Source organism: Heptranchias perlo, chromosome 13 (assembly GCF_035084215.1).
Source record: "Heptranchias perlo isolate sHepPer1 chromosome 13, sHepPer1.hap1, whole genome shotgun sequence".
NCBI lineage: Eukaryota > Metazoa > Chordata > Chondrichthyes > Hexanchiformes > Hexanchidae > Heptranchias > Heptranchias perlo.
The window spans coordinates 24439954-24512042 of NC_090337.1; the positions used below are offsets into that span (position 1 = coordinate 24439954).

The window sequence follows — 72089 nt, forward strand, 5'->3', positions numbered from 1 at the left end:
AGGGGGACCGCAACATCAGGTCGTCCTCACGGACGCGGAGCAGGAGGCTCTTGAATTAAACCGCACCCTCAAGTACCTGTCCGTCGGGAATGCCGAGACTGCCACCCGACAAACGGCTGGTGAAAGAACTTTAACATTCAGCACTCATAATAGCAAATGATGTTAACATGCCTTGCCATCTTCAGCAACTCAACATCTGTCATCATGCTTAATATTGCCTTCTGTTCTCTTCCAGGGCCTTCAGCGACTGCTGTGTTGGCGGAGGGCGATTCCTCAGAGGACCTGCCGGCCTCTGAAAGGGCACCGTCACATCTGAGGGAGCCATCCACCAGCGCAGATACACACACTTCGGTGGGTCCCCGTCCTCACTTAGTTGGGGTCTCACATGATGAGTCACCACAAACATGTGAGCACGAGCAGACACTGGTGGCAAGGGCAGGTGTGGAGAGTCCGCCTCGGTGGGAGCACTCTTCTCCAGGCTCTGCTCAGCTGGACACAGATGCTGAACCCTGGGGCCATCCTTTAAAAGGAGAATGATCGAGGTGCAGCAGCACATTTGCGAGGTGCTGGAACAGGTGCCATGCACACTCTCCACAATCGTGCAGAGGATGGAGGAGTCCAACTCCTGCATGAGTGGAATGGTGGCACAGGTACAGGAGGGGATCTCTGAGATACTGTCACAGCGACGTGAGGGCATCTCTGATATAGTGTCGCGGGTAAGTGCAGGAATGTCTGCGATGGAGGGATGGCTAGCCTCCATCGAGCTTCAAGCACGGCTCACCAATGAGTCCATTGAAGCCCTGACAACGGCCCTTCAGACTCAGGGTGAGCAACATTCTGCAGCCTTAAACAGGCAGGCAGATACACTAGCACTGGCCTTACAAGTCTTCACACGTCCTCCAAACTGTCGTCCAGCAGGGTGGTAGGAGTGATGTGGGCCTGGCCCAGGAGAGGGATAATGGCGAAAGGGGACATGGAAGTGGGGACGCCACTCAAAGCACTTCCACATCTCACCCGTTGCCCTCCTCTCAACCAGTATCTGCATTGCTGCCTCCTCTCCAGGTGGTCAAGTCTGCCCCTGCACAGGTGCAGGTGGAGCAGTCTTTGGAGGGGCCTTCACGGGCACCGAAACCCAAAGGGCGTCAGCCCAAAGCATCTCATTGGTCAGGGCATGAACAAGAGCAACCTGCCACTACCGCTGCTGCAGCCACAGGGGAAGCATCATGTAGGATTAGTCGGAAGCGTATGGCAAAGGTTTTGTGTGCACAAAGGGGATGCACAAGGCTGTTTGACGGTTTGTCATGTTTTTTATTTATATCTGATTTTTGTTCAACTCACGTTAAATATTATATTGTCACCACTACTGCCATGTCTTGGCCATTCTTGACTGGCTTGTGTAATAAGTCCCTTTCATGAGGTTCGCCGTGAACACCCACACTTGATGCCACCCATTGGGTCACTCTACAGTGGGTGTATGTGTAGTTGCACGTCTATTTTGTGCAGGGGCGGGGGAGGGGGCTGATGTGACCGCTCCTCTGTCCAGGTGGTGAGGACTGGACTCTTCACTGTCTGATGTTAGGAGAACCGTTCACATATCAGTGACTCCCTGGCTTCACGAGCAGCCAGGTGAGCCGCTGTTCTGCCTATGGGTTGCTCCTCCTCCTCATCCTCCTCCTCCTCGTCCTCCTCAAAATGGGTGGCGGATGTGGATGGGCCTCCTCCAACGGCACCTCTCTCTGTTGTGCCATGTTGTGCAGGGCAGAACAGACGAATATAATGTGTCCCACCTTGTGTGAAGAGTATTGAAGCACTCCCCCCAGAATGATCAGGGCACCTGAAGCACATTTTGAGCAGCCCTTTAGCATGCGCAATTGCAGACCTGGTAGCAATGTGGCTGTTGCTATAGCGACGCTGTTGTTCGGTGGTGGGGTTCCTCAGAGGTGTCATGAGCCACGTGTGCAGGGGGTATCCCTCGTCCCCGAGGAGCCAGCCCTTGCGGGTGCTCGGTGCGCCGACGGGGGGCGGGATGTTGGATTCCCGGAGGATAAAGGAATCTCTTGCGGTGGTCACAGATGAGCTGAGTGTTGATGGAGTGATAACACTTCCTGTTGATGAACAGTCCTGGCTCGTGTGGAGGTGCTCGAATTGCTATATGGGTGCAATCGATTACACCCTGCACACGTGGGAAGCCAGCCACAGTGTGGAATCCCACTGCCCTCTCTGTCTGGCTGAGGTCATCCATGGGGAAGTTGATATAATGCGAGGCCCTGCGAAACAAGCCGTTGGTGACCTGCCTTATGCATTTGTGTGCAGACTCCTGAGAAACTCCAGCGATGTCCCTGGTGGCACCCTGGAATGATCTGGATGTGAAGAAGTTGAGGGCAGTGCTGACTTTGACAGCGACAGGTAAGAAGATGCTGCTCGGGCCAGCCGGGAGCAGCTCGGCATGAAGGAGGCTGCAGATGTCTGCAACTGGCGACTGACTCTGAGCCTCCGTATGCACTGCTCCTCAGAGAGGTCCCGGAAGCTGAGCCTCGGCTTGTAGACCCTGTGGCGAGGGTAGTGCCTCCTGCGACATCGATCTCCCTGTTTTTGCCCTCCCTGCTGTTGTGCAGGTGCCTGTGGCGCAGCACTGTATTTTGGAGCTCCACGTGGTGGAGGTGGACGGCATGCCTGGCGAGGCTGCTGATGTTGCTCGTCCTCGGATGAAGTGATGAATGCAGTCATGGCGCCCCCCCCCCATCCTGACGGTGTGAGTTTGAGGGGGTCCACCACGTAGGTAAATGTGTTTGCACGGCAGAGTTTAGGGTATAAAATAAGAATTTTGAGTGGGAAGACAAAGGTGTTGCAGCCAAAACTTTATCTGATGTGACAGAGTGCCCTGCGGCAATAAATGAGGTATGTCCCCCACCTATCAAATAATCCTTTGCATCTCCCACTGGCTGCTGGCTGAATCACGTCTGCTCCAACAGGGAGTGTTTCCCACAGCACGGGAAACACGCTGAGGATCCTGCAAAATTGCACCCCTGCCAAAATCTCCAGTCAATGAGGTTTGTCAAGTACCTCAACTATCTCAATAAGTATCTAAATTATCATCCCGCCGGCTTTGATTGCCGGTGGGAGTCCCTGTGCGCGCACATGAATGCGTCATTGGAGCGTGGCTCCGAACCCGCTCCGGGATTCCGCCATTTTCGGAGCCCCCCCCCACCGCCCCCAATGCACCCGCTCGGCCATCCCAAAATTGGCCCCATTGTCAATTCTGGGCACCGCACTTTAGGAAGGATGTGAAGGCCTTAGAGGGGGTGCAGAAAAGATTTGCTGGAATAGTTCCAGGGATGAGGGACTTCAGTTACATGGATAGATTGGAGAAGCTGGGGTTATTCTCTTTAGAGTAAAGAAGGTAGAGAGAAGATTTGATAGAAGTGTTCCAAATCATGAATTGTTTAGATAAAGTAAATAAAGAGAAACTGTTTCCATTGGCGGAAGGGTCGAGAACCAGAGGACACTGATTTAAGGTGAGTGGCAAAAAAAACAACGGCGATGTGAGGATAAACTTCTTTATGCAATGAGTAGTTATGATCTAGAATGCACTGCCTGAAAGGATGGTGGAAGCAGTTTCAATCGTGGCCTTCAAAAAGGAATTGGATAAATACTTGAAGGGGAAAAATTTGCAGGGCTACTTTGAAAGAGATGGGGATTGGACTAACCAGATTGCTCTTACAAAGAGCCGGCCTCGGCTTGATGGGCCAAATGGCCGCCTTCTGTGCTGTAATTCTACAATTGTATAAGAGACTGTCAGCTAAAGTTGAAGCTCATGGAATTGAAGGCAAATTATTGACCTGGTTAGGAAATTGGCTGAGTGACAGGAGATAGAGAGTCGGGATAATGGGCAGGTACTCAAATTGGCAGGATGTGACTAGTGGTGTCCCACAAGGATCTGTGTTGGGGCTTCAACTATTCACTGTATTTATTAACGACTTAGATGACAGGATAGAGAGCCACATATCCAAGTTTGCCAATGACACAAAGATAGGCAGCATTGTAAGCAGTGTCGATGGAAGCGTAAAATTACAGAGAGATAGTAATAGATTAAGTAAAGGGGCAAAACTGTGGCAAATGGATTTCAATGTAGGTAAGTGTGAAATCATCCACTTTGGACCTATAAAGGATAGATCAGAGTACTTTCTAAATGGTGAAAAGCTCGAAACATTGGAGGTCCAAAGAGAATTCGGGGTCCATGTACATTCATTAAAGTGTCATGGACAGATACAGAAAATAATCAGGAAGGCTAATGGAATGCTGGCCTTTATATCTAGAGGACTAGAGTACAAGGGGGCAGAAGTTATGCTATAGCTATACAAAGACCTGGTTAGACCACACTTGGAGCACTGTGTTCAGTTCTGGGCACCGCACCTTAGGAAGGATATATTGGCCTTGGACGGAATGCAGCATAGATTTACTAGACTGATACCTGGACTCCAAGGGTTAAATTATGAGGAGAGATTATACAAACTAAGGTTGTATATCCTGGAATTTAGAAAATTAAGGAGTGATTTGATCGAAGTTTTCAAGATATTAAGGGAAACTGATAGAGTAGATAGAGAGAAACTATTTCCACCAGTTGGGGAGTCTAGGACGAGGGGACATAGCCTAAAAATTAGAGCCAGGACTTTCAGGAGTGAAGTTAGGAAACACTTCTACACGCAAAGGGTGGGAGAAGTTTGGAACTCTCTTCCGCAAACGGCCGTTGATGCTAGCTCAATTGTTAATTTTAAATCTGAGATTGATAGATTTTGTTAATCAAAAGTATTAAGGGATATGGGGCTAAGGAGTGAGGTCACAGGTCAACCACAATCTCATTAAATGGTGGAACAGGCTCAAGGGGCTAAATGACCTATTCCTGTACCGATGTTCCTGTTAGTTTCACACAGGAATACTCCCAAGATTATCTGTTCTTAAAAATACTTCTGCTTTGCTTGTTACTTTTTTAAATCTCCCCCTGCTTTCTTCTGCCGCAGTTTCTTCATCCTGGGAGGTGAGGCAGTTAAAGTTGTGAAATACAGCAGCCAAATTCAGTGTGACATTTCAGATGGCACGAATGGAGAGGGGGTGAGGTGGGAAAACCGGTCCTGCAACATTTTCCTCATTTCTAATTTGGAAAGTTCTGCTTTTACAGAGTTTTTGTTTTCATAAGCTTTTGTAAAGCTTCTTTCTGAAACCTGATGAAACGTAGTGAGAGGAAGAGGCAGAGAATAGGATTGTCACCTTTTTCCAAGGCCAAAACTATTTGGCAGATTCCCTGGCTGCAGGCTCTTTCTCTTTTTAAATTGTTCACCTGACGAAGGAGGAAGCCTCCGAAAGCTTGTGAATTTAAAATAAAATTGCTGGACTATAACTTGGTGTTGTAAAATTGTTTACAATTGTCAACCCCAGTCCATCACCGGCATCTCCACATCATGACTACCATCTCTTTTTAAAGACAGACTTCAAAGAAGTCGCGGGGGACGATAAAAAAGTGCAGCAAAACCTGCAAATTTTAGATCTGTGACACCCAATCTGAGGCCACAACACAATAAGATGCTAGGGGAAACTTCACTCACTCTTAGAAATAAAACAATGCTAAGAACCCCTTGGACCATTGAAATTTATCTTTGACTTACATGTTTACATCTTATCTTAGCCACATTGACATTTGACTTGGCCAGATTTAGAAAAGATTCCCCTCAGCACTGCAATTATCTGATTTAGGAGTTATCCATCAACAGCAGCACTGTAAATAGCAGTTATTAAGCCCACAAAATTGAAATGGCTAAATTCAGCCGAGGAAAAAAAATAGAAAGCATTTTGCGACATCGCAAATTTGCATTTTATATTTACATCACACCTATGCTAGATCTCTGAAACATCTATCCATTTAGTTTCATTCCCCTGCCCTTTCTCCCTACCCTCAGATGTCAGCCTTGGCTCTGAGTCAGAAAGTTGTGGGTTCGGGTCTCATTCCAGAATTTTAAGCACATCATCCAGGCTGACATGAAGGAGTTCTGTTGGAGGTGCCATCTTTCAGATGAGGCATTGAACAAAGGTCGTCTGCTCTCTCAGATGGATGTAATAGATCCAACGGAACGCTCAGTCCAGTTGGACCGTTCCGCCCCACCTGTCCTTCGTGGAAAAGTTTGTGCAGAAAAACACCTTTGACCACAAGGCGATCAGCAAGTGGTCCGCACGTAACGTCCTCGAGACCCTGCGGGAAAAGGAGATGGTGGATCCTGTCGGTTGGTTCCCCGTGCAGACTGTCAATGTCATTTGGCAGAACGCCTCATCGCCAGAGCTTTCAAACAAGCACCAAGACCTAGCTTGGCTGGTGGTGAGAAGGGCCCTTCCCGTCAGATCCTTCATGTACTCCCGGACTCTCAGCGCCACCGCGCGCTGTCCCAGAGGAGGCTGCGGTGGAGACGAGACCGTCACCCATCTCCTTCTGGAATGTGCCTTTGCAAAGAAGGTCTGGAGAGAGATGCAGTGGTATCTGTCCAGGTTCGTCCCGAGCAGTTCCGTAACACAGGGTTCTGTGCTCTATGGGCTGTTCCCGGGGACGCACACTGAGACGGACATCAGCTGCTGCTGGAAGACCATCAACTCGGTGAAAGACGCCCTTTGGTCTGCCCGAAACTTGCTGGTCTTCCAGTACAAGGAGCTGTCCTCGACCAAGTGTTGCAGACTGGCACATTCCAAGGTCCAGGACTACGTGCTGAGGGACGCACTGAGGATGGGTGCGGCCGCCGCAAAGGCTCTGTGGGGAAAGGCAACCGTTTAGAGCCTTCCCGCCATTGTATACCGAGGGGCTGCAATCAGGGAAAAACCCCCTCGGGCAGAATGTAAAATTCAAAATTGATGTAATGTACCTGTAATAAATCTGTAATGAATCACCTGTATTGATTGTGATGCAATGAAGCACCCTAGAGTGTCATGAACTGTAATTATGTCCAATGTGTTTCATTGAACTGTACTTGATGTAACCTGCAAATTGAATAATCGATATTGTGTACGTTTGGAATGTAATATGACAACTGTATTGTATGAACTGCTGCAAATTTTATGAATAAAGTATATTTTTTGAAAAAAAACCAGCACTATTCAAAGAAGAGCAAGGCAGTTCTCCTGGTATCCTGGCCAATATTTATCCCTTAAACAACATAATTAAAAATAGATTATCTGGTCATTTATTTCATTGCTGACCGTGGGACTTTGCTGTGCGCAAATTAGCTTCAACATTTCCCTACAACAGGGACTACACTTCAAAAATACATGATTGGTTGTGAAGGACTTTGGGACTTTCTACGGTTGTGAAAGGCACTATATAAATGGAAGTTCTTTCTTTCTCTCAGCTTAAATGAGCAGAAAATACTTTCTGTTTCTCTTGCATCAGGTTTATCAGTGAGAAGATCTGGATTTCACTATTTTCACACAAGATTCTGCACAATTCCAACCTTTGAAACAACTTAGCCCATGCCCCAGGCTTTCTGAAATTGAATGGAGATGATTCCTGGACACAGTGGTGTGAGACAACATTGAAAAGGCTGTCTCACATTAGAGAAGATTGACACCATGTGCAGTATGATTCCAGTGTGGTGTCAAACTAAATTAAAAAGTGCTCATGGGTCCATTGCACCCTCTGCATGATTTATGAATTTGAGCAGAATTTTTAGAAAAATGTTTTGAAATTTTTTAAATGTACAGCCTGGGAGTGAAGCTTTCTTCCAATAATACAGCAGAACTGCATATTAAATTATTCTGGGGATTTAATTAAAATGCTGTTGTTTTTTTCTGCTCTTCATCTTTCTGGTTTTTGTGACCTACTGCACTCCTGGTTTCATTTTGTTTTTAGGGCTCTCCGTCTCTCCTTTCTCTCTCGCTTTTTTTTGTGAAGTACACCAGGTGCCACCAGGTGATGCTGTGGGTTCTCCTGATCAGACTCAGCCATGAGGAGAAAAAAAATTAATGAATTTTAAATCAACACAAACTATTCTACCTCCCAGCACATACATCTCTGCCTGTCTTTCCTGTTAATTCCATGTTGTTTTAAGGAGACAGTTCTTCTATTATTTGAGGCTCCTAAAAATGCATATGTTATAGCATAGCCCTGTAACCTAAAAAACTTAAAACAACTATGCGTACCTGGTTGCCAAAATAATTGCAAATCATTGACCCCAAGAGACATGAAACAATCTCATGTTTTACTCTTTTACAGGGCTATTAGGTGAATACATTTGAGAGGTCCTCTACTCTGCACTTTCTGCAGATTGACTGGAATTGAAGAAGTGTTCTGGAGAATTAGGACATTGCTGAGAAATGGGGAAGCAATGCGGAACAGTCTTTCTCAAATAACCAGAGGCATCTGAGAGATTGTGGATGGGATGTTGGTCAATGGAACATTGAATGACCCATAAAAATGTGAGATACAGATTCAGAAAGTGAATGGGGGATGTTTCACTCCGATTGCATTTGGGAGGAGTATTTCAGGCAGGATAACAAAGACTTGTAAAAATATATATAAACAATATGAAAAGCACCCCAAAAACAGCATTTCATAGCTAAAGTGGTACAAGATGAAAGAAGACAGGACAGAAAGATCTTCAGGTACCAGAGACTGACTACCAAACAAGCCATTATGCCACCAACTGTATGTGCAGACACACCTAGCTGGCAATGATCAAGGGGAACTGACTCAACATGCTCTGGAAATTGAAGTTCTTCCAGGCTAGCATTGGAATCATCTGCAGCATCAGCCAAAGTGCTGCCCACACACGTATCAAACAAGTGATCACTACGGGCCAGCACAAGAGTGAGGGTGGCAGATAGAAGCTGGACATTTTCAGGTGAGAAATGAAGAGCATTACTTATCCTTGCTGCTCTTGTGAAGTCAGTGAACCTCTTTCTGCACTGTATAAAGGTCCTGGGGGTGATGCCGGTGGCACTGGCCCTTTCAGTCACCTTTGTCCAGGCCTGCTTCAGGGCGGCCTTGGGTACACCCTTGCGGGATTTGGGGAAGACCTGCTCCCTTCTTGTCCTCACTCCCTCCACGAGGGCCTGTCTCCTAAAAAAAAATGTGTTCCACAGTTGAGCAATGAACTATGCAAGCAAGGAATGCAACCTCGCTTTGAGATGTGCGTCCCCGCTTTAAGTAGGAATCGGGAGTAGTGCCGGAAATTGAGTGCAAGAGTTCCAGGTGTTAAAATGGCCGGGACCTCACGGCCAAAAACATCACGGGAGTGTGACGCCGCCCCGCCCCGCCCCCTGAACGCACGATTCGCACCCCTGGTTAAAATCGTGGCTCATGTGTTAATATCTTGCTGGCTGCTTACCTAAAGAGAGCAGTGGGCTTGAATGGTGACAATGTGATGAGGCAGCACGCTTTTTGTGTGCTGGTGCCTGTCCTCGAGAGCTGGTGGTGGCGGCTGACTCGACCTAAGGGATGATCGATTAAAATTCTACATTTCCTTTAATCCTCCCCGCTTCCTTCTATCTCCTGGAGTTCAGGGCCTGACAAAGACCAAGCCTGTGGGGCTTTGGTGACACGGAGGTCGATCTTGACTTTTGGGCAACGGACGGGGTCACTCGCTGGCCGATCGCTCGTATCCATGGCGACGAAGCGGCCGCAATTAAAAGTCACCGACCTCATTAACAAGGGGCCAGCGAGCTGTGGGCATCCCAATGCCGCTCGCCATATTGAGGCCTCTCAATATCGGGCCGGCCCTGCCACGAGTAAGTTGTGGCGTTGTGTGGCAGGGAAGTCATGAAGTTAATATATAATAGATATTAAAAATCTTGCATTTGCATGTACTTCCTGTCAATTTTCTACATTAAAAATGGGAATTACCACGGTAAGTTTGCCGTACTGTAATTATACTCTTCACCTGAGTGGAGATGCTGCAGGCCAGTGGGAGTGGTTAGAGGATTCCAGGTGACAGCACAGCAAGGGGGAGGGGAGGATACAGCAGTTGAATTATCGTTCAAAGGGGAAGAGGTGGGGTAGTGATGGGAGTGAAGGGGTGGTGGAAGGAGCACGAGGTAATGGGAAGGTGAAAGGATAAGAGCACAATGGGAGTGAATGGGTGGGGGTAAAAGATGAGTGACTGGGGGACTGGATGAGAACCAAGCTGATGAGAGCCTAATTTTCCCTCCAACTCCCACCCCAAATGCAGCTATCAGTGGCTCTTCTCCCTGCCACACCGCCTCATGCTACCCACCATCTCCCATTCAAAAAGAAAGAAAAAATAAGTAAAAGACAGATACTGAAGGAGAAGAGGACAGTGAGAGAAACAGAAAGCAGAGTTAGGGAGAAAGGAGAAAAAAGAAAGAGAAAAAGAGTGACAGAAGTGGAAGAGGAGAGAAGGATGAGCAGACACACAAAGACAGCAGAAACAGGTAAGAGAAGGGATCATATTCTGCAACTTATCAGTTGTATTATGAAAACTTCAACACTGAGCAGCACAATGTCATGATTTTCTTTAAATACACCAAGATTTTAATTGGTTTTGTAATACAATCATTACAATTATACACATTCAGATAATCCTTCATCTTGTTGTTTTAGATAGTAAACTACATAACTTGCGGCCATTGTTCCAGTCTTCTGCGGGCCTCCTATGCTGTCTATATTTGCTATCCTTGCTACAAAATTGCAGCAAACAGAATCTTTCCAAATTAATTGAACTTTTTTTTATTTGTTCATGGGACGTGGGCGTTGCACAACATGGGCATGTAATTGTTCCTTTTAATGCCTTTCTATAGCAGAACATCCCCGGCCCCCCCACCATGATCACTTGCCACCGTTTTGCTAACAATTCTCTCTGTACCTGATACATGTTCAGTAAATGCTGGAGAAATAAAATTAAATCCCTTTTTTTTGGCTTTTCAATGCCATTCTATTCTTGACCATCAACGTAAGTGAGAGTTGCTTGTGTTTTGTTTTCTGGTTGCACTACCCCACAAGCAATGCTTTAAAAATCACTAGCTGCATCTAACTTAGCCAGTGAATCTCAAAGATTTTAGTACTTTTTTTTATTCATTCATGGGATGTGGGAGTCACATATAGGGCAGACCGGGTAAGGACGGCAGGTTTCCTTCCCTAAAGGACATTAGTGAACCACATGGGTTTTAGTACGATGTGGCACAATCACCCCCAGAAATTCCTGAGCACAGGAGAACCCAATGTCGCTTGAACAATATCCACTACATCATCTTGCATGTCCAACATTTGTCCATTTATTTTCATAGTCAGGAATAGTTATTTATACTTATCCAATATGGGGTAATTTTCTGACAGTGCTCACAGCTGGGAGCCTTGCATGCCAGGTGTGCATATTGAAAATGTGGGCATGTACCACACAATCGAATTTCTAATATGCATTGTCAGTAGGTAAGGCTCCCCACTGGGAATGTGAATTCAGAAAATTATCCCTGTAATGTCAACAAATCGACTGCACTCATTGATATTACAGCCTTTATGAATGGATGTAGCAATGTCATAGAAAATACTTTTTAAGATACAATTTTTTTTATTTGTTCATGGGATGTGGGCGTCGCTGGCAAGACCAGCATTTATTACCCATCCCTAATTGCCCTTGAGAAGGTGGTGGTGAGCCGCCTTCTTGAACCGCTGCAGTCCGTGTGATGAAGGTTCTCCCACAGTGCTGTTTGGTTGAAAGTTCCAGGATTTTGACCCAGCGACAATGAAGGAACAGTGATATATTTCCAAGTCGGGATGGTGTGTGACTTGGAGGGGAACGTGCAGGTGGTGTTGTTCCCATGTGCCTGCTGCCCTTGTCCTTCTAGGTGGTAGAGGTCGCGGGTTTGGGAGGTGCTGTCGAAGAAGCCTTGGCGAGTTGCTGCAGTGCAACCTATTGCTGCGCAGACAAACAGAAACACTTACTTAGGCCTTGAACTGTGCAAATATTATCAAGTGAATGTTTAATGCCTTTGTCCCCTATTCTAGCAGAGGCCATAGCACCTCCACCAAGATAGTAGAGAAAAGGAATTTTGTAAGAATTCATTAAGCATTTCTCACTGTCATTGCCTAAATTAATATCACTTTAAATTCCTATTGTGTATTCTCAGGGGGTAGATTTTGAACATGCTTCCCGAGTGTAAAACCGTGTTGCGGATTGGCCATCCAATAGAGAAACCGCCCAATTTTTCATTTACATTGGTTTCAATGTTGAACATTCAAAATCTGCCTCCAGGTCTTTGAGTAACTGTACTAAAATTGTATGGAGTAGCCTTTCAAATATTCTAGCACCAGTTTTGTTAAATTTAAAATGTGCCATTTGTAAAACAGTTTCATGCACTTTAATAGTGGAAACATCAATCTTTCTGGTATCATAAAATTTTCATTCATATTGATAAATCAGCAATTATACAATTAGAGTATAGGCAGTAGAGGTCAGAGGAATGGAGTCCAACGTATAGTTAATCTTAAATTAAACTGTACAACAATGAGGCATTCCTGTTCCACTTGAAGAATAATGAATAACACACTGTGACTCAGGTTGATACGTAATGTGCATTATAGTGTGCATTGTGGGAGATTCCTCTTAACTGATTTTCTCTCCTTTTCCAATGTTACCTGTTTGCAAATATCTGCTCAAAAGAAATTCATTGCTACAGTGTTAGTACAATGTAGACTGAGTTTAGTTTACAAATAGCGGTGTTTATACTTCAGAATGGATTAAGTTACTATTGGGATTATTATCTGAAATATATTTTATTGCATTAATTCAATATCTAGTGTGCCTGCTTCTATAGTTTATACAAAAATGCAAACAACATTAATTTAATAATTTTCTTCAGAGGGGCAGGCACTGGTAAATAAAAAATTACTCAAACAGATTGAATCTTGTGAGGTAACATCTCAAATGTATTGTTGGGACAAAGTGTGCCTGCATTTGGGAGGCACTAGCTTCTCCGACAGTATTGGGCTATTAATCACCAGTACAGGCACAATGGGGGTGTTTTTAAACCCCAAGCACGGGTGGGTTGGGGGCGGGTCGGAGTTGAAAATAGTTGTTTTTTTGGGCCGCGACCGATAAATGTTTGGATTTGGCATTCCCAGTGGGAAGCCTGTACATTTCCGCGCCAACGTTAAACCCGGAAATAAAGCCGGGTTGCGGTCGCGACCCAAAAAACAACTATTTTCAAATCCCACCCACCCCCAACCCACCCGTTCTTGGGGTTTAAAATCACCCCCAATATGTTTAATGGAATTCTTCTGTGCTGAAATTTCTATCTTTCTATAATTGCTGTCAAATTATATGTAAAGCAAAAAAGGCGCTTTCTACATCTTAATAATTACCCATTAGTCAATCAAAATGTTGCCTTTATTATGAAAGTATCCTGCATGAAGGTTGTGGTTGATCTCAATTGTTCCCAGTATTTAGCATTGAGTTTAGGCAGAAAGCCATTCACAAAATAACATGAATTAATAATAATATTCTTTCACAAACCACTCAGCCTTTCAGTTGTGGAAGGGTCAGTCAATAACCCAGAATGTCCACATTTGATGATTATTTTCCACAACATACCTGTTGAAGATGTTGACGAATGTTCTCTCTTATCTGTTGATCAGCCAAGTTCAGATTGTCACTTGTGACAGTAAGTCTTAGGATATATTTCCGTTGTGCTGCACATGATGTAAAGAAGTGATTAATGATTGAAGCAAATTGTAGGCAGGATGTTCCTTAAATATTTTAGTTCTCTATGGATAATTGTATAGATACAGACAAGATAACCAAATGCTCTATGAAACATGATGGTAATCTGGTTACTTGACTGGTGAGTGCAAAACCGGTGGGCGTGCATGTAAATGTCAGGTAAAATAAAAAGAAAAACTCCAGACGCTGGAATCTTGTAATAACAACAGAAAATGCTGTAAATACAGAACAGCATCTGTAAAGAGAAATGATAGGTTATTCACATTTGAGGTGTATAACTCTTCAAGAGAACTGAAGACCGAAAGATAAACAAGCATTTTAATAGGTTTGGAAAAAGAAAAGAAGGAATGAGGGCAGACAGAGATAAACATTAACAGCAAAAATTAAACATGTATGGTACACATTTTGCTGCTTAGACCATTAAATAATTATTTCACTGCAAAAAAATAATCCAATGTGGTAAACTGACAAAGTGGGCAAATTCAGTCGTCACTTGTGCACTGAAATTATACTGTGGGAGACAAACTAATGAACTATTGCTAATGAGCTCATCTGAAATGGCAATCTATATTCTGTTAGCAGACATGAAATCATTTACTTTAAACTGATTAATGCCTCAAATAAAGGAGAAAGGAAAGTCAAAAGATGGCATTAAAGTCATTTCAGAAATTTTATATTCCAATATTTATGCTGTCCAATTAATGTTAAATAGAACATTACTCATACAGCTGGATTGTGCAAAAAAAATAAACTTTAGAGTTAACAGGAAATGTGCAAATGAAATGTACCATCACAAAGGGAAGAATTGACTAAGTTGATGCGGAAGAAACGATGACAGCTGCAGTTAAAGCCTCCGATTGTATTGCTGCAGATTTGTTGACAGGTTGATGTGTTGGTTGCGCATTCATCGATATCTGGAGATAAAAGTCCAATTACTCCTCACTCAGTTTAATTGACATTAGACCGTACATTGTCAACCTACATCACATGTTTTCAACAGCAATAAGTTTAGTGTTGTTGTTCTTTAAATATAAAATTGGCATTATGAAACCCAACTAAATGTATGGATACTATTCACTGTGACTTTCCTCTCCTGCCCTCACCAAACCATAATGTTTCCACCACCATTTATTTTAAATGACAGGAACATTGATTGATGGCGAGTCCAGAGCTGCAAAACACAGGCTTTTGATTCGAAACTGTGAAACTTGGTTGAAATTTCTGAGTAACTCACTGATTTACCAGAATAGTTTCATCAAATTCTGCAATCAAAACATCCCTACTGTTTAGGGACACAGAAAATGATAGTGAGTCTCTGATCGTTTAATTATTAACAAGCACAAAAAACTTTGCTTGAAGCCATTTAGATTGTGTAGGCCAATGAGAACTGCTGAAATGAGTGTAATTTCCAAATCATCAATTGCAGAGCATCTGTATGTTTGAAGACTTCCTACCATCACAAAGAGAAGTGTTGGTGCCGTTGATGCTGAAGCCAGGATGGCAACTGCAGTTAAAGCCTCCGATTGTATTGTTGCAGATTTGTTGACAGGTCGATGTGTTGGCTGCACATTCATCAATATCTGGAGACACAAGTTCAATCATTCTTTAGTCAGTTACTGAATTTCTTAGGCATATTATGTCAAACAAATGATGTGTTTTCAACAGATCCCGATGCACGTTAAATTGCCAGATTGCTGGATACATTCATCAGTAACATCACGGGTTTTGTTTTTCTTCAAAATATAAAATTGTCATCAAAGAACTTGGTGAAATTATGGATACTATGTGGGTAAAATCGAAGGTCTGCAGACACACATATTGGGTGGTAGTGTATCAGCCATCCATTATACACCCAGCCTCATTTTCCCCGTGTTGGCCCCTTGGGAATAATCTTTGATGAGTGCTCCTTGCACTGTGCCAATTCAGACAGTGTGTGTTTTGCTATAATGGGTTTGTATTCCCCTTATCTTGTTCTTGAAGACTGGCTTATTGGTATTCCTTTTCGGTAAGTATGCATACACCTCTTTCAGTTCCAATATTTTGGGTGATCTGCACAGGTATCAACAGCTGCTTTTAGCATGTTTCCCAGAAGCTACCCTTCCATTCTGTTTTCACCTCCAAATGGTTGGGGTATGGTTAATTGTATTACAACAGATAGGCATGAACATTCGCAGGAAAATGAGCATTAATTTGCATATTTTTTGCTTGTGACCACATACAATCTAGCCATTAATTGAGCAATGAATCTTCCTGTTGATTAAAGAGAGGCCATTGCTTATAGGCACACACGTGACATGATTGCAATAAATGGCACCACGTACCTACAGTTAAGAAAATTGGATTTGCCTGCCTGGATGCTGCTGAATACCAGTGTCGGACTTTTTGGGTGCTAAATTGGGCCGTGTAGCCCCCATTGTTTCGGTGCTACGGCGGCCTCTTGAATGTCCAGGATGGCGCCTCGGCTGCACACACATGTTTCCAGCATGACAATGTGCCGAATTCCATCTTGGTATAGGAGTTAGCGCATGCGCAAATTCCGAATGCCGGAAGCATGTAAAGTAAGGAGAAAATGAATACAATCAGTGTGCAACGCTGATTTAAAGTGATAGACACCATTTTGGGACTTAACGCTCAACTCAATGCACAGTCTTAACCCCGACCATCTGAACGTGTCTTATAGTGCCTGGAGGACCCCCCCCACCACCGCTATTTAAAGGGACCATGTAGGATTTACAGGTTAGTGGCTGGATTATTGCTTCTAGCTGCCGAGACATTTGTAACTGTTTTTGGACGTCTCCTATACTTGAATACCAGGACGTGAGGACATGGCCTAACATTTAGAGCCAGGATGTGCAGGAGTGAAGATAGGAAATGTTTCTACATGCAAAGGGTGGGAGAGGTTTGGAACACCCTTCTGCAAACGGCAGTTGAAGCTAGCTCAGTTGTAAATTCTAAATCTGAGATTGATAGATTTCTGTGAACCAAGGGTGTTAAGGGATATGGGAATATGGAGCTAGGTCACAGGTCCAGCATGATCTCATTGAATGGAGGACCAGGCTCGAGGGGCTAAATCGGGCACGGTAGCAGAGTGGTTATGTTACTGGACTAAAATCCAGAGTCATGAGTTCAAATCCCGCCACGGCAGCTGGCGAATTTAAATTCAATTAATTAATGAAATTCAATTAATTAAATAAAAAATCTGGAATTAAGATACTAGTATCAGCAATGATGGCCACGAAACTACCGGATTGTCGTAAAAACCCATCTGGTTCACTAATGTCCTTGAGGGAAGGAAACCTGCCGTCCTTACCCGGTCTGGCCTATATGTGACTCCAGACCCACAGCAATGTGCTTGATTCTTAATTGCCCTCTGAAATGGCTTAGCAAGCCACTCAGTTGTAAAATCTCGCTACGAAAAGTCATAATAAGAATAAAACCGGATGGACCACCCGGCATCGGACCACTAGGCACTGGACACGACAACGGCAAACCAAGCTCAGTCGCCAAAATTGGGAGAGCTGTCCCACAGACTAGTCAAGCAACAGCCTGACATAGCCATACTCACAGAATCATACCTTTCAGCCAATGTCCCAGACTCTTCCATCACCATCCCTGGGTATGTCCTGTCCCACCGGCAGGACAGACCCACCAGAGGTGGCGGTACAGTGATATACAGTCAGGAGGGAGTGGCCCTGGAAGTCCTCAACATTGACTCTGGACCCCATGAAATCTCATGGCATCAGGTCAAACATGGGCAAGGAAACCTCCTGCTGATTACCACCGACCGTCCTCCCTCAGCTGATGAATCAGTCCTCCTCCATGTTGAGCACCACTTGGAGGAAGCACTGAGGGCAGCAAGGGCACAAAATGTACTCTGGGTGGGGGACTTCAATGTCCATCACCAAGAGTGGCTCGGTGGCACCACTACTGACCGAGCTGGCCGAGTCCTGAAGGACATAGCTGCCAGACTGGGCCTGTGGCAGGTGGTGAGCGAGCCAACACGAGGGAAAAACTTACTTGACCTCGTCCTCACCAATCTACCTGTCGCAAATGCATCTGTCCATGACAGTATTGATAGGAGTGACCACCGCACAGTCCTCGTGGAGATGAAGTCCCGTCTTCGCACTGAGGACACCATCCAACGTGTTGTGTGGCACTACCACCGTGCTAAATGGGATAGATTCAGAACAGATCTAGCAGCTCAAAACTGGGCATCCATAAGACACTGTGGGCCATCAGCAGCAGCAGAATTGTATTCCAGCACAATCTGTAACCTCATGGCCCGGCATATTCCTCACTCCACCATTACCAACAAGCCAGGGGATCAACCCTGGTTCAATGAGGAATGTAGAAGAGCATGCCAGGAGCAGCACCAGGCGTACCTAAAAATGAGGTGCCAACCTGGTGAAGCCACAACTCAGGACTACATGCATGCCAAACAGCGGAAGCAACATGCTATAGACAGAGCTAAGCGATTCCACAACCAACGGATCAGATCAAAGCTCTGCAGTCCTGCCACATCCAGTCGTGAATGGTGGTGGACAATTAAACAACTAACGGGAGGAGGTGGCTCTGCAAACATCCCCATCCTCAATGATGGTGGAGTCCAGCACGTGAGTGCAAAAGACAAGGCTGAAGCGTTTGCAACCATCTTCAGCCAGAAGTGCCAAGTGGATGATCCATCTCGGCCTCCTCCCGATATCCCCACCATCACAGAAGCCAGTCTTCAGCCAATTCGATTCACTCCACGTGATATCAAGAAACGGCTGAGTGCACTGGATACAGCAAAGGCTATGGGCCCCGACAACATCCCAGCTGTAGTGCTGACGACTTGTGCTCCAGAACTACCTGCGCCTCTAGCCAAGCTGTTCCAGTACAGCTACAACACTGGCATCTACCCGACATTGTGGAAAATTGCCCAGGTATGTCCTGTCCACAAAAAGCAGGACAAATCCAATCCGGCCAATTACCGCCCCATCAGTCTACTCTCAATCATCAGCAAAGTGATGGAAGGTGTTGTCGACAGTGCTATCAAGCGGCACTTACTCACCAATAACCTGCTCACCGATGCTTAGTTTGGGTTCCGCCAGGACCACTCGGCTCCAGACCTCATTACAGCCTTGGTCCAAACATGGACAAAAGAGCTGAATTCCAGAGGTGAGGTGAGAGTGACTGCCCTTGACATCAAGGCAGCATTTGACCGAGTGTGGCACCAAGGAGCCCTAGTAAAATTGAAGTCAATGGGAATCAGGGGGAAAACTCTCCAGTGGCTGGAGTCATACCTAGCACAAAGGAAGATGGTAGTGGTTGTTGGAGGCCAATCATCTCAGCTGCTTCATCAATGACCTTCCCTCCATCATAAGGTCAGAAATGGGGATGTTCGCTGATGATTGCACAGTGTTCAGTTCCATTCGCAACCCCTCAAATAATGAAGCAGTCCGAGCCTGCATGCAGCAAGACCTGGACAACATCCAGGCTTGGGCTCATAAGTGGCAAGTAACATTCGCGCCAGATAAGTGCCAGGCAATGACCATCTCCAACAAGAGAGAGTCTAACCACCTCCCCGTGACATTCAACGACATTACCATCGCCAAATCCCCCACCATCAACATCCTGGGGGTCACCATTGACCAGAAACTTAACTGGACCAGCCATATAAATACTGTGGCTACGAGAGCAGGTCAGAGGCTGCGTATTCTGCAGAGAGTGACTCACCTCCTGACTCCCCAAAGCCTTTCCACCATCTACAAGGCACAAGTCAGAAGTGTGATGGAATACTCTCCACTTGCTTGAATGAGTGCAGCTTCAACAACACTCAAGAAGCTCGACATCATCCAAGATAAAGCAGCCCGCTTGATTGGCACCCCATCCACCACCCTAAACTTTCACTCCCTTCACCACCGGCACACTGTGGCTGCAGTGTGTACCATCCACAGGATGCACTGCAGCAACTCGCCAAGGCTTCTTCGACAGCACCTCCCAAACCCGCGACCTCTACCACCTAGAAGAACAAGAGCAGCAGGCACATGGGAACAACACCACCTGCACGTTCCCCTCCAAGTCACATACCATCCCGACTTGGAAATATATCGCCATTCCTTCATCGTCGCTGGGTCAAAATCCTGGAACTCCCTTCCTAACAGCTCTGTGGGAGAACCGTCACCACACGGACTGCAGCGGTTCAAGAAGGCGGCTCACCACCAGCTTCTCGAGGGCAATTAGGGATGGGCAATAAATGCTGGCCTCGTCAGCGACGCCCACATCCCATGAACGAATAAAAAAAAAATGCCACTGCAACTTGCTGCCTCCTGTTATGCCCCACCTTCTCCTGGAAGAAATCGAGACGTGTGCCTGGGTGATGTGCCTGTCATGGTTGAATAGCTGCCAGTGTGTGTGGCCTGTGAGTTGTGGGTGGGCGGCTTGCAACAGGAAGCATCTGATTGAAAGAGTTGAGTACTGATGGAAAGAGTTTGTTGGTAGGTGGGTGATGGGGGATGTAGTGCGTGGTGCAATTGGTAGGAGATGCCACTTGACAGTTGATCTGACTCATCTTGACCACTCATGTCAAAGCATTGAGCTTCTTCCTGCACTGCATCCATGTTCATGAAGCTATGCGCCTGGCATTGACTTCGTCCCCCGCTGCCTCCCACTACCTTTGGCGCATATGCCTGGAGGGCCTCTCGCCCCCCCCCCCCCCCCCACCTCGTGGATATAGGATGTCCCTCCTTCTGTCCACCTTTTGCATAAAGGCCTCTAGTGCATCAGCAGAGAACCTTGGTGCATGCACTCTCGCAGGCCTGATATCAACTCAGATCGGCAGATTGGTGAGGTCAGGAATGCAGATTGGAGGATGTGGGATTTAGTAGTGTGCAACCTTTATTCAATGTTTTAACATAACTCACAAGTGTGTAAATATAGGGACGGGACCTGCATCTGTGTTTTACATGTACGATGTCTGATCTCCGTTCAGACTCCGTGCAGACAGCAAATTTTTCCCCCTTTGTGTGCAGGTGCATATTAACAGAGGAGAGGAAAAACATTGGATAAGGCCAATTTTCGGGCGTAGGTAGAGTGATCCGCTATTAACCCGTGCCCAATGGCCACTGTGCAGGCAGGATGAGACTTTCAGCCGGCTTCATTACTCACATTCAAGCAGCGTTGGAAATCAGCGTTGACACCAGGATTCAATGCAATTTGCACTTTCCACCAGCAGGTGGAGCCCCAATCTCTTAAAGGGAGGATGGCTCTTAAAAATCTCTGAAAGGTAGCCGGTACCTGCTGCTTGTTAAAAATAGAAGTCTGCTGTCTGAACGGAGATTAGATATCGCACACGTAAAGCACAGGTGCAAGTCCCATCCCTATGTTTACACACTGTTGAGTTATGTTCAAACATTGAATAAAGGTTGCACACTACTAAATCCCACATGCTCCAATCTGCATGCCAGACCTCACCAATCTGCCGAGTTGAGTTTCTACCATGCCTGTGAGAGTGCGTGAACCAAGGTTCTCTGATGATGCACTAAGCGCCTCGGTGCAAGAGGTGGACAGAAGGATGGACATCCTATATCCGCGAGGTGGTGGGGGAGCAAGAGGCCCTCCAGGCATATGCCCAAAAGGCAGCGGGGGAAGAAGTCAATGCCCAAGCACACAGCACCATGAATATGGATGCAGTGCAGGAAGAAGTTCAATGCTTTGACATGAGTGGTCAAAGTGAATGAGGTCAACTGTCAAGTGGCGTCTCCTACCACTAGCCGCATCCACTGCTCCACCACTACACCCCCCATCACCAACATACCACAAACTCTTTCCATCAGTACTCAACTCTTCCAATCAATTCTATCCCTCTAGAAATTAACCCGAGTGCTTGGTTTCTTTTTTTAAGGCCTTATTAACCTGCGTCACTACGTTTGGTGATATGTGCATCTGTACCCCCCGGATCCTTCTGCTCTTCTACCCCATTTAGACTTTTAGTTTCCAAGGAGTATGTGGCCCTCCTTATTCTTCCTACCAAAATGTAAACCTCACACTTATCTATATTGAAATTGATTTGCCAATTGCACACCCATTATGCAAGTTTATTAATGTCTTCCTATATTTTGTTGCAGTCCTCCTCAGCATTAACTATACCCCCCACCCCAATTTAGTGTCATCCGCAAATTTAGAAATTGTACTTCCGATTCCCGAGTCCAAATTGTTTACGTAAATGGTGAACAACAGTGGTCCCATCACCGATCCTTGTGGAACACAACTTCCCACCTTTTGCCAGTCTGAGTAACTACATTTAACCCCTACTCTCTGTTTTCTCTTTTTTAGCCAGCTTGCTATCCATTCTGCTCCTTGTTCCGTGACTCCACATGCTCTGACCTTAGTCATGAGTCTACCATGCAGTACCTTATCGAAAGCCTTTTGAAAATCCAAATATATTACATCTATTGCGTTATCCTTGTCTACCCTTTCTGTTACTTCTTCAAAGAATTCAATAAGGTTGGCCAAACATGACCCCTTTTGAAATCCGTGCTAACTATTCTTTATTATATTTTCGGTTTCTAGATGTTTTTCAGTTATATCTTTGAGTAAAGATTCTGTTATCTTTCCTACCACCGACATTAAGCTAATTGGTCTATAGCTAATTGGACTTGTTCTATCTCCCTTTTCAAATATAGGAATCACATTAGCTGTCCGCCAGTCCTCTGGCACTATTCCCTTTTCTAATGAATCTTTATACATATGTAATAGTGTCTCTGCTATCTCTTCTCTAACTTTTTATGAACATAAGAAATAGGAGCAGGAGTAGGCCATACGGCCTCTCGAGACTGTTCCGCCATTCAATCAGATCATGGCTGATTTTCGACATCAACTCCACTTTCCCACCCGATCCCCGTATCCCTTGATTTTGGAGTCCAAAAATCTATCCTTCTCAATCTTGAATGCATTCAACGACTCAGCATCCACAGCCCTCTGGGGTAGAGAATTCCAAAGATTCACAACCCTCTGCATGAAGAAGTTCCTCCTCATTTCAGTCTTGAATGGCCGACCCTTTATCCTGAGACTATGCCCCCTAGTTCTAGACTCTCTAGCCAGGGGAAACAACCTCTCAGCATCTACTCTGTCAAGTCCCCTCATAATCTTATATGTTTCAATGAGATCACCTCTCATTCTTCTAAACCCCAGAGAGTATAGGTCCATTCTACTCAACCTCTCTTCATAAGACAACTCTCTCATCCCAGGAATTAATCTAGTGAACCTTCATTGCACTGCCTCTAAGGCAAGTATATCCTTCCTTAGATAAGGAGACCAAAACTGTATGCAGTACCTCAGGGGAGGTCTCACTAAAGCCCTGTACAACCGTAGTAAGACTTCCTTACTCTTGTACTCCAACCCCCTTGCAATAAAGGCCAACATGCCATTTGCATTCCTAATTGCCTGCTGTACCTGCATACTAGCTTTTTGTGTTTCTTGTACGAAGACACCCAAGTCTCTCTGAACACCAACATTTAATAATTCTCACCATTTAAAAAATATTCAGTTATTCTGTTCTTCCTACCAAAGTGAATAACCTCACATTTCCCCACATTATACTCCATCTGCCACCTTCTTGCCCACTCACTTAATCTGTCTAAATCCCTTTGCAGTCCTCCTCACAGCTTACTTTCTCACCTAGCTTTGTATCATCAGCAAACTTGGACACATTACACTGGGTCCCTTCATCTAAGTCATTAATATAGATTGTAAATAGCTGAGGTCCAAGCACCAATCCTTGCGGCACCCCACTGGGTACAGCCTGCCACCCTGAGAATGACCCGTTTATCCCTACTCTCTATTTTCTGTCCTTTCACCAATCCTCTATCCATGCTAATATATTACCCCCAACCCCACAAGCCCTTACCTTGCATAACAACCTTTTATGTGGCACCTTATTGAATGCCCTGTTACCACTTCCTTAATAATGGATTCCAGCATTTTCCCAACGACTGATGTCAGGCTAACTGGTCTGTAGTGCCCTGCTTTCTCTCTCCCTCCTTTCTTGAATAGTGGGGTAACATTTCTTCTAATATGCGCGGATGAAATCCATCCTGACCAGGGGTTTTATCCTCTCTAAGTTTGATTAGTTTATCAATTATCTCCCCCCTTTCTATATTACATGTCTTTATCTATTTTTTGATCTCTCCTTCTAATGTCATGCCCACCATGTTAGTCTCCCTGGTAAATACGGAGGCAAAGTAGCTATTCAATACTTCTGCGATTTCCCTGTTGTTACCTGTGAGTTTATATTGTGCATCCCTTAGTGGCCCTGTCCCTATCCTGATTTTTCTTTTGTTATTTATGTGTCTGTAGAATACTTTACTATTTCTTTCTGTATTCCTTAATAATTTAATTTTGTAGTCCCTCTTTGCCTTCCTAACTGTTTTTTCAACTTCTTTCCTAACCTTTTGTATTCCCTTTTGTCATCCTTTCCTTTGTTGTCTATGTACTTAGTGTATGCCTTTTTCTTTAGTTCCAATTTTACCTTTATTTTGCCCTTTATTCATCCATGGTGTGTCATTACTGGCTCGTTTGTTCTTGCTTTTTAGTATGACATGTTTCTCCTGGACTCTATTGATCACCGTTTTAAATGTTTCCCACAGAGATTCTATTTTTTTGTTTGTCAGTAAATTTTTCCATTTTATTTTTGCTAGTTCCATTCTCATCCCCTTAAAATCAACACACATGAAAAACAAACTTATAGTACTAATTTGCGTTATCATACCTGTTTACTCCTAGAAGTAATTTTAGGAGCATGGCGAAACATTAACAACTACTCCATTTACACTAATGCATCATATTATTGCACCTTATTGCACAGTTAGTGCACGTGGTAACACTAATACAAAAAGGGTATCACCCTTATTCAGGCTATAATTCTTTTGTGTGCTTTCTTTTTAGCACTGATTAATGCATCGGTGTCAAAAACCTATGCGTGCTATTTTAACAAAACCGTTAACGTATTTAATGCAGGTCCTTTTAAGAGATGCGTTGACCACCTGAGGAGATGCCCTCCAGCAGCGCCAGTCATGCACAGACCCCGGCTGCTAGCACAGAAGTGACCAAGTGGCTGAGATGTCAACATGAGCTCTGTCTTAGCAAGCATCAGGGCCTGCACAATAACTTCCAGAGACGGCACCAAAAGCAGTAACACCTCATCAAATCAAACACGTAGCACTGAAAAAGTGGGGTCATTTTCAAATATAGTGCTAATTGGGTGGAGCGTGCACTCTGTTCACCCAAGGGAGTCGTTTATGGACCCAAGCCATTTTTGTGGTCGAGCTTCATTTAAATGAATACAGCGAGCTGTCAGCACAAAATTCGGCGGTGTGGCCGATTTTGATGTGTCTGCAGCAGTACCTTAAAGGCAAGGGATATGTTTTGATACCTCTCAGAAATCTTTCTAGATTTGCATTACTTTTAAAAGAATCAGTCTGAAATATCCAACAAAGAAAACTTTTATTCCTACCTGTTGTGGAACTGACTGTGCTTGTTGCAGTTGTGATTGTGGAAGTTGCTGTTGATTGAAGTATGGGTGGTTGAGTAAAGGTCTCACTAGTTGTTTGCATTGTTGTGCTTGTTGAGCCTAAAGTAGACACAAAGGTTGGTATTGTACTCATTGATGATATGGATGTAGATGTGTCTGTTGTTGCTGTTGAAGTACTGAATGTAGCTGTTCAAACAAGATCTAAAGTTCGATGTAAAATAAAAGACCAATTATGTCTTTCCCTGAAAAGAAAGACAAAGGGGGGTAGAGCTAGACTTTGTGTGATAGTGTAAAACAGGTGCTAGCACAACAGCAGTACGCTTCGAGTCCACAAACATTACTTCCTGTTGTCACGATTTTTGGTCACAGCTGTCATGTCACATTTAAAATTGAAACCGCTTACATAAACATTTATAATGGGAAATCCCAATGTAAACAATTGGCTAAAATGACTTATTGATGAACCAAACAAATCACTCAAAATGCTTTTGCAAACAATTTTCATCTGCCATTTTTTCTCAATAACAAAAATTTAGAATGTCAAAAATAAGATTTTAAACAAAATTTTAAAAATCTAAAAATTAAATATTTCACAATAACATGATTAAATTTACCCATTGAATCATCTTTCAGAACCTGAAATTGAACTCCTGGTGTGCTGCCAGCATAGGAGCACTTTGCACAGCTGCCACGCGAAAGAGATCTCCCCAGATTTTGTGCTACCTTTATTAGCATATGAGTGTTTTGCTGACAGCACACATTATGCAGCTCATAGAGGTAAGGCAATTTCTAGAGAAGTGCCTTGAAAGTGAAGGTGCACCACCTCAAAGCTGCACTGACACTTCCTGTGGGGCACAAAAAGGGTGGTTTTGAGACGAACTGTGATGAAAGTGGTGGAAAATGAATACAAAGTTTGACAATTTCCAGAGGAGAGGCGGGAATTCTGCCTTTACTGAGAGAGCCTTGAACATCATGTTAAACAATGTGCAGACAAGGAGGCATGCCACCTTTCAGTATAAGGGGCACTCTCCTCAACAAAATTCAATCAGGGCTGTGTGGGAAATTGTGGCAGAGCAGGTGAGTGCAATCTCTGAAGTTAAGAGGACAGCCTTCCAGACAAGTAAGAAAGACATTCAAGAAGTTTGGCAAAGATGTACCTATTTTACAATGCCATACCTATAAAACACATACTTTTTCACTTTCATCAGTTTCATGATCACCTGGAATGCTTTCTTATCTCTACATGCCCCTTACCTGGAACCCTTTTACAAATGGCGGGAAGGCACATTAAAGATTTCTTCACTACTCTTTTGCCGTGGGGAACCTGTTTCAAAAATGCTTCTTCAGGTTTCTGCTCCAGGGGTGCTGACAAATCCATATACTATGCCTCATGTTCTGGCTCATCTGTGGCCTCTTCTTCTTCATGCTCGATCTCAAGGAGAGTTGGTGGAAACCCAAAAGGAATATTCATGGTGTGTGTCAAGTTGCCTTGACCAGGAAAGATGTCTGGATGTTTTAGGGTGTGGAAGTCAAGTTCTCAAACAAATGTCTCCAGACGGCTGCTCCACTCATATTAAAGAGAAGTACGCAGAAATTCCAAAGCTGTCACGTCAAAAAAGCCCAATTAAATAAAACTGGCACAACAAAGAGGAAGCAACAAGCTCACCAAAGCAGGATATGAGGGCAAAGGTCTGGAAATTCCAAGGGCCCAACTCTCCCAGTCTGAGTATGGTGGAGTGGAACCTATGCCCGCTGAAGTCAGAGAAGGCTGACCCCACCAACAATTCGGATGTCAGCTAATTTAAATACTACTGGTGGGACACGAGCAGGATCTCACCAGCAAGGGGCCAAATACATGAAGGAAACCAGGAAAATTATGGGAGGGAGCGGAGCAAGCGAGGTCCTTCCCTATTTAATGGGCTCCATCTAGGAGAGGGACAGAAATGGCTGGAGCTTAAGACAGAAAAGGTGAGCTTCCAAATTTGAATAAAGGATATTTGGTTGACTCTGCGATTGAAGGGTCTTGCTGATTCTGTGAGGTCCATTCTCCCACTGAACGTTGGTAACCAGAATCCTGTTCCCAGCACCAGTGGAGAAGCTGGTGTGTGTGCCTCAGAGCTTGCTTCCCTTCATAGCAGCAGCATAGAGAATCATTCCATTAGCTCCTTGCTGCACCCTTCATTCTTGCAGGACCAGGATGCCAAGGAGCCTATGACAAAGAGTTAACCTGTCCTCTATCCATCCTATGACTTGGGGGCCTTGAAAGAAGCGCCACCTCTATCCCAAAAGACTCATGCTATTTTGCAGCAACCATCTACATCTTAGAAGCCAGTTCATAAGGTGCACGTAGATGAAGTGTTACAATAGGGCAGATCAAATCCTATGTGATCACAAGGGGTGTGCAGAGTAACAGAACCAAATAATGTTTTTGTAAGTAGTTATAATAAATCATTGCAATATTTGATGTAAGGATTGCTTGGTGTTTGATTCACTTTTATGACAACGGGGAACAGATAATATGTTGATGTTGAGGCTTAAGATTAGAATGTGATGGCTAGCTATGAGGAGCAAGGGTTTTACATAGGCCATGGAGTGCTTGATGAGAGGAGGCAGATCTCTGATGGGCTGAGACTTTCAAATAATAGTGCTCGATTCATCTGTTAAGGTGTGCTGAATGAGTCTGTCTCTCAGGTGTCTAGCAGCTGTTGCCATTGCACTTGCTTCCAGTTGTTCATAGGTCAGGTCTACAGCATCAGCAATATCATCATCAGCTCTGTGGCATCTTCTGGGACAATCCTTTCCTAATTGCAAACTTGTGAAGCACACAACATGCTACCCCAATTTGCAAGACAATGCTGGGACAACCTGCAAGGCATCCCTGGACACCAACCTGGATATTCAAACACCAGAAACTTCCTTTGAGCATCCCAAACGCTTGCTAAATTCTTATCCTTGCCTTCATGTGTGCAGCATTGTAGTGCTCCTCTGTAGCACTGGTGATCCTATGAAGAGGTGTTATGATCCAGAGGAGTAGTAAGTATCCCTTGTCAGCCAGCAGCCATCCTAACCCTTGTTGCTGCTGTTGAAATAGACCTGAGGCACAGGACTGACAAGTATGAAAGCATCATGACAGCTCCCAGCATGTTGAGAACTCACATGCAAGAAGCTGTGCCTGTTATTGCAAATGAGCTACACGTTTAGGGAACAGATGCCTATGCAGATCATATAAATATGAAGGATGAACCTTGCTGGAAAAGTAACGGCCTGTTTACAACGCACACTGTTATTAATGAGTAAATCGGCCAGCAAGTTCAGGGGATTAAGAAATATGCTGTAAGTTGCGAACCTCCAGAACTTGGTAATCAATTTTGCATCACACAAATAGCATCTCACCCTTAGCCTCCACATTATTTTTAAGAACTTGCTGGATTTGCACATTAATTGCCCATTAAACTCACTGCAGAAAGTTAGGGATGGAACTTAACAGCATCAGTACCTTTTTAACGACATAATCATTGTTAATACAATGGCAATCAACCTCTCTGTCCCAGAGAGGGAATATTTAAAATGTTCAACCTCATTCCTGCATGTAGTAAATTGTTGTTAGAGATTTTCAAAATGTCAAATTTTATATTTTAATTTTTTTTCTTCTTATCCCTTTCTGCCTCTTTTTTCTCTCTCTATTAATCCAATCTTTCTTTCCTTCTATTTATTTCTCTTTCTGTACCTAATTTGACTCTAATTCACCCACTCAAATTCACCCTCCTTCTCCGTCATTTCCCTGTTTCTTTCCCAATCCTTAAATCTCTCTGCATAAGGAGATACACTGTTGATCCTGCCGTTCACTGAGGTCCCTACTGGGCTGGAACTTGATGGTGTATACCGTTAGTTAGACATTGTCCTGCACCCTTCAACTCAACATTTTTTTGCATCATAACTTGCTGGACATGCGAGATGACGACGGTGTGGCAAAGACAACAGGGCATCTGGGACCTCAGCGAACGGTGGGATCAACAGTGTATCTCCTTAACCAGGTACAGAAAGAGAAATAAAGTAGGGAAAAAAGATTGGATTAAGAGAGCGATAAAAGATACAGTAAGGAAAAGATGTAAGAGCCGCAGCCTATTCAATCTTTCTTGATAGGCATAACCTCTCATTTCTGGTATCACCCAAGCAAATCTTCTTTGGACCTTCTCCAGTGCCTCTATATCCTTTTTACTGAGACCAGAACTGAACGCAGTACTTCGACGCAGGTCTAACCAAGCTTCTGTACAAGTTTAGCATAACTCCTCTACTTTTCAATTCTATCCTTCTGGATATGAACCCCAGTGCTTGGTTCAATTTTTATATGGTCTTATTAACCTGCGTCGCTACTGTGTATCTGTACCCCTGAATCCCTCTGCTCCTCTATCCCAAGTCTCCTTATTATTATTCCTACCAAAATGTACCACCTCACACTTATCGATACTAAAATTCATTTATTTTTAATTCATTCATGGGATGTGGGTGTCGCTCGCAAGGCCAGCGTTTATTGCCCATCCCTAATTGCCCTTGAGAAGGCGGTGGTGAGCCGCTTTCTTGAACCACTGCAGTCCATGTGATGAAGGTACTCCCACAGTGCTGTTAGATAGGGAGTTCCAGGATTTTGACCCAGCGACAATGAAGGAATGGCAATATATTTCCAAGTCAGGATAGTGTGTGACTTGGAGGGGAACGTGCAGGTGGTGTTATTCCCTTTCGCCACCTGCCCTTGACCTTCTGGGTGGTACAGGTCGCGGGTTTGAGAGTTGCTGTTGAAGAAGCCTTGCCATGTTGCTGCAGTGCATCCTGTGGATGGTACACACTGCAGCTACAGTGCGCCGGTGGTGGAGGGAGTGAATGTTTAAGGTAGTGGATGGGGTGCCAATCAAGTGGGCTGCTTTGTCCTGGATGGTGACAAGCTTCTTGAGTGTTGTTGGAGCTGCACTCATCCAGGCAAGTGGAGAGTATTCCATCACACTCCTGACTTGTGCCTTGCAGATGGTGGAAAGGCTTTGGGGAGTCAGGAGGTGAGTCACATGCTGCACAATACCCAGCCTCTGACCTGCTGTGGTAGCCACAATATTTATGTGGCTGATCCAGTTAAGTTTCTGGTCAATGGTGACCCCCAGGAAGTTGATGGTGGGGGATTCGGCGATGGTAATGCCGTTGAATGTCAAGGAGAGGTGGTTAGACTCTGTCTTGTTGGAGATTGTCATTGCCTGGCACTTGTCTGGCGCGAAAGTTACTTGCCACTAATCAGCCCAAGCCTGGATGTTGTCCAGGTCTTGCAGCGTGCGGGCATGGACTGCTTCATTATCTGAGGGGTTGAGAATGGAACTGAACACTGTTTAATCATCAGTGAACAGCCCTACTTCTGACCTTGTGATGGAGGGAAGGTCATTGATGGAGCTTCTGTAGATAGTTGGGCCTAGGATACTGCCCTGAGGAACTACTGCAGTGATGTCCTGGGCTGAAATGATTGGCATCCAACAACCACTACCATCTTCCTTTGTGCTAGGTATGACTACAGCCACTGGAGAGTTTTCTCCCTGATTCCCATTAACTTCCATTTTACAAGGGCTCCTTGATGCCACACTCTGTCAAATGCTGCCTTGATGTCAGGGGCAGCCACTCTCACCTCACCTCTGGAATTCAGCTCTTTTGTCCATGTTTGGACCAAGGCTGCAATGAGGCTCAGAACCCAAACTGAGCATCGGTGAGCAGGTTATTGGTGAATAAGTGCCGCTTGATAGCACTGTCAACGACACCTTCCATCACTTTGCTGATGATTGAGATTAGGCTGATGGGGCAGTAATTGGCCGGATGGATTTGTCCTGTTTTTTGTGGACAGGACATCCCTGGGCAATTTTCCACTTTGTTGTGTAAATGGCAGTGTTGTAGCTGTACTGGAACAGTTTGGCTCGAGGCGCAGCTAGTTCTGGAGCACAAGTCTTCAGCACTGCAGCTGGGATGTTGTTGGGACTCATAACCTTTGCTGTATCCAGTGCACTCAGCCATTTCTTGATATCATGTGGAGTGAATTGAATTGGCTGAAGACTGGCTTCTATGATGGTGGAGATCTCAGGAGGAGGCCGAGATAGATCATCCACACGACATTTCTGGCTGAAGAAGGTTGCGAACGCATGTGCTGGGCTCTGATCATTGAGAACGGGGATGTTCACGGAGCCTCCTCCTCCTGTTAGTTGTTTAATTGTCCACCACCATTCACGACTGGATGTGGCAGAATTGCAAAGCTTTGATCTGATCTGTTTGCCAATTACACGCCCATTCTGCAAGTTTTTAATGCGTTCCTGTATTTTTTCGCTGTCTTGCTCAGTATTGTCTATACCCCCCTTAATTTGATGTTGTCTTCAAATTTAGAAATCGTACTTCTGATTCCTGAGTCCAAATGGTTTATGTATATTGTGAACAACAGTAGTCTCAGCGCTGATCCTTGTGGAACACTACTTCCCACCTTTTACCAGTTTAGCAAGTACCTTTAACACCTACTCACTCTTTTCTGTTTTGTAGCCAGCTTGCTATCCATTCTGCTACTTGTCCCCTGACTCCCTGTGCTCTGACCTAAGTCATGAGTCTACTATGCAGTACCTTATCGAAGACCTTTTGAAAATCTTAATATATTACATATACTACTTTGCCCTTGTCTACACTTTCTGTTACTTCTTCAAAGAATTCAATAAGATTGGTTAAGCTTGACCTTCCCTTTTGAAATCTGTGCTGACTAATCTTTATTATATTTTTGGTTTCTCGATGTTTCTCCATTACATCTTTGAGTACGGCTTCCATCAGCTTTCCTACCACCGACTTTAAGCTAATTGGTCTACATTTCCCTGGAATGTTCCATCTCCTTTTTTAAATATAGGAGTCACATTATCTGTTCGCCAGTCCTCTGGAATATTCCCTTTTCTAATGAATTTTAATACATATGTAATGGTGCCTCTGCTATCTCTTCTCTAACATAAGAAATAGGTGCAGGAGTAGACCATAAGGCCTCTCGAACCTGCTCCACCATTCAATCAGATCATGGCTGATCTTCGACCTCAACTCCACTTTCCCACCAGATCCCCATATCCCTTGATTCCCCTAGAGTCCAAAAATCTATATTTACATCTTTTTTGATCTCTTCTTCTAATATCATGCACACTATACTGAAAATATTGAAGCAAAATAATTATTTAATATTTCTGCGATTTTGCTGTTGACCCCATTAAGTTAAATATAAAATTAAAGCAAGTGGCGATAAAAAGTCATTTCTCCAAATTAAAGAATAACAACACACTGCGCCTTGTGTCCCTACAGACTGATCCTTACTACTTCCTGTTGTAGTTGAACTGATCCCTGTTGTTGAGGTTGGCGCTGATTCAGAGGTAGATGGCTGAATGGAGGTCCCTGTCGTTGTTGGTAATGTTGTGCTTGAAGTAGATGTAAAGATTGGTGTGGTAGGTGTTGATAGTACAGGTGTAGAAGATGTCCCAGCAGGAAAAGTTATAGTAGGAGTAGTTGATGTAGCTGTGGAAACAAAATGGAAATTCAGCCTCAGAATGTAACATGCAACTCAAATTCACTTGTTCTATTAAAATTACATTATGTAACATCTGAGAAATATAATATTGCAATGTCCAACAATGATATGTTTCTATACTTACGCTGTTAAGCGTTGTCACTGCAGCACAGTATAAAGCAACAAAATATAACAGGTTTTAAAATCTGTCCTAATCTTTAGCATGAGTTGCATTATTTTCAGCATCATCAGCACTAAATGCCTGTTAAAGATAAGGTCTGATCCTTACTACTTCCTGCTGTTGTGGAACTGTCAGCGATTGTTGAGGTTGTTGTGGATTCGGTTGTCGAAGGTTGAGTGGTGCTCTCTGGAGTTGTTGGAAATGTTGCCCCTGAAGTAGATGCAAAGATCGATGTTGCAGTTGTTGATTGTACGGAGGAAGGAGAGGTTTCTGTTGTTGCAGTGCTTGATGTAGCTGCTTGAACAAAACAGGAAAATCAGTGTTGGACACTATAATTAGTACATTACAGACCGTGTTTTTTCTAAGTCATTAGAAGCTTAGTACATGAGAAGAATTCTGCATATTATATTGGCAGGTTCAACAATAATTTCTTCACACACTAGTGTTGCAGGCTCATGCTTATAAAATATATGCAAGAGTATAGACTAAAAAAGAGATATTTATTTTAGATATCGATAAAAGATCATCCTGCTATTGCTTTCCTTCCAGAACATGCAGTGTAAAATGCCTGATGAAGATAATTTCTTTTGCTTACTACTTCCTGTTGTAGTTGAACTGATCCCTGTTGTTGAGGTTGGTGTTGGTTCAGATGTAGATGGTTGAGTGGAGGTCCCTGTACTTGTTGGCACTGTTGTGCTTGTTGTGCCTGATGTGGATGTAAAGATTGGTGTTCTAGTTGCTGATTGTACAGATGTAGCTTTGTAAACAAAATAGAAATTCAGCCTGAGAATGTAACATGAGACTCAATATAACTTGTTACATTTAAATTACATTATGTAACAGCTCAGAAATAGAATCATAGAAGCCGACAGCACTGATGGAGGCCATTCCGGCCGTTGTGCTCTTTGAAAGAGTTGTCCAATTTAGACCCACTCCCCAGCTATTCCCCCGAACCCAGCAAATTAGTCCTCTTCAAGTACAAGTCCAATTGCCTTTTGTAAGTTCCTATGGAATCTGCTTCAACTGCCCTTTCAGGTAGTGCATTCCAGATACTGACAATCCTCTGTGTGAAAAAAATTCTCCTCATTTCCCCTCTAGTTCTTTTGCCAATTATTTTAAATCTATGACCTCAGGATACCGACCCGCTTGCCACTGAAAATAGTTTCTCCCAGTTGCTCAATCAAAACCCCTCATTATTTTAAATACCTCCATTAGGTCTCCCCTTAATCTTCGCTGCTCTAAGGAGAACAATCCCAGCTTCCACAATCTCTCCACATGACTGAAGACACTCATCCCTGGTATCATCCTGGTAAACCTCCTCTGCAGCCTCTCCAAGGCCTTGACATCCTTCCTAAAGTGCGTTGTCCAGAATTGTACACAATATTTCAGCCGAGGCCTAACCAGTGACTTGTGAAGGTTTAGCATGCCTTCCTTGTTTTTGTATTCAATGCCCCTATTTAAAAGCCAGGTATCCCATATGCTTTCTTAACTGCCTTATTGACTTGTCCTGCCACCTTCAAAGTTTTGTGAATATTCATCCCCAGGTACCACTGCTCTTGCACCCCCCCTCAAAATAGTACCATTTTAATTATACCGCCTCTCCATGTTGTTCTTACATAGGGCATCACTCTTTTCGACATGAAATTGCATCTGTCATGTGTCTGCCCATTTCACCAGCCTGTCTATGTCCTCATGAAGTCTGCTACTATCCTGCTCACTATTTACTATGTGGCCAAGTTTTGTATCATCCGCAAACTTCGAAATAGTACTCCCTATACCCAAGTTCAGGTCATTCATATATAACAAGAAAAGCAATGGTCTTAATACGAACCCTGTGGGACCACACTGCATCCTTCTCTCCTGTCAGAAAAGCATCCGTTTACCACTACTCTCTGCCTTCTGTCCCTTAGCCAATTACGTACACAAGTTACCGCTGTCCCTATAATGCTATGTGCTCTATTCTCCAAAAAGGTCTGTTATGTGGTACTTTATCAATTGCCTTTTGAAAATCCATGTATACAACATCCACTGCACTACCTTCATCGACCCTCTACGATACTTCATCAAAGAACTCAATCAGGTCAGTCGGACACAATTTGCCTGACTATAATATTGCAATGTCCAGCCAGGACGTCTCTCTGTACTTATGTTGTTATGTCATGTCACTTCAGCTCTGATTTTAAAAGCAACAAAATATGACAGGTTTTGAAATCTGATATAAACTCATTATATTCATCACCATCAGTACCAAGTGGGTGTTAAAGATAAGGTCTGATCCTTACTACTTCCTGCTGTTGTGGAACTGACAGCGATTGTTGAGGTTGTTGTGGATTCGGTTGTCGATGGTTGAGTGGTGCTCTCTGGAGTTGTTGGAAATGTTGCCCCTGAAGTTGATGTTGTAGTTGGTGTTGCGGTTGTTGCTTGTACAGAGGAAGGAGAGGTTTCTGTTGTTGTTGCAGTGCTTGATGTAGCTGCTTGAACAATACAGAAAAATCATTGTGGATATGAAAATTAGTGCATTACGGACTTCACTGCCTTTTCTAATTCAGTGGAAGCTTAGTTCATGCGAAGAATTCTACATATTATCATAATGGTGGGCTCAACAATAATTTCCCCACACAGTAATGTTGCAGGCTCATGCTCATAAAATATGTGTACGAATATGGACTAAAAAATAGCTATTTCGTTTAGATATCTGATAACACTCATCCTGCTATGGCTTTCCTTCCAGCACGTGCAGTGTATAATGGCTGATGAAGACAATTTTGCTTGCTTACTACTTCCAATTGTTGTTGTGGTTGAACTGATCCCTGCTGTTGAGGTTAGTGCTGATTCAGATGTAGATGGCTGAACGGGGGTGCCTGTAGTTGTTGGTACTGTTGTGCTTGTGCCTGAAATGGATGTAAAGATTGGTGTTGTAGTTGTTGATTGTACAGATGTGGAAGATGTCCCAGCAGGAGTAGTTGTAGTAGGATCAGTTGATGCAGCTGTGTAAAGAAAATGGAAATTCTACCTTAGAATGTATCATGAGAATCAGTCTTACTTGTTACATTTAAATTGCATTATAGAACGTCTGAGAAATCTAATATTGAAATGTCCAAACAGGACGTCTTTCTATTCAGATGTAGCTCTTGCTGTGAAGCAACTAAAAATGACATGTTTTGAAATCTGCCGTAAACTCTGGCATGAGTGTTGAGACATGAATGTCGGGAAGAGAAGCATTGTGAAGACTGATAGGGTTTAATAGCCTCCCAATTAAAGGGAAGCGAGACAGATGATCAATACTGGTATAAATTATAGGGAGTTCCTCGGAACAAACAAATCAAAACATGTCAATTGGCTTTCTATTGTGTAGATAAAAATGGTGTCACTCGAGAATAGGGAGTTTGACCAGCTCTGTCTTATCAAACAAAGGAAACTAAGATAATCTCATTGACTGTTGAATTACTTTGGGCGGCTTTGGCCTCGTTACTTGATCAACAACCAACAAAGACAGTCAGTCTTGGGGAAAGGCCGTTTATCCCCCAGAGCTCGACAAGCTCGAGTCCGTGATGATGTACGTCTTTACTATCCATTCTGTGTCAACCGCCCGAGGCGTTTTCAAAAAGCGCACAAGAAAAGGCCAGGGGTAGGCTCGCTTTCAAATAAAACAGTTGGACTATAACCTGGTATTGTAAGATTCCTTACATTAGTCTTGAGGAAAGATCAGTCAAATACCAGAAGTCACACTTCACTCTAAGCAAGGACAGGATCATTTGCATAAGATCAGTGGATACGAGGAATGTCACATGTGGTTTGAGTGAACAAAGACACAACAATCTTTGTGGGGAAATGGCCGTTTCAAAGCCAGTTGTGTTTGAATAGTGTTCGAGTGGCAAACAGATACTCAGTCTGACTGTGTTAAATAGGTTTCGGTGGGCGTGTCCAAAGTATGAGGAAAAGACCACGATTTTTGCTGTTAGGTAGTATAATACTGAAGGAGATGCCTCTACTGTAACAGAGACAGACTGGAATTAAAGAATGCATATCTACATTTGATTGTACTCAGTTTGTTCAACTGCTCTCCATGATGAACTTAATAAAGGATAGACTTTCTTTTAATTGGAAGAAGGAATGTATTCTGTTTACTACACGTATTCTTTGACATTGGCGAGCCTACCCCTGGCCTTTTCTTGTGCGCTTTTCGAAAACGCCTCGGGCGGTTGACACGGAACAGATAGTAAAGACGTACATCATCACGGACTTGAGCTTGTCGAGCTCTGGGCTATAAACGGCCCACTATACGTACTGTCAACAAACATGCAATGACTTCGTGAAACCACAGGACTTAGGAAATAGAACATATTTTACGTGTGAGCAGTACTTAAATAAGATCGTAACAAACATAAAGTTGTGCAGCGTTATAACGTGATAGTGGCCGGGATACTACTATATTAATTATACCATTCACAGTCTCTATAGATATCACGGAAAGGGGAGGTTGTTGTATGGAAAACTTTGAAAGTAGACTAATCACCTCCAAATAGGCCAAATCCAAGAAGGATCAGGCTATTCTGCTCGGATGGCAGAAAAAGAAATAATAAATAGTGATGGCGGGATGCCATGCGCGATGGAATGGGCTTAGAATCATTTTGATGCAGTAGCCTTGTCTGGCTTTGTCTTTCTTTTCCGTTTTTCTTTTCTGGTACTTTTCTGTAGATTTGTAATGAGGGTTGTTTGTGTTGTTGCTAACATTAAAACAGCCTATAAAGAGTTGTGGGGGATCCACCCCGATAATAAGGACAGGGAAGTCGAGGACAAATTAAGGGAGGAAAGAAGAGCGAGGAAAGGTGAGCAGGAATTGAACAGATACGGGTCGCCGCCTTGTCACTCGAACATGGGGAGGAAGCAGAGTCCAGTTTAGATTCCAGTGGGGAGAACCCCCTCCCTCAAACACGGGGAAGAAGCAGAGTCCAGTTCAGATTCCAGTGGGGAGAACCCCATCCCTCAAACACGGGGAAGAAGCACAGTCCGGTTCAGATTCCAGTGGGGAGAACCCCATCCCTCAAACACTGGGAGGAAGCAGAGTCCGGTTCAGATTCCAGTGGGGAGAATCTCATCCAGAGATGGGAGGAAGGGGATCAAAGGGAAACCATCAGACAAGAACGGAAGGAGGAGAGTGGTAGCAGTCAAAGGGCAAGCTCTCCATCCAGTCGAAGCGCTAGTAGTACTGGGGCAAGTAATGTAAATCATGAGTCTGGCTGCACCCGGTCTCAAACAGCGGGGGGTGTGGAGATGGCTCCTATTGTAACTGAGCATGTCTGAGTTAGCGGGGACACGGATGCAACCACAGGACGAACAACGTATTATTATGAGGATCAGCGGGTCGATAGGAATTTGACCCTTACTGAGCTATGTGTCCTTGGGGAGCAAGTACCCAAGTATGAGGGTTTAGGAGATCCAACCCAGATGCTTAATAAGGTACGGGCACTGTAACGGACCCATGCCTTGACTAATAAGGATGCATGCAGGTTGATTCAGGCAGCCCTACCTCCAAGTGTCCCTTACCAGATCGATTAATGATCGGTCCGCGTTGGCCAGATCATGATGTACGAATGCGATCAGTCTGTGAAGCAGTGGGCTATCTTGTGGTGGCCAACGTGGGGAAGATAATAGACCATAAGCCAAAAGACAAGCACCCAACTCATTACCACAGGACCTTTTTGGAGGTATATAATCGTAATATGGATAGAGGATTGGTGAAAGGACAGAAAACAGAGGGTTGGAGCACAAGAGTAAGGAAGTCTTACTACAATTGTACAGGACTTTGGTGAGACCTCACCTGGAGTACTGTGTGCAGTTTTGGTCTCCTTATCGAAGGAAGGATATACTTGCTTTAGAGGGGGTGCAACGAAGATTCACTAGATTGATTCCTGGGATGAGTGGGTTGTCCTATGAGGAGAGATTGAGTAGAATGGGCCTATACTCTCTGGAGTTTAGAAGAATGAGAGGTGATCTCATTGAAACATATAAGATTCTGAGGGGGCTTGACAGGGTAGATACTGAGAGGTTGTTTCCCCTGGCTGGAGAGTCTAGAACTAGGGGGCATAGTCTCAGGATAAGGGGTTGACCACTTAAAACTGAGATGAAGAGGAATTTATTCACACAGAGGGTTGTGAATCTTTGGAATTCTCTATCCCAGAGGGCTGTGGATGCTGAATCGTTGAATATGTTAAAGGCTGAGATAGATCGATTTTTGGACTGTAGAGGAATCAAGGGACATGGGGATCGGGCAAGAAAGTGGAGTTGAGGTGGAAGATCAGCCATGATCTTATTGAATGGCGGAGCAGGCTCAAGGGGCCGCATGGCCAACTCCTGCTCCTATTTCTTATGTTCTTACAACCCACGGGCTGCCCTTAATTAAAATTATCCCACGTTCTGGGGTTTGGTTATTAGTAAATATAAGCAGAAGGTTAATGATGTGAGTCAGTATGTATATATTCTATTACTTCAGTTGGAATCCATGGAGGAACTTTATCTCCTCCTAAAAGCGGTTTTGGGTCTTCTACAAGGAGCTGGGTTTAAAATCAATCCTTGAAAGGTGGCATTAGTACATAAGACTGTTATATTTCTCGGGGTAAAAATCGAGGAGGGCGGTAACACGCCTGACCCCACTAAGATTAAGCTTGTAGCTGATCTGCCATGGCCCCACATGGTAACGGCATTGTGGTCCTTTTTGGGAATTGTTGGATTCTGCAGGGAATTTATAGAAGGGTTTCGTGAAAGAGCAGCCTCACTGTATCAGCATTTACAGGGTCATCCCACTAAGGACGATGCAAAGACGGAATGGGATTCCGAGTCATATCAGTCCTTTGAGAACCTTCAAAAGGCCCTTACACAAGCCCCTGATCTGCGTAGTCTGGACCCCTCAAAGCCCTTTATCATGGAAGTAGCGGTATCAGAACAATGTATCTCTGCAGTGGTGATGCGAGATGTGCATGGTAAATGTATTCCGGTGGGATACTTTTCCTGCATCCATACTCCGGTGGAAAGGTCTTTCGACCAATGCACAATGCAAATTTTGGGAGTGCATTGGATCATTAAACACACTGAATACTTAGTTGGATTTAATCAGATCATTCTCCATACAACACATACCCCTGTGGCATTACTAATGAAAGGTCAGGTGACAGGTGTCTCACCAACCCGATGGGGAAGGTGGGTCTCCGAGTTAGGGGATAAAAACACTGAGGTCTGACACTCCCAGAACTATCAGTTGGCCGATATGTTGCAATATGAAGGGGAACCACATACGTGTGAAGTAAAGGAAATTACTTTAACCGGTCCAATAGGAACTGTACCTATACTGGGATCGATCAGTCCCATAGGAACTGTACTTCTTCTGGGGTCGACCAGTCCCATAGGAACTGGACCTAAACTGGGGTTGACCAGTCCCATAGGAACTGGACCTATACTGGGGTCGACCAGTCCCATAAGAATTGTACCTTTACTGGGGTCGACCAGTCCCATAGGAACTGGACCTATACTGGGGTCGACCAGTCCCTGAGGAACTGGACCTTTACTGGGGTCGACCAGTCCCATAAGAATTGTACCTTTACTGGGGTCGACCAGTCCCATAGGAACTGGACCTATACTAGGGTCGACCAGTCCCTTAGGAACTGGACCTTTACTGGGGTCGATCAGTCCCATAGGAACTGTACTTATACTGGGGTCAATCAGGCCCATAGGAACTGGACCTATACTGGGGTCGACCAGTCCCATTGGAACTGGACCTATACTGGGGTCGACCAGTCCCATAGGAACTGGACCTGTACTGGGGTCGACCAGTCCCATAGGAACTGGACCTGTACTGGGGTCGACCAGTCCCATTGGAACTGGACCTGTACTGGGGTCGACCAGTCCCATTGGAACTGGACCTGTACTGGGGTCGACCAGTCCCATAGGAACTGGACCTATACTGGGGTCGACCAGTCCCATAGGAACTGGACCTATACTGGGGTCGACCAGTCCCATAGGAACTGGACCTATACTGGGGTCGACCAGTCCCATAGGAACTGGACCTATACTGGGGTCGACCAGTCCCATAGGAACTGGACCTATACTGGGGTCGACCAGTCCCATAGGAACTGGACCTATACTGGGGTCGACCAATCCCTTAGGAACTGGACCTATACTGGGGTCGACCAGTCCCATAGGAACTGGACCTATACTGGGGTCAACCAGTCCCATAGGAACTGTACTTATACTGGGGTCGACCAGTCCTACAGGATCTGGACCTATTCTGGGGTCGACCAGTCCCAATGGAACTGGACCTATTCTGGGGTCGACCAGTCACATAGGAACTGTAACTATACTGGGGTCGACCAGTCCCTGGACCTATTCTGGGGTCGACCAGTCCCATAGGAGCTGTACCTATTCTGGGGTCGACCAGTCCCATTGGAACTGGACCTATTCTGGGATCGACCAGTGATGACTCACGGTTTTGCAACCAAGGCCAGAATCACACTGGAGCAGCCTGCTGGATTCCTCAACAAGATCCGCAGTCGCCCTCAGCCGATCAGGAGGTACTAATTAAATGTCCCCCTCAGTATTCGGCCCAAAAGGATGAGGTCGTTGCATTGGTTACTGCATTACAGACCCTCACTGGAAAAGCAAATACTTATTCTGACAGTTCACTTTTGTACAATTCTCTAACTGAGTATCTGCCAGTATGGCAGAAAAGGGGTTTTGGTACAGCTGAAGGCAAACCACTCATGCACCAGACGGAGTGGGATGCCATATGGAAATATGCTGAGGAGCGACCTGGGCAAATAGCCATCTGCAAGGTCAAAGCACACCAAAAAGAGGGCGCCAGTTTGCATGGTGATCACAATAGCCTGGCCAATCAGCTAGCCTGGAAAGCAGCCATATCTGGTGGGTTCCCTTGGTGGAGCTGCTATCAGGACCAAGCCCAACCTCATGAATCTCAAGGCCTGTTGGCCACCGATCCTGACATACAATTTACTTGAGATGCTCTCCAAAATGGGACAGATCTGCCATTATTATTCCAGCCACATAACGACTCCCCGATTGTTAAGGATAATGTAATGTATTATCAGCATGACCAACACCTCACATGGGTTACACCGTTATGCTTATTCAAGGAGCTAATAGTGTTTTTACACCAAGTAAGAGGTCATGCATCTACCCAGTCCCAGACATGCATCACAGCTGTTACTGGTGTCCAAAAATGAGGGTCGACATACAGCATCGCCTCAGTCTATGTTTGGTCTGTGCCCAGATGAATCCAGCCCCTGCAACCAAGAAAGTGCCCACGGGTACATCCCGCCTTAACAATGACCCTTTGGAGTCATTACAAATTGATTACACCGGCCCTCTGCTCACTGCTAAGGGTGGATATCGGTATATTTTAGTTGTAATTGATATGTTTATCTGATGGATAGAAACATTCCCAGCACAAAAGAATGATGAGGTTATAACCGCCAGGATCTTATGGGAACAAATTTTCACCCGATGGGGCTTCCCTCCCTGCATAGAGAGTGACAATGGATCACATTTTACGACGGACGTCGTTAAGTAATTGTGTCACCTGATGGGAGTGCAGCTGCATTTTCACATTCCCTATCACCCCAAGTCTAGTGGGATGGTAGAACGACTTAACTCAAAAGAGCTGTGCTTAAAGGAATGGGTGACATGATCCGACACCACACTGACTGGGTTGCTGCATTACTCGGGGTTCTCATGGCTATCAGGGCAACGCCTGGGAGTTCCACAGGGCACAGTCTGTTCAAACTCATGGCGGGACACCAGAAGCAGATCTCTCACCCCACAGGTGGACCACTTCCTATCACTACCCGCCATACCCATGATCAATTCCTCCAGAATTTGCAGCGATCCTTGGAGTCCACTCTCCTGTCGGCTGCAAATAAAATGGATCTACAACAGGATCATCTACTTGTTTGAAGGGTCTGCTATTCCGTTGGGGATCAGGTTATGCTGAAACCTTTTCTAAAAGGGGGTGGCTGGGAAGCCAATTGGGAAGGTCCATGTGAGGTGATGGATAAATTAGGAGAAACTAATTTGAAATTGGCCATACAAAAACGGGGAAGGAAAATACTGTACAGGTGGTATCACGGAGACCAGTGCAAGCCCTACAAAGAGGGCGGGGTTGCTGCTTAAGGACAGATATAACATTTGGTCTTTGTTACATGTACACTGTGGAGGCGGTTGCCATCCTCATCTTGGCAACGCAACATGGACCATAATGAGGAAGGAATAGGCTGTCCGACAACAGCAAAAGTGCGGCATCAGTGCAACATCCCAGAATTCCGATTGAGGAAAAAGGTGAGACTGAACAGGATGAGACTGAACAGGATGTGACTGAACGGGATGTGACTGACCGGGGTATGGAGATGACCTGCCCAGGAATAGAGAATAATCTGAGTAAAAGTGGACTGAAAATCATTGTCAGGCACCGTATTGTATAATGAGGTATTATATTCTTGATCTTTACGTTTACCTGTCCATAATGGTTAAACAGTTTTTAGAAAGGAACAACTGCTCTCAAAGGCAATTGTGTATGAAGGTTTTTTGTTTACTTAAATCTGATTCAAAAAAGGGTTAAATGGTATCAGTAAACAATTGGATCCCAAATTTTATTAAAATAAATCTGGAAATTAGAAATGAATATGATTTGGTGTAAAGTACGAAGACTCCGATTGGTGTGTTATGCCAGGAAGACACAAGCGAAATGATATTATTTCAAGGATAATTCCTATGACAATGGCAATGCAATCGCTATCTGTTGATGAAAGACTGATGAAAATATTTAAAGTGGACTTAATAGACTTTTTGGAAGAGGATATACATAAGGAGTTTGTGAACTATCTAAGGAAATTGGTTGGTGGGAATGAGGGAATCTGGAAAGTCCCAGATACCTTTTGTTGTTCCAGGAATGGCTATTCGGCTGTGATGTGCTGTAGAGCTTGCAGGTGGCTTCACCCTGGATGAAAAATCCCCTAACTGTTCTCTACAGGTCAATTGATGGAATTCAGAGAACTGAGATGGTATATTCGAAGAGACGAACATATTGCATTACACTATATATCTGGTTTGTCAATCAACATGACATTTTGCCTCACACCAACCCGGGATGACCAAAATTGGGAAGATTATTGGTGCCTGTTGGGCCCCACAATATTCCAAAAATCCTTCAGACAGAAGCCCTCTAAACAGTTGTGGATTTTGCCCATCTAATTCCACACATTTTCTTGAGTTTTAAATAATTGTATTAATTGTTTTAATTATTTTTTGTTGCCTTATGTTGTGTTAAGTATTTAAGAGAAGAGAGGGAATGATAAAATAAAAAAAGTGAGGTATGTTGAGACATGGATGAGGGGAAGAGAAACAGTGTGAAGACTGATAGAGTTGAATAGCCATACAACCGAAGGAAAACGAGACAGATGATAGATACTGGTATAAATTATAGAGAGTTCCTCAGAACAAACAAGTCAAAACATGAATATTGACTTTTTATTGTGTAGATGCAAAAGGTGTCACTTCAGAATAAGGAGTTTGACCAGCTCTGTCTTATAAAACAAAGGAAACAAAGATAATCTCGTTGACTGTTGAATTACTTTGGGCGCCTTTGACCTTGTTTATTTGATAAACAACCAACACAGACAGTCAGTCTAGGGAATGATCAATCAAGTACCGGGAAGTTACACTTCACTCTAAAAGAGGACAGAGTAATCTGCATAAGATCGGTGGATGGGAGGAATGTCGTGCATGGTTTGAGTGAACAAAGACATAGAAATCTTTGTAGGGAAATGGCCGTTTCAAAGCCAGTTGTTTTTGAATAGTGTTTGAGTGGCAAACAGATGCTCGGTCTTTGTGTGTTAAATAGGTTTCGCTGGGCGTGTCCAAATTATGAGGAAAAGTGGCTTAGAAAGACCATGCTTTTTGCTGTTAGATAATACAATACTGAAGGAGATGTCTCTACTGTAGCAGAGACAAACTGGAATTAAAGAACGCATTTTTTTTTATTCGTTCCTGGGATGTGGGCGTTGCTGGCAAGGCCAGCATTTATTGCCCATCCCGAATTGCCCTTAAGAAGGTGGTGATGAGCCGCCTTCTTGAACCGCTGCAGTCCGTATGGTGAAGGTTTTCCCACAGTGCTGTTAGGTAGGGAGTTCCAGGATTTTGGCCCAGCGACGATGAAGGAACAGTGATATATTTCCAAGTCGGAATGGTATTTGACTTGGAGGGGAACATGCAGGTGGTGTTGTTCCCATGTGCCTGTTGACCTTCGAGGTGGTAGAGGTCGTGGGTTTTGGAGGTGCTGTCGAAGAAGCCTTGGCGAGTTGCTGCAGTGCATCCTGTGGATGGTACACACTGCAGCCATTGTGCGCCGGTGGTGAAGGGAGTGAATGTTTAGGGTTGTGGATGGGGTGCGAATCAAGCGGGCTGCTTTATCCTGGATGTTGTCAAGCTTCTTGAGTGATGTTGGAGCCGCACTCATCCAGCCAAGTCCATCACACTCCTGACTTGTGCCTTGTAGATGGTGGAAAGGCTTTGGGAGTCAGGAGGTGAGTCACTCACTGAAGAATACCCAGCCTCTGACTTGCTCTTGTAGCCACAGTATTTATGTGGCTGGTCCAGTTAAGTTTCTGGTCAATGGTGACTGCCAGGATGTTGATGGTGGGGGATTTGGCGATGGTAATGCTGTAGAATATAAGAGCAAGGAGGTTATGATGGAGCTCTATAAAACACTGGTTAGGCCACAGCTGGAGTACTGTGTGCAGTTCTGGTCGCCACACTATAGGAAGGATGTGATCGCTTTGGAGAGGGTGCAGAGGAGATTCACCAGGATGTTACCAGGGCTGGAGCGCTTCAGCTATGAAGAGAGACTGGGAAGATTGGGTTTGTTTTCCTTGGAGCAGAGGAGGCTGAGGGGGGACATGATTGAGGTGTACAAAATTATGAGGGGCACAGATAGGATGGATACTAAGGAGCTTTTTCCCTTCGTTGAGGGTTCTATAACAAGGGGACATAGATTCAAGGTAAAAGGCGGGAGGTTTAGAGGGGATTTGAGGAAGAACTTTTTCACCCAGAGGGTGGTTGGAGTCTGGAACTCACTGCCTGAAAGGGTTGTGGAGGCAGGAACCCTCACAACATTCAAGAAGCATTTGGATGATCACTTGAAATGCCATAGCATACAAGGCTACGGACCAAATGCTGGAATATGGGATTAGAGTAGACAGGGCTTGATGGCCGGCGCGGACACGATGGGCCGAAGGGCCTCTATCCGTGCTGTATAACTCTATGACTCTCTATGAATGTCAAGGGCAGGTGGTTAGACTCTTTGTTGTTGGATATGGTCATTGCCTGGCACTTGTCTGGCGCAAATGTTACTTGCCACTTATCAGCCCAATCCTGGATGTTGTCCAGGTCTTGCTGCATGCGGGCATGGGCTCCTTCATTATCTGAGGGATTGCGAATGGAACTAAACACTGTGCAATCATCAGCGCACTTCCCCATTTCTGACCTTCTGATGGAGGGAAGGTCATTGATGAAGCAGCTGAAGATGGTTGAGCCAAGGACACTGCCCTGCGGAACGCCTGTAGCAATGCCCTGGGGCTGAGATGATTGGCCTCCAACAACCTCTACCATCTTCCTTTGTGCTAGGTATGACTCCAGCCAATGAAGAGTTTTTCCCCCGATTCCCATTGACTTCAATTTTACTAGGGCTCCTTGGTGTCACACTCGGTCAAATACTGCCTTGATGTCAGGGGCAGTCACTCTCACTTCATTCTGGAATTCAGCTCTTCTGTCCATGTTTGGACCAAGGCTGTAACGAGGCCTGGAGCCGAGTTGTCCTGGCAGAACCCAAATTGAGCATCGGTGAGCAGGTTATTGGTGAGTTAGTGCCGCTTGAAAGCACTGTCGATGACACCTTCTATAACTTTACTGATGATTGAGAGTAGACTGAAGGGGCGGTATTTGGCCGGATTGGATTTGTCCTGCTTTTTATGGACTGGTCATACCTGGCAATGCTAGTGTTGTAGCTGTACTGGAATAGTTTGGCTAGAGACACAGCTAGTTGTGGAGCACAGGTCATCAGCATTACAGCTGGGATGTTGTCGGGGCCCGTAGCCTTTGTTGTATCCGGTGCACTCAGCCGTTTCTTGATATCACGTGGAGTGAATCAAATTGGCTGAAGACTGGCTTCTGTGATGGTGGGGATATCGGGAGGAGGCCCTTCTGGCTGAAAATGGTTGCAAACGCTTAGCTTTGTCTTTTGCACTCACGGACTGGACTCAGCCATCATTGAGGATGTTAGACCACACTTGAAGCACTGTGAACAGTTCTGGTCTGCGTATTATAAAAGGATATAGAGGCACTGGAGAAGGTGCAAACAAGGTTCACTAGGATGATACCAGAACTAGGAGGTTATACCTGTCAGGAAAGATTGAGGAGGCTGGGGCTCTTTCCTCTGGAAAAGAGAAGACTAAGGGGTGACCTGATAGAGATCTTTAAAATTATGAAAGGGTTTGATAGGGTAGACGTAGAGAAGATATTTCCACCTGGAGGGGAGACCAGAACTAAGAGCCATAAATATAACATTGTCACTAATAAATGCAATAGAGAAACTTTTTTACCCAGAGAGAGGTTAGAATGTGGAGCTCTCTACCACAAGGAGTAGTTGAGGTGACTAGCATAGATGCATTTAAGGGATGCTTGATAAGCACATGAAGGAGGAATAGAAGAATATGCTGATAGGGTTAAATGAAGTAGGGAGGGAAGAGGCTCGTGTGGAGCATGAACAACGGCATGGACCCGTGGGGCCGAATGGCCTGTTTCTGTGCTGCACTTTCTATGTAATTCATAGAATCATAAGAATCATAGAAAATTACGACACAAAGGAGGCCATTCAGCCTGTTGTGTCTGTGCCGGCCTAAAAAGAGCTATCCAGCTTAATCCAACTTTCCAGCACTTGGTCTGTAGCCCTGTTGGTTACGGCACTTCAAGGACACATCCAAGTACTTTTTAAATGAGTTGAGGGTTTCTGCCTCGACTACCCTTTCAGGCATTGAGTTCCAGACCCCCACCACCCTTTGGGTGAAAAAATTTCTCCTCAGCTCTTCTCTAATCTTTCTACCAATTACTTTAAATCTATGCTCCCTGGTCACTCACCCCTCTGCTAAGGGAAATTGGTCCTCCTTATCCACTCTATCTAGGGCCCTCATAATTTTATACACCTCAATTAAATCTCCCCTCAGCCTCCTTTGTTCCAAAGAAAATGACCCCAGCCTATCCAATCTTTTCTCAGAGCTAAAATTCTCCAGCCCTGGCAACATCCTCGTAAATCTCCTCTGTACCCACCCCAGTCCATCACATCTTTCCTGTAATGTGGTGACCAGAACTGTATGCAGTACTCAAGCTGTGGCCTAACCAATGTTTTATACAGTTTCAGCATAACCTCCCTGCTCTTATATTCCATGCCTCGGTTACTAAAGGAAAGTATCCCGTTTGCCTTCTTAACCACTTTTTTTTACTTCTCCTGCTACCTTCAGGGATCTGTGGACATGCACTCCAAGATCCCTCACTTCCTCTACACCTCTCAGTATCCTCCCATTTATTGTATGCTCCCTTGCCTTGTTTGCCCTCCCCAAATGCATTACCTCACAATTCTCTGGATTGAATTCCATTTCCTACTTTTCTGCCCACCTGACCAGTCCATTGATATCTTCCTCATACATATAATAAATTCTATGTATTTATTAAAGGTACTTTATATTAATTAATTTCTGAGCAAGTAAGTGTTGCAATGCTTAACTGGGACCGCTTTATGAATTAATGTTCCGAACTATTGCCGCTATAATTCTGATTATAAACCAATAAAAAAATGACAGGTTTTGATATTGCTCATAAAATTATCATGAGTTGCATTATTTTCAGCACTATCAGTACCAAGTGGCTGTTAAAGATAAGGTCCAATCCTTACTACTTCCTGCTGTTGTGGAACTGACAGCGATTGTTGAGGTTGTTGTGGATTCGGTTGTCAATGGTTGAGTGGTGCTCTCTGGAGTTGTTGGAACTGTTGTCCCTGAAGTGGATGTAGAGGTTGGTGTTGCAGTTGTTGATTGTACAGAGGAAGGAGAGGTTTCTGTTGTTGCTACAGTGCTTGATGTAGCTGCTTGAACAAAACAGAAAAATCAGTGTTGGATACTATAATTAGTGCATTGCGGACTGTGCTGCCTTTTAAAATTCAGTAGCTTAGTACATAAGAAGAATTCCACATATTATCATATTGGCAGGATCAACAATAATTTTTTCACACATTAATGTTGCAGGTTCATGCTCATAAAATATGTGCATGAGTATTGACTAAGAGATAGATAATTCTTTTAGATCATCCTGCTATTGCTTTCCTTCCAGAACATGCAGTGTAAAATGCCTGATGAAGGAAATTTCTCTTGCTTACTTCTTCCTGTTGTAGTTGAACTGATCCCTGTTGTTGAGGTTGATGCTGATTCCGATGTAGATGGCTGAGTGAAGGTCCCTGCACTTGTTGGCACTGTTGTGCTTGTTGTGCTTGAAGTGGATGTAAGGATTGGTGTTGTAGTTGTTGATTGTACAGATGTAAAAGGTGTCTCAGCAGGAGTAGTTGTAGTAAGATTAGTTGATGTAGCTGTGTAAAGAAAATGGAAATTCAGCCTCAGAATTTAACATGAGACTCAATCTTACGTGCTACGGACCAAGAGCTGGAAAGTGGGATTAGGCTGGATGGCCCTTATTCTGCCAGCACAGACACGATGGGCCAAATTGCCTTCTTCTGTCTTAAATTTCTATGATTCTGTGACGTTTTTCTAAACGGGCTGCTGATTTACCACACAAGGTGTATTTCATCCCCAATGGGCCAAATGGCCTCCTTCCATGCTATAAATGTTATGGTTCTATGATACAACTTTTGATATTTCTTGGAAATCTTTAATGAGTTGCATTATTTTCAGCACCATTAGTATGAAATGCCTGACAATTTTTACACTTAGCATTGTGGAACTGACTGGTGGGGTTGGTGCGGATTCAGTTGTAGATGGCTGAGTAGAGATATGTGTAGTTGTTTGCACGGTTGTGCTTCTGACTAACACATATGTAAAAGTCAGTGTTGCAGTTATCGATTGTATTTAGATAGGAGATACTTCTGTTGTTGCAGTGCTTGATGTAGCTGCTTGAAAACAATTGAAACTTAGTGTGAGATATAGGAGCAGTGAACAGGATTGAGGTTTATTCTATTAAATTCAAATTACAAGATATCTGAGGAGTGTAAAATTAGAGGTTCAACAATTATTTCTTCACAGAATACTTCTGCAGGTTGTTACTCCATGTGCATGAGTATAGGCTAAAACAAATTAATTAGTTTAGCTATCTCCCAAAAACTCTTCATGGTATCACTTTACTTCCAGCACAATCAATGTGACAAAGATAACTTGTGATCCTTACTACTTCATGTGTGGAACTGACTGGTGTTGTTGTGGTTTTGCTGATTCAGTTGCAGATGTCTGAGTTGAGGTCCCTATAGTTGTTTGTACTGTAGGGCTGGTTGTACCTGAACTAGATGTAGAGTTTGCTGTTGCAGTTGTTGATTGAACAGATGTGGAAGATGTTTCCGTTGTTGCTGCAGTGCTTAAACAAAATAAAAAGTTCAGCATGAGACACTGCAGCCAGTGCATCAGAGATGGAGTTGCCTTTTCTCTTTTATTACATGCAAATTATATCACGAGAATTCTGAAAAATATCGGGCAAGATTCTTCTCTCATTTGCGATTTAATGATGGGGCAAGACTGCTGCCGCCTAGGCCCTCATTATCAATCCAAGGTGGATTAGGAGGAGAAATACCCCTCCTCATTGGTTACTGCCGCCAGGAGAGATGAAAATAGAGTGCTGTTGCAGCCTTTTCAAAGGGGAGGGAAGGTCACCAGTAGGAAGGACTTCCAGATTCCCCGATTCATCTGTGGACGTGCTGCTGGCTGAAGAAAAGATTAAAAGGAAGTGACTATTGAGCACTAAGGGCAGGAAGCCCCATAAGATGGTGGTTCAGGCTGTGTGGAGGGAGGTTGCTGAAACAGCCACCTCGCCAAGAATTGGCATAAAGTGTAGGAAGAGGTTCAATGACCTGTCAAGGGTAGCCAAGGTAAGTCAGGACACTGTTGCTAATTCGCATCCTGTACTATTGATACAGTCTTCACTCACCTTCATACCTCTCATGCTCTTTCTCTCTCAACACCTGAATTGCCTCCTCCAATTCTGGCTTCTTGCACATTGCCGATTTACTTCGCTCTATCATTGGTGGCCGTGCCTTTAACTGCCTAGGTTCTAAGCTTTGGAATTCCCTCCTCATACCTCTCCATGACTCTACCTCTCTCTCCTCCTTTTAGTCGATCCTTAAAACCTACCTCTTTGACCAAATTTTTGATCACCTGTCTTAATATCTCTATGTGACTGTGTCAGTTTTTGTTTGATAACGCTACTACGAAGTGCATTGAGATGTTTTATTACATTAAAAGTGCTATGTAAATGCAAGTTGTTGTTGTTGCATGCCAGAGAAACTTATTTATGCAAAGGGAACCTCTGCAAACACTCAAGCTCCATTTTAATTCACAACCACTCTGTTAACTCACATAACTTCCCATAAGAGGTTTTGATAGTCTTCAGGGACATTTGATTTAACAGGAAAATGAATCTACATCTCTCATCATCATGCACTGCCTATGCTCATGTTGGGGAAAACAAGTGTCCATGCAACTCATTGGGGTCAATTTTCACTGCCTTCGCCTGGCTTTAATGAGGCGGTAACAGCCTCAAAATGGCATTGGTAGCCTTACAGCCCCGCTAACACTGATGACGCGGCCGGCTCCATTTTGAAAGAGGCCTATCGCTGGGTGTCTAAAGCCCCTCCCCTGACTGTTTCAGGCAATAGGCCCTTTTAATATGCATATTATGATGTAAATAGGACCCTGACTGCCATATTTGGTCACAACTGGTCGGAGCCTGCACCATGTAGGCTCCAATCAGTTCCACAGTCGATGGAACCGAAGAGGCCCACCAAAGGTAAGTGTCAAATTCATTTTGTGAGCACTGGAGCAGCAGGAGTGCTCCTCTGAGGCCCGCAAAAATAATCTGGGCCGCTGCCGCCGCAGGCTCTCCACCCTCCGCGATCAGGACCCCCACTCCCACAATTTAACTTGTTGGCAGCCGCTCCAGCCCAATCTTGAAGCTTCAATGCGGCGAGTTGTATCAGGATACTGTTTGGTGCCCAGCAGCTCGCCTGCCAAATTTAAATCACGCCAAGGTCTCAAAATCGACCCCATATTCCTTTAACATTGTGTTCTCTCCCCACAAAGGGAAAGGTCACACATAACCAATGACAATGAACTGCAACTGGGAGAGGAAAATCAACACTGAAACCCTGATCTGCAGAAAAAGGAAACTTTGCAGAAAACAGACAGAAAGACAAGAGGCTGTGGGAGATGGATAAGCTGTGGGGAAAGTGGCAAGAGAAGGTTGGTAATGGGAGGGCAAGGCTCATGATAGTGTCAGCTTCATGCAATTTCTCAAAGTATTACAAGAGGGAAAAAATTTACAGAGCTATGGGGAAAGAGCAGGGGAATGGGACTAATTGGATAGCTCTTTCAAAGAGCCGGCACTGGCACAATGGGCCGAATGGCCTCTGCCTGTGCTGTACCTACTATGAAATGCCCTTATGCTCCGTTACTATTTCTTCAAGAGGATAGGTGCACAGCTAAATGAGCCCTTCTGTGTTTTACATCGTGAGGGTTGCCTTGGAGAAAGAGGCCAGCCACTCCGTTGACTACCTGGGCACTTCCAAATATACAACCGCTGACACTTCCAGATCTACAACTGCTGACACATCTTCACCAACTCCATCATTCTATCTCACCTACCAGCCCAGAGACACTCACGGGGGAGATATAGTTAGTAAGTCAGAAGGGTTTTTACTGGGTGAAGTACTGAACACCAGTAAGCATGAGGACCTGGAAATGCGAGAGATGGAGAGTCCATTTCCTCCATGGTGGGGGGAAAAATGTCTGCCCTCAATTGAGGAGCCTAGGGACCCAGATCTCAGGATCCCTGTCTTCAAACAAACTTTGATTAAGGAGCATCGATTTCATGCGCAGGTGGTGGAAACAGTTTTCATGCATATGGTTGAGGTGATAGAGAAGTGGGATGAGTCCAATACACACGTTTCCAACACCTTGTAGAAAGTTTCACCCTGGAGAGAATGACAATGCAGGAGATTTCTGCATCAACAAAGCACCAGGAGGGAGTAGTAAAGACAGTGGTGGTTTCTGCAGTGGCAGTTACAGTTGTTTCAATAGATGGCTGGAGGGTCAGCCTCATCACCACACTTGTACAGGGCTTCCTAGACCTGGTTGCGACTATTTGTTCTGTAACAACACCAGCCAGTATTACCTCTGAGCCTGTAATCTCTACCAATCAACTGTAGCCATTGACGCCATTGTGGCTTTCCCACCAGGTGAAGTCAGCGGGAAGAGGATCCAGGGCCTGAAGAGGCTCAAACAGGTCAGATTTATTTTTACCTGTTTTTACTTTCCGTGTGGGGTCAGGAGGAGCTGGAGTGACTGGGGACATTCAGATGAGGCCCGAGAGTTAAAATCACCTGGGCCTTACGCTGCCGAGGTCAGGAGGGTTTCATGCTGGTCTCGCCCCTCAACCCACAAAATTCCCACTCTGGCTCAAATCTGGGCTATATTGCTTTAAATTCATTAAAATATATACATGAGATGGAATGGAATGAGAAAAAGAAGGTTCTGGGGAGAAATTACTTTCGGCCCATTTTCAAGCCTGAAATAACTGGGAGGCCCGAGGCCAGCCTGAAATTGGGTCTCATTAATATTATTTGGGTGAGCCGCCCATACCTGTCGCCCTCCACAGGCAGCTCACCCATTTTTTAAAAATGGATATCGAGCCGCTTGCCTCACTGGCAGCAGCCCGAAGATAAGTCCCGGGGTTGGGGGGAGGGGATGAAGAGGAGAGGCAACTGGGGGCGGTGGGCAGTTGGGAGTACTGTGGAGTCGTGGGAGCACTCCGACTCCTCCTGGATCCATAGAAACGATTTTTAAAAAACAATTGTTTTAAATTAACCGGCCGCTGAAGAATCCTGTCCAGAGCAGTCCCAGCTCTGCTCGTTGCTATCCAATTTCAGCAAGTGGGCCTAAAACAGGCGTTAAGCCCCTCATTTACATACGTAAGGGGTGTAACACCTGTTTTAGGCGACTGCCAGGGATTCCTGAAAAATGACCTGACTCAATATTGGGTCAGACATCTTTCAGGCAGATTTTGGGCGCAGGACATTAGTCTCCGAAACTGGCCACCGTTACGCCCGTTTTCCACCTGTCCAATTTCTACCCCTCTGTCTCTTAACAGAGATAAATGATCACAGATAAAACTTTCAGGTGGATAAAATTGTCTCGCTGACACCTTCCCTCCCCTGAGGTGTACTAAACTGTTGTTCGTGTTCAGGAAAATTATTAATTGGCAACACACACCCAATAATTTAAATGTGGCCTTGCCGGTAATCTATACAGAGTGCGTGTTTTGACTTATAGATAAATGCTTTTGAAGCATTCCAGAACTTAATTGACCTGTTGGTTAACAGTTTTGCACAGATTGTCTACTTTCAATAAATGAGTAATAACCCCACAAATATTTTTCCTTCTCCACCTCTAATGGCCTGATTCACCATGTAAACACTTCATGTTTCCCATTCCAACATTTACCATCTTCCATTGGAGAAATATTCACTGCCAAGAGTCTTAATATCAATGATGGATTACATTTAAAGGTCCTGTGAACTCATACCAGCAATATTAGGGTTAAAAGCAAAACCACTAATAAAAATTAACATTTAAACATTTAAAAAGTACCTGGATATGCACCTGAAGTGCCATAACCTACAACACCAAGTTATAGTCCAGCAATTTTATTTGAAATTCACAAGCTTTCGGAGGCTTCCTCCTTCCTCAGGTGAGGAAGGAGGAAGCCTCCGAAAGCTTGTGAATTTCAAATAAAATTGCTGGACTATAACTTGGTGTTGTAAAATTGTTTACAATTGTCAACCCCAGTCCATCACCGGCATCTCCACATCATAACCTACAAGGGCCAAGTGCTGGAAAGTGGGATTCGGCTGGGTGGCTCATTTTCGGCCAGCAGGGACACGATGGACCTAATGGCCTCCTTCTGTGCCGTAAATTTTCTATGATTCTAAAACATTCCTCCTCTAAGGGCAATTATGAAGGAATTCTTGACTGATTGACTGGTAGAGGGTGCTCAAAACTGAAACGTGTTATACAATATAGCTCTGGTACAACATGTCATAACAATTAACGTTAAGCATATAATCTTTCCTGCTTCATGTACCATTTTATTTCATCCAGCCGTGATCAGATTGACAGACCAAAAGGCAAGCGTTACTCCTGTAGAAATGAGAATAGTGAAAAGGAGAATGAGGAAAGAGAGTCGAGAACAAGCAGGGATAAAGTGTTCCATTTTTACTGAAAATATATTTTTTAGGATTTTACTATCATGGAGTTAATATTATAGTAAGAAAACCACTCCTGATATTTGAGACGCTCTATTCCTAATTCTACTCCTAATCCTGGTACAATTCTAAACGGGGTGCAGGAACAGAGAGACCTGGGGGTATATGTGCATAAATCTTTGAAGGTAGCAGGACAGGTTGAGAAAGCGGTTAAAAAAGCATACAAGATCCTGGGCTTTGTTAGTAGTGGCATAGAGTACAAAAGCAAGAAAGTTATGTTGAACTTTTATAAAACACTGGTTCGGCCACAACTGGAGTATTGTGTCCAATTCTGGGCACCACACTTTAGGAAGGATGTAAAGGCCTTAGAGAGGATGCAGAAAAGATTTATTAGAATGGTTCCAGGGATGAGGGACTTCAGTTACGTGGATAGACTGGAGAAGCTGGGGTTGTTCTTCTTAGAGCAGAGAAGGTTGAGAGGAAATTTGACAGAAGTATTTAAAATCATGACGGGTTTAGATAAAGTAAATAAAGAGAAACTGTTCCCATTGGTCGAAGGGTCGAGAATCAGAGGACACAGATTTAAGGTGATTGGCAAAAGAACCAAAGGCGACATGAGGAAAATCTTTTTTACGCAACGAGTAGTTATGATCCGGAATGCGCTGCCTGGCAGGGTGGAGGATGCAGATTCAATCGTGGCTTTCAAAAAGGAATTGAATTCTTACAAAGAGCCGGCACAGGCTCGATGGACCGAATAGCCTCCTTCTGTGCTGTAACAATTCTATGATTCTGTTCTATGATTCCTGCAACTGGCTCTTTCAGCATTGCAGGTGATAAAAACTTAACTTGAATTTTGACAAAGAAGCTTAGTTGAAAAGTCAGTTTTGGAGTATTGATTAGCTGAGATTGGACCGCAGCTTCCATCAATCAGCTAGAGGTAGCACGGAGGAAAGAAACTTATTTCTTTATCAGGTAGTTTCCCATTACGAGTTTAACGATCCATGACGCAACAACATCAGTCTTCCGAATTCAGGCTTTTGGTTCACCGTAAACACATCTTTTGGAATTGGTTTTCTGCCACTGAGAGCTCAATTGTTGGAAGCTGCCCGATTTCCAAAATGGACAGTAAGAGTCAGGAGAAAAAGACAGATAAGAACAGAGCTTTAGAGAAAAGGGAGTTAATTATAACTTTTATTGATGGTGTAAAGCGGGCGATATCTTGATTTTCCCATTCTATTGAAGTCATTGGAAAGTAAAATCAGGCATGGTGTACGATGGGCAGGTAACTCAATATTGCCCTTTTTACACAATCACCGAAAGTTAAAATTACCCCCAAGGAGTTAGAATAAATAAATAAATAACCAAAATAATATAAATAGAAGAGAATATTAAGAAGAGTTATAGAATGGGGGAAAAGGGAGATTGATCAAAATTCCTTCTGTCTGCTCTGTATAGTCATTGTTTACAACTGGATGGCCATTCAGAGGGCATTAAGAGTCAACAATGTAATTTGTCACATGTAGACCACATAGAACATGTTTAAAAGTATAATGCTGAACGTGCATGATAAATGCTTTTGAAAAACCAACAAGTTCAAACTAAAGAAATGTGAATCTAAATGGATTAGCAAACAAATTAAAAATGAGATAAAGAGGAAAACCAGCCATACAAATCCTCTGGAAGAAAGGAGAAGGGATTAATACAAATGTGTCTGAACACGTTAAAAGTGTGATGAAAGAAGCAAACAGACACTTGTAAAAAAGCATAATTTAGCTAAGCAGAACAGTAAAAAAATTTCAGTACCACAAGAGGGCACTCAGAAAAAAGGTAAAAACCATAAAAGATGCTAAATTATGGCTCAAATCTGAGGATGAGCACAAAAGAGTAAATATTCCAAACAACTACTTCGTCCAAATATTCACAAGGGAAGACATAAGCAATATGCTCTCCCCAAAGTTATCCCAAGTAAAATCAATGATTTTGTTACAAACAAAAATGATGAAAGTCCTAGATCAGCTAAAAGGGATCAAAACAAATAAACCCCTAGTGTTCAATGGTTTTTATCCCAGAGTGTTGAGAGAGACTAAGGAGGAAATTTGTGAGTCACTGACAATTATTGTGATGGAGTTAGTTGACACTGGGGTGGTTCCAGTAGATTGGAAACAGGGTAATGTGATGCCTGTGTTCAAAAAGGGTAACAAAACAGACAGAGACAGCTACAGACCTATTAGTTTTACTTACTTTAAATTTAAAATAAAAGAATCAATTATTAAGGATCATCTGAACAATAACAATCTAGTAAACAGCAGTTAACATGGATTCAGAAGGGGAAGATCTGTCTGACCAACCTTCTCAACCTCTTTAAGGAAGTGACAACCCAAGTGGACTGTGGAAAGCCCGATGACATGGTGTACCTTGACTTCCAAAAGATGTGATAAAGTTTCACACAAAAGACTATTCATTAAACTCAGTGCTATGGGGATTCAAGGTAAACGGCTGGAAGTGGGTAAGAAACTGGCTAAAGAAATCAATGAGTACTCATTAAAAGAGTAATATCAGAATGGCAGAAGTACTGAGTTGGCTGCTCAGAGCCTGGTGTTGGGACGACTACTGTTTCTAATTTACATAAATGACCTGGATTCAGAAACTCAATCCAAAGTGGTCAAATTTGCAGATGGTACCAAACTAGAAGGGGCTCAGTGACGACAGAATAAGTTGAACAAAATATGTAAGTGGGAAGAACAATGGCAGATGGCATTCAATGCAGACAAGTGTAAATCTGATACATAGGAAGGAAAACTAGATGACACCTGTACTTAATGAATGGTGCTGAAATATCTAAGAAGCTAAAAGAGACCTAGGAGCCTTAGTAGACTTGACGCTAAACATATAGGAACAATGCAGAGTAGCAATCAACAAAGTCAATAGAAGGTTGAATGACATAGCCATAGTCGTGGAATATAACTTATGTGGAGGTAGTAATCAAACTTTATAGCGCTCTGCTTAGAGCAAACCTTGAATATTGTATGCAGTTGTGGTCGCCAAGCAACAGGAGAGACATTCAAGCCGTGCAAAGAGCCAGAAGGCTGATTCCCAATGTCAGGAGTCTGAGTTACGAGGGAACACTGGAGAAATGTGGGCTTTTCAGCCTGGAAAGGAGGCGTCCGAGTGATGAACATATAAAGGTTTTTAGGATTGTCAAGGATATAAAATAGTTAACCCGGAATATTAATTTAAATTCAACTGTGGGAGTAGAACTAGGCAATGGGTTCAAACTAAGTAATTTTAGGAAATTCGCCTTCACTCAAAGAGTGATCCAAGTGTGAAATAGACTTCCAAATAGAGTAATAGAAGCAAAACCCCTGGAATCATTTAAGAAAGAATTGATGCTACAGTAGGGGACTGTTAGAATTTCTATGGATAGATGAATTAAAATGAGCCAAATGGCCTTCATCATCTGTAACTATCTTGTGATCTTATGGAAAGCAAATCCAGTTTAGGTTTTAGTTAATTTTTTTCCATTTTATGTCATCCCATAGAAAATTTTTACACAGACACAACGGGGCTGATTTTATGAATATGCACTGCTATTAGCTGGCTGTGCATATCAGAAATCACAGGCTCACTGTTCATGCAGTACACTCATAATTATTCAATATGAACAACAGGCAGATGAGACTCCATGCCAGTATTGCACATTCGTAATATTAGTTGAGCTAATGATTAGGCAGCAGATCCAGATTACTTCAGACGCAACACAATGATCCATCACAATTTCAGCATTTCCATACATACTTAAAGGATGCATGCTTTAAATATCACACTATCTGCAGAATTGAAAAATACATTTGCCCCAAAATATACCCTAACATTAAGAAATCAGCTCTCCTGCAAGGTCAGTGGGCAAAGACAACAAGTAGTTGAGTGATATAGACCAGAAAGTTTGAGGTTTTCTTCCCAATCTGTGCAGAGTTAGGATCCCACAAATAGTGCTCCTTGGCTCCTAATTCTGTTCATTGACCAATGCTGGAAAGTTTAAAGTTTTGGTTTTGAAGCCCCCATAAATGAATAGACTACTACTTATAGATTACTTATGGTCTTACACAAAGGATGGCTACTTAGGCAAGGTACCACAATATGACTTGCATCCATGGGACTGTACTCCAGCACTTGTTGATGCCTTCAGGAGACAAGAGGAGAAAGCAGAGAAACTTGCAAAAATATTCAGAAAGCAATGCATTCTACAATATTTTCATTCCAATGTACGAATGTGCCAACAGCTCTGATATATAGAAAGAACTTGCCACTAAATATTACTGTTCACATACTCAACACATCCCAAAGTTTCACAGCTAATTAATTACTTTTGAATCTAGTCACAATTGTTATGTAGTCAACCATGGCAGCTAATTTGCAAACAACAAGATCTCACAAGTCGGACGTGAGATAAATGACTAATTATCTGGTTTTTGGTTGGTTGAGAAGTATTGGCCAGGACACCAGGAGAAGACATGCTCTTCAAATAATGCCAAGGAATCTTTTGCTGTCCTCAAAAGGCTGTTGCAGCCTTGATTTAACAGTGTAAATTTGTTGAGACCCCATGCCATTGGCAGGGGTTCAACTCTGCAAGCATGAGTTGTAAAATCTCAGGCACACTGCCTGCAATTCTCCGACCCATGACCAGAGGGTGCAAGGTCCTTTTAAACTGGTACTAACATTTTATCTGAAAAGTCAGCGCTACGACAGCACGGAATTCTTTCAGTACTATGTTTAGGAGGAAAGGAAATCAGGTGGTGCCGCCAGCTCTTAAAAGATAGATGCACTTTTCAAAGGTGGTCAGTGGACTGCACAATACTGAGGAAGCAGGCAGCATGACATCGGCCAGAGCACCCCGATTCTCTAATGCAACCATGATGGTCCTCGTAAAACAACATGGAATAGGAAGGAGGCCCTCTTTCCTTCAAATAGGTGCACCATCAAATTAGCCAGCAACAATGGAAAGAGGTGGCTGAGCAGGTCAATGACAGGAGCTTAGTTCCTATGACCTGGCTGCAGTTCAGAAAGAAATTTAATGACCTTACCAGGATTACCAAGGTAAGACTCCGCTTCATATCTCTCTTACTACACAAGCCTGCAAAGCCTGACTTTATCCCTAACACTAGCAATCCTTCCCTCCTCCACTTCACAAGTCTATCCTTCAAACACAATGGGACTTTTCACTACACCTCTTTCTGCTTGCACTCACACGACTGCCCTGACAACGACTTCCCCCTCTTACCAATGGAGGACACCCATCATCAACTTCATTGGCAGAGGAAGGACATGCAACTTTGGAGATGGCGAGACTGGAGACCATTCATAGCAGAGAGTTTGGGGCATCGTCCTCTCCTTTTCTCTATAAAATTAATTCTCCACCTCACTCACTTACACACACAGCTTGACAACTTGGGACTACATTGAGCTGCCAATCATCTGCTCCTGCTTACATTTGCCATTACATTTGAACCCTTGCTCCTCTGTCCTTTTACTAAATCCTTCTGATGACTCAATCTCTGCACCCACACAGACAGAAGCGAACAATCCCTGAAGATGCCCCATCACTTGCTCTTACCTTTTCAAGAACCGGCATAGATATCGGCACCTCAGGTTGTATAGATAGTGTTACAGAGGACTGCACAGGGTGATTCACAGAGCACAAGTGAGCAGGAGTAGGTGCAAGTGGAGAGAACAGCCCAAGAAACGGCTCACTAGAGGGCAACCTTGGGTCCTGTCTCTGCTGAAGAGAATGGAGATGCAGATTTTAGGGGCCCAGTCTTCAAAATAAGATTGCTTTCTATGCACTAGCAATTGCTAAATGTAATGGACTGCCTGCCAGGGAGCAACTGAAACATGTCAGAAACTGTGGAGAAGTCCACTACTCCAAAGAAAGAAAAGACAAAGAAGTTTAGGGCTACAATAGCAGCTGGTTACAGGTCTTGTTGCCGAAGGCGACACACCTTTGTGTTTGTCTCTATAGAGAAGCACAGCCTCCTCATGCACTGCTCCTCAGATAACTGCAGGTATGTTATCCTGAGCCTCTACACTCTACTGGGAGGGGAAGGATTCCTGCGAGCATGCCTCTTTCAATCTGGTCTCCCTGCAGCTGCAGCTCCATTTGCTTCTTCCTCTCCTCAGAGTGGACTTGCCAGGGAGATCCCTATGTAGAAATAAGTGTGTCGCCAGAACCCCCTAAGATTACAGAAGATTGTGCGGCCACTACAAGCAGTTCAAAATTTAGTAAGTAGCCAAAAACCACCATAAACCACCAGCAAAACGTATCCCAAACCTTTGCAGCATTTTAATGGAACCAGGCAGGTATCGCTGTAAAGGCCGCTTCCCAAGCTGTACCATCCATATTTTGCAGGCGGATTGATGAAGTAGCTGCTGCAGCACTGAATGACATGAAAATGGCACTGGGGGTCCTGACAATTCTTTAAATATTGTAATTAGACCCAACCTGTTTCCAGTGGGAGCTCTGGCTGCCAAAACGAGGTCTGCCCAAAAATCAGAAAGGGCAGATCTCCAGTGGTAAGTCAGTATTTATTTCACGATTTTTGTCTCATGCTGGCTCTGTTTACAAGCATAAATGGGACAGTAGTGAGATGAAAATCAGCCTCATTATGTCCTGATTATTTCAGTCCCCTTGTATTTCTATAACCCACCATCCCATTCCCAAACAGATAGTTATCCAACTCCTTTTTAAAAGAGTCAGTCGACACATCATCAGCTGATTTTGCTGTTCCACATATTGCCCATTCTGTGGCAAAAACTGTCTTCTAATCTTTAGACTCTAATAAGATTTATTAATTTTCACCCTGTGTTCTCCAGCCTGTGCTCACAGCCCATTAAATAGTATGTGACTCACTGGTACATTTTTAAAAACACATTTGCAGGATATGAGTGATGATGGCAAGGTCAAATTTATTGTCCATGCCTCGTTGCTTTGAGAAAGTCTGGGGTCTTTTTGCACTGGGTGAATCACATAGTGTGTGACTGGAGTTATTTTTGTTCAATAGTGAGGAAAATGCTAGAGTCTATTATAAAAGGTGTGATAACAGAACACTTGGAGGGCATTAACGGGATTGGACAAAGTCAGCATGGGTTTCTGAAAGGGAAATCATGCTTAACAAATCTACTGGAGTTTTTTGAGGATGTAACCAGTAGAATACGTAGAGAACCAGTGGATGTGGTGTATTTGGATTTTCAGAAGGCCTTTGATAAGGTCCCACATAAGAGGTTAGTATGCAAAATTAAAGACCATTGGATTGGGGGGAATATACTGGCATGGATTGAGGATTGGTTGACAGACAGGAAACAGAGAGTAGGAAAACGGGTCTTTTTCCGGGTGGCAGGCAGTGATTAGTGGGGTACCACAGGGATCAGTGCTTGGGCCCTAGCTATTCACAATATATATCAATGATTTGGATGAGGGAATGGAATGTAACATTTCCAAGTTTACAGACGACACAAAGCTGCGGTGGAATGTGAGCTGTGAGGAGAAGGCAAAGAGGCTCCAATGTGATTTTGACAAGTTGGGTGAGAGGGCAAGAACATGGCAGATGTAGTATAATGTGGATAAATGTGAGGTTATCCACTTTGGTTCTAAAAACAGAAAAGCAGATTATTATCTGAATGGTGATAGATTGAGAAAAGGGGAGGTGCAACGTGACCTGGGTGTCCTTGTACACCAGTCGCTGAAAGTGAGCATTCAGGTGCAGCAAGCAATTAGGAAGGCGAATGGTATGTTGACCTTCATTGCAAGAGGATTTGAGTACAGGAGCAGCGATGTCTTACTGCAGTTATTCAGGGCTTTGGTGAGACCACATCTGGTGTTTTGGTCACCTTATTTGAGGAAGGATGTCCTTGCCATGGAGGAAGTGCAACAAAGGTTTACCAGACTGATTCCTGGGAAGGCAGGACTGACGTATGAGGAGAGATTGGGTCGACTAGGCCTATATTCACTAGAGTTTAGAAGAATGAGAGGTGATCTCATCGAAACATATAAAATTCTAACAGGACTAGACAGACTAGATGCAGGGGGATGTTCCTGATGGCTGGGGAGTCCAGAACCAGGGGTCACAGTCTCAGGATACGGGGTATGCCATTTAGAACCGAGATGAGGAGAAATTTCTTCACTCAGAGGGTGGTGAACCTGTGGAATTCTCTACCACAGAAGGCAGTGGAGGTCAAGTCATCAGATCTATCCAAGAAGGAGATAGATATATTTCTTAATGCTAAAGGGATCAAGGAATATGGGGAAAAAGCGGGAACAGGGTACTGAGTTAGATGATCAGCCATGATCTTTTTGAATGGCGGAGCAGGCCCAAAGGGCCAAATGGCCCACTCTTGCTCTTGTTTTCTATGTTTCTATGTTTAAGGTGATAGGTTCCCTTCTCTGAAGAGCATCAGTAAATCATTAGGTGTGCTATGACAATCCAGCAGTTTTATCAGTCTGTAAATTTTCAGAAATATTGAAATCAGTTTTATAACTTGCAGTGGTGGGATTATGAAGTCATGACTTTTGGATTGGTAGTCCAGTACAATAACCACTTCACTACCATACCCTATCACAAAATCCTGGATCATGTTGTCATAAAATTATAGAATGGTTACAGCACAGAAGGAGGCCATTCGACCCATCGAGCCCTTGCTGGCTCTTTGTAACAGCAATCCAGTTAGTCCCATTCTTCCTCTCTTTTCCCGTAGCCCTGCAAATTTTTTCCCTTCATGTATTTTCATGTATTCCCTCCATCCAATTCCTTTGTGAGAGCCACGATTGAATTTGCTTCCACCACCCTCTCAGGAAGCGCGTTCCAGATTGTAACTGACTTTTTCCTCATGTCGCCTTTGATTTTTTCACCAATCACATTAAATCTGTGTCCCATGGTTCTCGATCCTTCCACCAATTGGAACAGTTTCTCTTTATTTACTTTATCTAAACCCGTCATGATTTTAAACACTTCTATCAAATCTCCTCTCAACCTTCTCTGCTCTAAGGAGAACAACCCCAGCTTCTCTAGTCTATCCACGTAACTGAAGTCCCTCATCCCTGGAACCATTCTAGTTAATCTTTTCTGCACGCTCTCTAAGGCCTTCACATCCTTCCTAAAGTGCGGTGCCCAGAATTGGACACAGTATTCCAGTTGTAGCCGAACCAGTGTCTTATAAAGGTTCAATCATTTTTGTCTGCAATGAAAGCAAGTTAACCTCTAATATCTCTCCTTGTAATTTGGAGCTCCAATTCCTGAAATCATCCTAGTCACTCTTCTCTGAATAACCTCCAATGCATCAATGTCCCCTTTGAAGATAGGGTGCCCAAAGTTGTACGCAATAGGACCAATTTGCTGCATCTATTCTGCCAGTAGGGAGCATTACCCACTGGCCATGTACAATGGGAAACCACAGGCATGTTGCCCTCAATTTTCTATCCATTAAGATTAAAGGAAAATTACCTCCAGCGCACCCACAATTTACTGATATACGCAGCCAGCAGGCAAGGCTTCCCGCCAGCAGGCAAGGCTTCCCACCAGCACTGCAAAATCCATCCTAATCTCACTTTAGTACCTAATGTGAGATTGACAAATTTGGAATACATTCTTTGAACTTTTTGTGAAATGTCATTATCCGAGTATTTGATTAGCTTTGTTAATTTCAGCGAATAGTCAATATTTCCCTTCTCCACATTTGGTAATGCATACCCATCCATCCAGCACACAAGTTTTCTGTTTCCTTATACCCTGTAACCAGACATTAGAAGATGGCACAGAGGTCCATGGTGACTTGGCCTCTGATTGTTGCCTCATTCGCTTTCCTCAATACTTCCCTCTGATGGACTGGACAATTTTAGGTACTTACCATGTGGAGATTACAGACAAGCACCTCCATCCGACCTCTACACGTGTCAACTCATCTCTAACATTAGACCTTTATTTTGCATGTATGATTAAATGAAAATTAGAAACATATTTGATAAAAATACTTTTAAATACACATTTCCAACAAAAAGAATAATTGAACTTTTTTAGCACCTGGTATTAAATGAATGTCAATATCTGGTTAAAATCAGTGCTGTTTACCAACATAACACAACCAATATCTGGTTTCATTGCGAGCTTATTACACATCATTAAGCCATGCAATTTTTTTAATTACAAAGTTCCTGTAACTTAAAACAAAGTATTGTTAAAAATCTTGAAAAATCAGCAGGTTTTAATGGTTCATCGGAACAGATAAAAGACCAGCTGGTCCCTCAGGCCTGCCTCACATTCTTGATGCCTGGAGCAAACTGACTGAATATTTCCAACCTCCCGCACCCATGTAAACCCATTGTTACAAGTGTAAATTATATTTGAGTACAACTGTGATGAAATATCCTGAGCCCTGGTTCTACCGGTTGGGCCTCACACAGGCCAGGCAGCTGATCAGAAAACCATGGAGCAAAAATTCAACTCTCGGCTGTCGGTTTTGCGCCTGAAAAATGATCGGCTAGGAGTTGAAAATTTGTGGTGAGGGGAACAGGGCACCTCGTCCGTCCCATTGATTCCCAAGGTCCGCCTGATGCCATATTCAGTCAGGCCTGGAAATGAGCGAACAGCCCGCCTGCCTGAAACAGGCTGTGTTACCCTGCAAACTGGTTGTAGGACCCCGATGCAAAAGTCAGGTACAAATGGGACTGCTGGAGGCTGCTCAAAGAACGGCCACAAAATTATATTTTTATTGTGCTCCTTCTGGCTCCATGAAAATACTGTGGGCTGCTGCCGGCCCGAGCTCACAACCCTCGGCTTCACCTCCCCCCCAGCCTCCCAGGGGGCCCCTCCCAGGACCTACTGGTGGCTCTGCTCAGCTCAGCATTGGAGCCCACCATAATTCATTAGGCCCCGACCAGCAGGCGACATCCAGGTGCCTGCTTGTTGCCCGCAGCTTGTGGCTTCTATTTAAATGAAGCTTGATGCCAAATTTGGCTCGGGCCTCAGTCTGGCACAGACTGGCACAAGGAGCAATCGCTCCATCGATTTGCCGCCCATTTTGGCCACAAGTCAGATTTCTCCCCCTTGAGTCCACTGTGGATGAAAAATCACAGGCAATCCACTCGCTGCAGGGAGACCCCAAAGGTGTGGTGGGATCTCAAAAATGTTGCTGTTAATCTAATAAATGAGGGGAACGTTTTCTCTGTGTGATATGTGTAGCAAAGTTGGGGGTTTTTTGGTCAGCTAAGTGTCTGACATGCTTACGAGTTTCCAAATCAAGCTATTATAAAATTCACATAGTGAGAGTTTCCCGATATAGAGTCCACATTCTCACCCATAGAAACACAATGCACTTCTCTAAGTCAAGCGGTTTTAGGCACAGGTTAGCAACAGCCAAAGCTTAGCGACCACTAAGTGTGCACAGAGGTTTAACCAGCTAAAACCACGCAGCTGACCAGCAGAGCGCACTAAAATATCATAAAGAATGCATTTTCTCTAAAACTAGTGCCCAGGGAAAACTTTCCTTTAATGTTTATTGTTCCATAAGGAATTCCATTTCTTGCATCTTACAGCCATAACGATCACAGAAAATAAAGATTCCAGATTTGTTTACCTGTTGTAGACAGTTCGTGATGTAAGCCACCAACAACCAATAAAAGAAAGGGATAAATCCATGGTGCTGCTCTCCTCATGTTGCTATATATTTGTCTTTGTGCCCTTGTACACGATATTATTGCAGTCTGCATTAACTTTCTTAAAGCAAATGACTCAGTTGCAGTCAGGTCTCAGCCCTTGGTGTCTGTCAACACTCCTCCCTCCTTTGGAATTTTGCCCAGCTGTGATATTTCAGACACTTTTTTCCGGGTTAAGTTAACTTCTCACATTTCAGAGGAGAGTTCATCTACTGTATGAGATCCTTGTAAAAACTCCAGATCTTCAACCATATAGATAGATTTCTGATGTTTATGCTTAGGTATTTACACTGGAAAACTTAGAGATTATAGGGTAGTACACACATGGTAATAGAACCTATTAAATAATTAATTTTTCTGTTTCAATTGAATACTATTACTTCAGGAAAATATTATAAAATATGTAAATATATCAGAGTAATGATGAACAGGCTGAATTCCAACCATGAGTGAACTGACTTGAGAACACTTGGGTCATTTTAATCTTCTTTGTATTACAGAATGCAGCAAACATCTTCCCGTTTTGATGAAAGGTCTTCGACCTGAAATGTTAACTCTGTTTCTTTCTCCACAGGTGCTGCCTGACTTGCTGACCTTCTCCCCTTCTCCAGCATTTTCTGTTTTTATTTCAGATTTCCAGCATCTGCAGTATTTTGCTTTTGACTACAATGATGTGGCTCATTTTATCTGGGCCATGCTGTAAGGAGCTCCCAGAGCAATCAATGCTCCTGTGCCTTTGCTTCAATATGGAAATGTTATGTTCTGTGATGTTCCTGGTGGTCCTATGGCTCTAATTTTATCTCTGTTGCTTGGGAGTGGTGGGGTTGCAAAAAAGCGTCATCAGCCAGGTTTAGAGAGGGTATCTCTTATCCCTTTGACATGCCTGGATGGCTGGAAAATTGAGGGGAATGGATAAGTGTGGCAGAATGAAGGTGTTGTGGCAGCTGCCAGCAATTCTTACAGAGCTGCGTGATCACACACCAGTTAAACATTGATGGAACGGAATGCTTCCTGTTCCTATAATCTGCTGGCTTGCCTTCTGGTGCCCTGATAACTACATGAGTGCTGTCTGTTATGCTCTGGACGTGAGGGAAACTGGCCACTGCTGCAAATCCCAGACCTCTCTCATTCTGGCTGCTAGTGTCCATTGTGGAAGTAATGTACTGGCTTGCTCTGGTACGCAGGGCATTGGTCACCTGTTTGATGCAGCAGTGCACTGCAGGCTGGGAGATGCAAGTGATGTCCTGTAGCAGCCTGGAATGTGTCCTTACTAGATTTCTTAAGTGTGCCGTCCACGTATGCATCTGTTCTCAGATTCTTTAGGTCATAAACACACTGTTGAGCCCGGTTACCAGCTGTAAACAAGTATGATGCTCTGGAGCGGATGGCCTGAAGTGCCAAAGAAGGCGACCAACTTCGCATCCACCTCATGCACCTGCATGTCATTTTCGCCATCCATTAAAGAGGGGGTTGGATGCTGCACTGCTCCGTCATTTGCTAAAAGAATCTGCTTTGGCCCACCAGTTTACATAATTTTTGGAGGTTTGAGGCTTGCATTGGTTGTCAGCACAGCCTGAAAAACACTATCCATTTTCTTTGCCAGAGGAGATGCTCACTGTCTCTATCTGTGGGCTTATAATAGATATTGGTTGACAGCCTATCTCCAGAAATGGAGAGAGAGAAGTCGAGGAAGGGAAGGGAAGAGTCGGAGATGGACCATATGAAGGCGAGGGAAGGGTGGAAATTGGAAGCAAAGTTGATAAAAATTTTCCAGTTCGGGGCGAGAGCAGGAAGCAGCACTGAAACAGGCATCAATGTACCGGAAAAAGAGGTGAGGGAGGGGACCTGAGTATTGCTGGAACAAGGAACGTTCCACGTATCCCACAAAAAGGCAGGCATAGCTGGGACCCATATGGGTTCCCATAGCGACACCTTTTATTTGGAGGAAGTGAGTTGAGTCAAAGGAGAAGTTGTTCAACGTGAGAACAAGCTCAGTCAGGTGGAGGAGGGTGGTGGTGGATGGGGATTGGTTGGACCTCCGTTCACGGAAGAAGTGGAGGGCCCGCAGGCCGTCCTGGTGGGGGATGAAGGTGTAGAGGGACTGGACGGCCATGGTGAAAAGGAGACAGTTAGGGCCATGGAACTGCAAACTGTTAAAGTGGTGGAGGGCGTCAAAAGAGTTGCGGATGTAGGTTAGAAGAGACTGGACAAGGGGAGAAAAAAAAAGTTGGGATAGGAGGGAATAAGTTCCACGGTGCAAAAACAGGCTGAAACGATGGGTCTCCCAGGGCAGTCCTGTTTGTGGATCTTGGGAAGGAGGTAGAAGCGGGCTGTGCGGGGTTGGGGGACTATGAGGTTGGAGGCCATGGGGGGATGATCTCCAGAGGAGATAAGGTCAGTGACGGTCTGGGAGACTATGGCTTGATGTTTGGCGGTGGAGTCATGGTCCGGGGGACGTAGGAGGAGGTGTCGGAGAGTTGGCATTCAGCCTCCGCAAGGTAGAGGTCTGTTTGCCACACAACAACAGCACCATTTGTCTGTAGGTTTAATGACAATGTCAGGGTTGGACCTGAGAGAACGGAGTGCTGCAAGTTCAGAGGGAGGGAGGTTAGAGTGAGTGAGGGGAGTAGAGAAATTGAGACGGCCAATGTCACGCCAGCAGTTCGCAATGAAAAGATCTAGAGAGGGTAAGAGGCCAGAGGGAGGGGTCCAGGTGGAACGAGAATTCTGAAGATGGAAGAAAGGGTCCGCTGTGCGGGGAGAGGACTCCTGGCCAAGGAATTGGGTGCGGAGGTGAAGGCGACAGAAGAAGAGCACAGCATCATGTCGAGCTCGAAATTCATTGTGAGGGCGTAAGGGAATGAAGTTAAGGCCTTTGCTGAGGACTGATCATTCGGGGTCAGAGAGGGGAAGGTCAGAGGGAATAGTGAAAACACGACAAAGGGTGAGATTGGAAGGAGGGACTGGATCTTCTGTCGCGGTTTCTTCATCATGGGAGGTGAGGCAGTTAAAGTTGTGAAATGCAGCAGCCATAATCAGTGTGACTCAGATGGCACGAAATGAACTTGTGTATGAATGGAGAGGGGTGAGGTGGGAAAACCGGTCCTGCAACATTTTCCTCATTTCGAATTTGGAAAGTTCTGTTTTTTTCAGGGTTTTTGTTTTCATAAGCTTTTGTTAAGCTTCTTTCTGAAACCTGATGAAACTTAGTGAGAGGAAGTCACTGACTGCTGGTTGAGGCAGAGAATAGGATTGTCACCTTTTCCCAAGGGAAAACTATACTTTGTCAGATTCCCTGGTTTGGAATGAGATTATGAGGATCAGAGATGCAGGGGGTAATTATAGACATATTGAGGGCACTTCTTTGAGTAAGCAGTGGGAATTCTGCATATAGAGGGGGCAGGGTATTATGAAAGTGAGCATCTCAGTGACGTAAGGTTGTCCATCACACCTATGATAGATCTCTGAAACATCTACCCATTTAGTTTCATTCCTCTGCCCTTTCTCCCTACCTTCAGGTGTCAGCCTTGGCTCTGAGTTGGAAGGCTGTGGGTTCAAGCCACATTCCAGAAATTTAAGCACATCATCCAGGCTGATGCTGAAGCAGCAAAGGTCCCGGCAGATTGGAAAACTGCTAATGTAACACCCTTATTTAAAAAGGGTAGTAGGCAGAAGGCTGGAAATTATTGACCAGTTAGCCTAACATCTGTGGTGGGTAAAATTTTGGAGTCTATTATTAAGGAGACAGTAGCGGAACATTTGGATAAACATAATTTAATAGGACAAAGTCAGCATGGCTTTACGAAGGGGAAGTCATGTCTGACAAATTTGCTTGAGTTCTTTGAGGACATAACGTACAGGGTAGATAAAGGGGAACCGGTGGACGTAGTGTATTTAGACTTCCAGAAGGCATTCGACAAGGTGCCACATAAAAGATTATTGCTCAAGATAAAGAATCACTGGATTGGGGGTAATATTCTGGCATGGGTGGAGGATTGGTTATCTAACAGGAAGCAGAGAGTTAGGTTCATTCGCGGACTGGCAACCAGTAGCCAGTGGTGTTCCGCAGGGGTCGGTGCTGGGTCCCCAACTCTTTATAATCTATATTAATGATTTGGAGGAGGGGACCGAGTGTAACATATCAAAGTTTGCAGATGATACAAAGATGGGAGGGAAAGTAGAGAGTGAGGAGGACATAAAAAACCTACAAGGGGATACAGACAGGCTGGGTGAGTGGGCTGAGATTTGGCAGATGCAATACAATATTGGAAAATGTGAGGGTATGCACTTTGGCAGGAAAAATCAGAGAGCAAGTTATTATCTTAATGGCGAGAAACTGGAAAGTACTGCAGTACAAAGGGATCTGGGGGTCCTAGTGCAAGAAAATCAAAAAGTTAGTATGCAGGTGCAGCAGGTGATCCAGAAGGCCAACGGAATGTTGGCTTTTATTGCTAGGGGGATAGAATATAAAAACAGGGAGGTATTGCTGCAGTTATATAAGGTATTGGTGAGACCGCACCTGGAATACTGCATTCAGTTTTGGTCTCCATACTTAAGAAAAGACATACTTGCTCTCGAGGCAGTACAAAGAAGGTTCACTCGGCTAATCCCGGGGATGAGGGGGTGGACATATGAGGAGAGGTTGAGTAGATTGGGACTCTACTCATTGGAGTTCAGAAGAATGAGAGGCGATCTTATTGAAACATATAAGATTGTGAAGGGGCTTGATCGGGTGGATGCGGTAAGGATGTTCCCAAGGATGGGTGAAACTAGAACTAGGGGGCATAATCTTAGAATAAGGGGCTGCTCTTTCAAAACTGAGATGAGGAGAAACTTCTTCACTCAGAGGGTGGTAGGTCTGTGGAAT

At 44.1% G+C, this 72089-nt stretch overlaps 1 protein-coding gene and 1 long non-coding RNA gene across 2 annotated transcripts; both read right to left on the bottom strand.

Moving 5' to 3' along the window:
* Positions 1–10496: 10496 nt before the first annotated feature.
* Positions 10497–14607, bottom strand: LOC137331402 (uncharacterized). The gene is made up of 3 exons (XR_010965459.1): positions 14495–14607; positions 13578–13675; positions 10497–11903 (listed from the first exon to the last, which is right to left on the bottom strand). It is a non-coding gene; the product is annotated as an uncharacterized lncRNA (long non-coding RNA).
* Positions 14608–16095: 1488 nt separating this feature from the next.
* Positions 16096–51264, bottom strand: LOC137331110 (uncharacterized). Its single transcript, XM_067994715.1, has 10 exons — positions 51195–51264; positions 49426–49632; positions 48946–49137; positions 35717–35926; positions 35222–35413; positions 33535–33696; positions 33048–33236; positions 32569–32766; positions 25198–25314; positions 16096–16211 (listed from the first exon to the last, which is right to left on the bottom strand). Exons 1-10 carry the CDS (start codon positions 51262–51264, stop codon positions 16096–16098), a joined length of 1653 nt encoding a protein of 550 aa, XP_067850816.1.
* Positions 51265–72089: the final 20825 nt, after the last annotated feature.

Bases quoted from the DNA above. Each gene is read 5' to 3' on its own strand.
- LOC137331110 (XM_067994715.1), bottom strand. From the start codon at position 51,264: ATGTGCAAGAAGCCAGAATTGGAGGAGGCAATTCAGGTGTTGAGAGAG. The intron at 35,927-48,945 runs GTAAGGATTGGA...TTCTTTACACAG, and splicing joins TTCCACAACAGCAGGAAGTA to CTGCATCAACTGATCCTACT. The intron at 33,697-35,221 runs GTAAGGATCAGA...TTGTTTACAAAG, and splicing joins TTCCACAACAGCAGGAAGTA to CTACATCTGTACAATCAGCA.